Here is a 65,913-nt window from a genome sequence, read left to right on the forward strand (position 1 = left end):
AGTCCCTGCCCCTGTGGAAGACAGCAGCATAGCTGCCATCCTCAAGTCAGACCGCATCTGTGTTTAAATCTCCATTTCTAGCCATGTGAGCGGAGCTGGTTGTCAGCCTCTGCCACTTACGTTCTGAGTCCGTCTCATGCTCAACCCCTCCAGTCGCTCCCATCACACTCAGAATAAGCTCCAAATTCCTCAGGGGACCCCACAAGACCAGCTCCTGCCCTCTTACCCAGCCTACTTCCTATCACCGTCCACCCCTCGTCCTATGGGCCTCCTGGCTGTGCCTGGAGCAAAACAAGATCCCTTCAACCTCTGACCTTTGCCCCTTCTCTTCCTTAGTCACATGACTAACTCATTCCCTCCCCTCAGGTCTCTGTTTCCTCACAGAAGAGGACACCACTGAGTCCAAAACGATGGCCCTGACTCGAGACGATACTTTTATTCAAGGCTGTATCTTTATACTATAGAACATGATACTATGTGTATTTGACCATTTGTCAATGACCTGTCTCCCGTACGAGTACAGATGGGTAGGAAAGTGCCCACTTTGTTCACTGCTACTTTCTCAGCGCCTAGAGCAGTGCCTGGCACATAGTAGGAACTCAATAAATCTTTATGAACATGAATGAATCAATAACCCTCAGTTTCCTCCCCTTTGAAATGATACCCATAGCACACAGTTATAAGGACTAAATGGTGTTATAAATGGAAGACGCTTAGCCTCGTGCCTGGTGCTTAGTTGGCAGGCAAGAACGCTGCTGCTGCTGTTGTTATTGTGCCCACAGTCTCATGGGGGAGGCAGGTATAAAAATAAATTACACAACGTGCTAACAAAACTCTTACTTCTGAGCCCTCTCCTCCACTTTGGAGCAGCAGCCCCTCCATCTGCCCGAAGGTCAAGGCCCAGAGCTCTTGCCCCGGCTGCTGAGGTCACCCTGGGGGTCTGGCCCTGATGGCTGGGAGATCTCTGGGCCCCGCCTGGGCTGGGGGCAGTGGGCAGAGTCCAGACCGGGCCTCAGAAACCCTTGATTTCTCCCCTGGGAGCAGGCCCCACATCAAAGCCAATCTCAGAGGGGCGAGGCCTCGAGATAAATGGAAGATTAAAGAAGGCGAGGTCTCCACAGGCCACAGGGAGAGGCAGCCGGCAGGCGACCACAGCAAGGAGGCCCTGACACAGCCCTGGTGGCAGCCATCTTGGGGGGCAAAGGCAAGAAGGGAGCCCAGGCCTGGGCAAGTAGAGCCGGGGAGGGGTAACTCAGCCCGAGCCTGGCCCCCCACTATTACACTTTGGCCTGTCCCTCCAATGCATGCCTACTTCTTAATCCTTTCCCAGCCAGGCAGCAGCAGCGATATACAGAGGAACCCCTGGGTCTCTCTTCAAGAGAGTTTGTTTGGTCATCGAGTTCAGTCATTGGGGTTTGCTCCCTCCAGCGAGCGAGCCTGTAATGAGGACCTCCTGGCCCTGGTCTTCCTCCCTAGGGAAGGTCTGTAATTAGTGCAGGAGGCGAGGCTGGGGAAGCTCAGACAATGTCATTTGAACCAGGATGAGACAGGGCTCAATTGCTAGTCTGTATTTTTCCCCCCCTGGTGCCATTTCATATACAAAACTCTGGCAAGCTTAACCCTTTCTTGGCTGGCCTCTGATGCTGGGGCTGGCTTACCATCCTTTCCCGTGCTTAATGGGCCATCCTCACCTCCCCGACATACACACCCCAATTCAGGTGAGCCATGGTTTCCAACTTCCCTAACATCCAAGCCACCTGACGATCAATCATCCAACAAGCCTTCACTGAGCGTCACCAGATACTAAGCACCAAGGGGAGGGGACCCAGAGGAAAGTCTCCCATCGTACCATCAAAGAGATTACAATCCTTTGAGCAGTGGAGGCACGGACACCACAAACAGGTGGCAAGAAATGCACGACAGAGACTTCCCTGGTGGTCCAGTGGCTAAGACTCTGCATTCCCAATGCAGGGGGCCTGGGTTCGATCCCTGGTCAGGGAACTAGATCCCACATGCATGCTGCAACTAAGAGCTCGCATGCCACAACTAAAGATCCCACATGCCGCAACTAAGACCCCACGTGCCACAACTAAGACCCAGGGCGTGCAAATAAATAAATACTTTTTAAAAAGAAGAAAAAGTAAAAAGAAATGCATGACAGGGTAGAATCAGGCGGTGAGGATCAGCGCAGGCCAGGGAAGGAGGCCACGTGGAGGCAGAGCAGACAGGATGAGCTCAGGGAAGACTGGTGTGTGGTAAGCACTCCGTAAATATGTACTGAGGGAGCCATCTTCCTGGAGCAGAGCATTTCTGCAATCAGAGTCTGAGGGCTGAACCCACAGGGAGAGGGGAGGCAGGCAGAGCCTCGGCAGCCCCCAGGTGGACACAGGTGACAGGTGTCAGAGTCTATTGGGATAGGCAGAGGCTATTGCTTCTTCCCACAGGCTCCTGAAGCACTCATTCTGAACCTCTGAACTACAGTTCATCTCACACTGGACCACCACCTGTCTGATTACAGATCTGGTACCCCACCAAACTTCCAGCAACCTGAGAACTTTGTCTATTCACCTCTGGTTTCAGGTGCCTAAGCACTGAGCCTGGCACTCAAGAGATACTCAATGAATGCTCCTTGAATCAATGGCTGGGCTTGGATGAGAGGGTGGAGATGTGGGGAAGAATCCACCTCCACAGCCTTTCGCAGAGGGGATGCCAACTGTGGCCCCATGGTTGCTGCAAATCATATCACAATCTCCCTAACATATAAAGAGCTTCTAGAAATCAATAAGACAAGACCAACCACCAATTTTTTAAAAGTCAGAGAATGAAAAGAGTCTACAGAAAAGGAAACATAAATTGTTCGAGGACATCTAAAGAGACTCTCAACCTCACTAATGATAAGAAATGCAAACTGGAAGCCACTCAGAAGTTTGATAATATCCACTGTTTGAGAGACTGTAGAGAAACCAACGGCTTCATATACTGCTGGGGGGGGGCGTAAATCGATATGAAATATTTGACAATATCTGTCAACATTACATATGCACATTCTCTTTGACCCAGCAATCCCACTTCCGAGATTTTATCCTACAGATATACAGTGCCTGAACAAGGCTATCATTATAGCATTATTTGTTACAGTAAAAAATTGGAAACAATCCAAATGTTCATCAGTTGGGGACAGGTAAATAAATTATGGTACAGTCACACAATTGGTAGCTATGCAGCTACTTAAAAAAAAAAAAAAAGAATGAGGAAGTTCTCTATGTACTAATGTGGAAGATTTCCAAAACAGGTAAAATGGGGGGAAAAAGATGTAGAACAGTGTATTTAATATAAATTTATTTATTTATTTTCGGCTGCATTGGGTCTTCGTTGCTGCGCACAGGCTTTCTCTAGTTGTGGTGAGCGGGGCTACTTTTTGTTGTGGTGTGCGGGCTTCTCATTGCGGTGACTTCTCTTGTTGTGGAGCACGGGCTCTAGGCGCGTGGGCTTCAGTAGTTGTGGCTCGCTGGCTCTAGAGCGCAGACTCAGTAGTTGTGGTGCACAGGCTTAGTTGCTCCTCGGCATGTGGGATCTTCCGGGACCAGGGCTCGAACCCATGTCTCCTGCACTGGCAGGTGGATTCTTAACCACTGCACCATCAGGGAAATCCCTAGAACAGTGTATTTAATATGCTCCTTTTTGGTTAAATAAAAAAGAGAGAAAAGATGTATATACATATGAATACGCATACACACACAGACACACATACCCCACTGAAGGATGCCCAAGAAAGTAATAAAATTAATCATATGTTGGTTGAAGGGTGGGAACTTAGTGGTTAGGACATAGGATGTAGGGATGAGAGGATTACTTTTCATTATATTCTTTTTTTTTTTTTGAGTCATGTGATGCATTATCTATTCAGCAAATTTTAAAAGACAAAACAAAAACCAAAAAACCCCTCTCCCTAGGTACTGGGGGTTCCAGGTTTCTTCCCAAGTTGCTGAGTAGACAGGATTTCACTTCAGCTCCATCACTGTCCCTCCCCAGTCCCTGCCAGGTTTTCCTGAGGCCTTGAGTCCCCATAAATGATGACTCTCATCCCAACTCGTATCTTAAGAACACAGACTATGAAGTCAGACCAAGTCACTGTGTGATGTTGGGCAAGTGTCTTCACCTCTCTGAGCCTCAGGAAAACAGGGTAATCATGGTATCTGTCTCCTTGTGGTAAGGCTTAAATGAGAAAATGCAGAGGAAGTGCTTAGATAGATCCTGGGACATGATAAATAGTACTGTATAAATGTACCAGACTCACTGTTCATATTCTTTGTCAATATTTTTATTGGATTGTTGGTCTTTGTCTTATTGATTTATAGGAGCTCTTTATAGATTCAGAAGATTGAGATACGCACTGCAAACTGGCAGAGCATTGAAGGGCAACGGGTCCACAATAAATGGCAGTTTGTGAAAATCATTATTTCTCTGATTATTTCTCCTCCAGGCCATGCAGGCTGTGTCTGAAGGCATCCCACACAGGAGGCCTCAGGGCTTATCTGGAAATGAGTCTTTACTCATTGTCTCTGTGTCACTGTCAGTGTGACTGGTGTCCCCTGGGTTGACCAACATTGTCATTCTCCACTACGGCTTTCAGAATAACAACACCCCTTTCCCCTAGATTAGGCTCATCCTTTGTGCCTTCCCCAGAGGTCCCCAGGTTTGTGGAGCACATGCATGATCCCCTGTAAGGAATGAATTCACTAACGGGTAAGTATAAGGCCTCCCTGGGGAATCCCAAATTCATCATCCAGGGGCTCCCCACGGGAGACAGACTCTAGGTGGGCAGGTCCGAAGGGCTATAGTGAGGGATAGAGGTGAGGAATATGCAGCATTGGAGCTCCTTACCCTGATCCTTGGACCCTTGGTGCTTGCTTGCCATAGAGCTGAGAAAAAATGTGGCTCCCCTGGGCCCAAATCCATTCCTTTCCTCCAGGGAATTGGTCCGCCCTTCAGTTCTGGAGGCTCCAGAAACGTTGCTTGGAGCATCTGGAATATATATTCGCTTTAACCGGTGATTGCCAAGACCAGCTCTGCTGGTTTTCTGTTTGTTCTGCTTAGCTATGGGGCCTGGGACTGGTCCTTGAAGACAGGGGATGCCCAGGACCCCCAGCGCCCCCTCTTTGTGCATGACCTGGGACGGCAATCCCCACCTGGACCTGCTCTTCAAGAAGCGGAGACTGGGGCTTCCCTGGTGGCGCAGTGGTTAAGAATCCGCCTGCCAATGCAGGGAACGCGGGTTCGAGCCCTGGTCCGGGAAGTTCCCACATGCCACGGAGCCACTAAGCCCGTGCACCACAACTACTGAGCCTGCGCTCTACAGCCCGCAAGCCACAACCACTGAGCCCGCGTGCCACATCTATTGAAGCCCACGCGCCTAGAGCCCGTGCTCTGCAACAAGAGACGCCACCACAATGAGAAGCTCCCGCACCGCAACGAAGAGTAGTCCCCCTCACCGCAACTAGAGAAAGCCCGCGTGCATCAACGAAGACCCAATGCAGCCAAAAATAAAAATAAATTAAATAAATAAATTTATTAAAAAAAAGAAGAAACAGAGACTGGATGAGGGCCAGTGAGAGTTAAAAGCTCCTCCCAACTCCCCGAAAGCCTCCTGATTGCTGTACACCTTGTCCACTCCTAGAGTCTGGCACAGTGAAAATATTGTCAAACTGATCCAAGCTCAAATTCCCAGCTCTCTTGCTTAATAGCTGTGTGACCTTGGACAAATAACATAACCTCTCTGAGCCTCACCTTCTTTCTTTTTATGGTTAATTGTTTTTATTTTTTTTAATATTTATTTATTTGGCTGTTCCGGGTCTTAGCTGCGGCATGAGGGATCTAGTTCCCTGACCAAGGATGGAACCTGGGCCCCCTGCATTGGGAGCATGGAGTCTGAGGCACTGGACCACCAGGGAAGTCCCCTCACCTTCTTCATCTATAAAAGTAAAAATATTTTTGTATTTATACCTGTCTCACTTCAGGGTGTATTAAAGTTTCTTGAGAAACCCTACAGACAATGGAATCAAATGGCTGTTAATAGAGGGAAAAGGATATGGAGAAGGGGGATTAAAAAGCTAAGATGAAGCCAGGGATGCAGTTAGTTTGTGAAATGCACCCCCATGAGACCCTGTTGCAAGAGGTGGGCCCCAGCAAACTCATCTCTGAGCTTCCTGACAGCCCAAGTAAAGAAGGAAAGGCAGTGAGCTATAAAATCCAGAGTGTCCATTAGATTGAAAATAGACCCACCTCTGGGAATTCCCTGGCGGTCCAGTGGTTAAGCCTCCATGCTTCCACTGCAGGGGGCACAGGTTCGATCCCTGGTGGGGGAACTAAGATCCTGCATGCTGCCTGGCACAGTCACAAAAAAAAAAAAAAAAAAAAACAGACCCACCTCTCAGAAGCAGCCAGCGTTTCTAGGCCCTGAAGTCAAAGAAAAAGTTCTCACCTGGACCTTCCAAAAAAGGGCAAGTGGGGAGGGGAGAGTGTGTGCAGCAAGGGTGATACTATCTCCTAGGCCTTTCTGTGTTTGAAATAAAATAAAATGCCTGACGGTGACCCTCAGAGTGGCCTGCTATGGTAGGTGCTTCAAATGTGCCCACTTCCTTCCTCCTACTCAGTCCTCCATCTTCTTCCAGGTAAGAGCATCTGTGAGATCTCTCATGCACTCGAGCAGTCAGCTATTTAATCATTCAGCAAGCACTTACTGAACACCTACTGTGTGCCAGGCTCTGGATCAGGCAAACATCCAAATCACCCTAAACCTAGCTAGTATCTTCCCCGCTGTCCCCAGATCCTTAGTCTCAGAAGCCCTCTCCCTCCCCCTGCCACCCACCTTTTTGGGTCTCTGGGCTCTGCCTCCTCCCAAGTGTGCCCGTAAACCCCAGGGAACCCCGCTCCTGTGGCCTCCCCCTCATTCCCCACATAGCTTCAGGCTGCTCCCTCCGACCACCACATTCATGGAGCTCAGCCACGTGCAAAAGCACAATTAATATTCCACTCAGTCTCCCCCAGCCCAGCTGCCTATTGGAAGAAGATGGAAACCAGATTTGCAGCCGCACGCTCTGGCATGGATGTGCACAGGGGGGTGGGCCTGCTCTTCGGTGTGAACCGGCACTCTCTCCTCCAGAGGCTTGTACACGTGCACGGATGGCAGGAGCCCCACACGTAGGTCCACATCTCCAGACACGGGCTCATCCACCCAGCAGCATGTGCGCACACAGTCACACCACCATGGGCGGCACGCTCAGCTCCTGGCCAAATCGATGCCCAGAGAACACATGGGCTCCTCACACACAAGGCCTATATTTGCTTTCTGGGCAGAGGGAGACAGAATCATAGCAGTTCAGAGCTGGTAGGATGGAATTTCAGAGACTATCCCATCCAAAACCCTCCTTTGACTGGGAAGAATCTGAGGCCCTGGCTTAACCTGGATGGCGATCAGTCCCCGCTGAAGTGAACCGTGCCTGGTTGCATTTTAGCAAAGCCTTTGATTTAAACGCCTGATGCTGCCTCTCCGCTTCCTGGTGACGGGGCCGTTCAGCCTCACCAGCCTTGGAGGTTGGGGAAACCGAGGCTACGGGGTAGGGTGGGGGGTACTTGACAGTGCAGTAGAACATAGGCAGAGTCAAGCCTCTGACTTTCCATGCCCCTGCCCTTCCCACAGTTCCAGCTCTGCAGCCCTAAGTGAAGCAGGATTGGCAGGGGAGTGTCCCCGACGACATGAGGGCTCACTGAGGCAAGAGGAAAGACTAGCTTTGTTGACTTTCCTCCCTTGACTTTAGACTCCAAGAGCGAGGGAGATGGAGGGCTATAGTATGCCTGAGTGTATGTCTTCGGGGTTGGAGCCAGCAGCCTGGGTTATAGAGGCGTCCAGAAGCAGAGTTGGTGCAGGTGATTCGAGGTGGAAGAAAGAAGGGTGAGATCAGAGCAGGACTGAGAGCAAAGCAGGAAGCGGGTGGAGCTGTTCCCCAGGCAGCAGGCAGACAGAGGGCCAAGGGGCGGGCCTGCCTCCAGTCCAAAGATGGGACAGTAGAGCAGAAATTCAGGGAAAGAGAAGCTAAAATAATTACCAGGAAAAGGAGCTGGAAGGGAAACAAGTGTTTTCTTAGTCCTTAAGGAACTTCAGTCTTCAGAGAATTTGGAGAGGGAAAAAAATCTATCTTTAAGGCCCTTCTCCAAGGCAGGGTGGCTGGTGACTCACTCGCTGCTGAGGAAGGCCCTGGAAGGCCCTCCCCTCAGCGCCTGCCTCTCCCTAGTGAGCAAACCCAGTTCATCTGGGGTGAGTGGAAAGGGCCCTGGGTGAGGAGCCTGGAGGCCCGGATTTCAGTCCTACCTCTGTCTCATTGAAGCTGGCTGACCTGAGGAAAGCCTCTTATGGCTCGAGGCCTTGGTTTCCTGCAAAATAAAGGAGTGGTAAGTCATATAAACTCTCTGAGGCTCGGTTTTCTCCTCTGCAGACCGGGGGATGATAATAATATCATGTTTCATCGAATCTAAGATGTCATCAATTGTACGATACACCATTTTTTTTGTGCTGTGCGCTAAGAAGGAAAAAACACTGTCCATTCAAGTATAACATACTGCTGATTATAAGACACATTCTGATTTCAGAGGTGTAAATGTGCATCTCAGAATCAGTGAATATGATATTTATCTCACAAGCTTGTTCCAAGCGTTAAACGAGATAATATAAGTCAAGTATTTAGTGCCTGGCACAAAGCAAGTTCTCAATAAATGTCAGGTATTTTTATGGTTCCGGGTGGAGGGGGGAAGGAACCACAGGCCAAGGGGATGGAGAAGAGTGAGAGCTTGGGGTCTGAGGCCCACCCCCACCCTCTTGGCAGGGTGCAACCCCAGGGACTCCACTTCTAGCCCTGCGGGGGGTACAGGGAGAGCAGCCATGAGGCCCATTTTAGGGAGCCACAAGAGAACAAAGGGCCCCCTTCTGTGCCCCGGAAGTCAGCCTAATCTCCAGGATGAATATGTTTTCATTTCTCAGAAGTTCCTGTTACAGTGTGCCAAAGCGTTTTTTCCTTTACAATCCAGGCAAACAAGGCAGGTTTACTTTGGGCGACCTTCTCACCACCACCCAGAGCCTGCCTGCCAAGTGTAAACACCCAGCCTTGCACCCTCCTGGAGGCTCCAGGATGGAAGCCTGGAAAATCGGAGCTCCAGGCCTCCTAAGGAGGCAGGTCCTTCACCCCACCTCCCCCTATTCCCTGCTGGCCCTGGCCTGGTAAGAACACATTTGGAAGGTGCTTGGAGAAGACAGGACCCTAGGGGTCATTAACACCTCTCCCATTTGATAGATGTGAAAACCGAGACCCAGAGAAGGGACTCTCTAAGGGTGTCAAAGTGTGGCAGTCCCCAGCCAAGCCCTCTCCCCTCACACAAACACACACACACACACACACACACACACACACACACGCCATCCCTGCTCGTAGCTCAACCTGTCAGGCGCCTCTCTCTCCACCTGACCTTCAGTGTCTGGGACAGGCAGGAAGTTTACCTCTGTCCCTTCTCTCCTGTGCGTCACTGCATGGGTTGTAGCATCTTTATGCATTATGCTTCACAGCTGGAGCCACTGCAGAGAGCACCAACCAGATTTTCCTGAGTCCACAACCGGAGGGGCTACGGTCTGTGAGCTTTTCTTGACCTGGAGTATTTCAGGGTGTTTGCAGCACCAATCTGGGCCTCCTTCCCCTGCCCCTTCAGATGTAGAGAAGGGGCCTGAGGCATCTGGGCCTCAAGATCAGGACTGGCCTGGAGGAAGTAGACCTTCCCTGTTGGGTCAGAACCCAGACTGCAGACCCGGTGAGCTGTCTACTTTCCTCTGCTGGAAAATCTTTAAGAGATACAGATACCGAAGGGATGACTGCTACAGAAGGCTTCAGGTGGGCCCTCTAATCTGAACAGGCACAATTCTTTTCACTACTTGAATAGAATCAGTGAGACCATAACGAGTGTGTATAGGGCCTTGGGGTTTCACATTTATCCTCTCTCTCCCATGTCACTGCCTGCCCCTCCCAGTCTTTCTCTTGCTTTCTCCTCTACTTGCTGTTCCCTCTATCTGGAATGCTTTTCCCTCCACTTTTGCCCCATAAATGACTCCAGTTCTCAGCTCACACATCACCTCTTTAGAGAGGCCTTCCTTACCTACTCAATCATATCACACTATTTTATTTCCTTCATAGTCCTATCACTATTTGAAATTATCTTCGTAACATTTTTTTTTTTTTTTTGCCCATTCTTTCCTCATTCACTCTAGAACTTAAGTACTTGATCACGACTGTATCCCCAGGGCCTGGTCTAGGGACTGTTCACAGGTGCTCAATAATACTTGTAGAATGTGTGAACAAACCCCCTGCCATCCTTCTCTTTACTGTACATGCCAGGCTCTGCACTGCCCGTTCCTCTTCTCTCCTCTCCCCGTCCCTTCCCCCCAGGATTTCTCTTGGGACCTCCTGCCTCTCAGACTCCACAGGAGGTGCCAGAACCAGAGTGTCTCCCCAGGATTATTTTCAATGGTTTCCTGGGGTGTTCACCTGGGTAAGAATCAGGAAAGAGAGGACACTCTAATCTTATTTATCTAAAACTATATAATCTTCCCCAATCACTTAAGTGGTGATTATGGTGCCTATGTCTCTAATTACAGAGCAGGCTGGGAGGAACACAGGCACAATTTCCAGCCAACCTCAGGCAGAGGGGCACTTTTGTTCCTTCTGGGGACCTGCAGGGATTCCAGCTCGGGAGCCAGGACTCCAGACACCTGCAGTCGCAAGCTCACCCACCATGGACTGACTTGTCTTCCCAGCCAGAGATGGCAACCCCCGACGCCCACAAAGGATCAGCCACATTCTCAGTGTCTGACTGTTCCCCAGTTGGCCAGATGTGACGCACTTGGGGAAAACACCCATGGTCTCAGCACCCTAATTCTACCTGCCACTCTTTAGAGAGTGAACTGATTTCCTTTTGGCCCTGCCTAACTTCTCGGAGTTACATTGCTGGTGAACTGGTCCCCAGAGCATGGGCTGTATTCCCAGCTTCTCAGGAGCAAACTCCCTGGGAGGCCCAGGAGCTAATAGTCATATGACAATGTGGAGGGTCAGAACATCATTCTCCAGAACTATGTCAACTGGATCAGGAGATGGGGGAAAGCCACATTCCTGCCCGCCCGCCCCAGGCAAACAGCTGCTATCTCAGCCTAGCTGTGTGCCCATTCCCCACCTTGGCACTGAGAGAGCAATTTGGGTGACATCCCTGGCTTAACTGCAATGACATCTCTGCTTCTTAAAGGCTTTTGGTTCCTGAGCTAATTAAAAGCTCCACACAGGGAAGACACACTTAATCCTATTAATGACTTCTGGACAGGAACAGTGTGCCCAGCCCTCTGAGGGAGTGACTTTCTGACCACTTCCATTTGTTCAGGTGCCTGGTGATTGTTTATCAACCCTTTCAAGAGATTAAGCTGTACTCTGGAGCAGGCCACTTAGGTAATGGATCCAGGGGGCCTGGGAGTGTCCTGTGACCGTGGAGCATGCAGCCAACCTACATCTTGTCTCACGCAGAGTCCATGACTACTGTTCTCCAACTTCTTGCTCTTCAGAAACACTAGGGGTACTCGATGATTGATGAGAAGAAGGGTCCTTACCTCATCTCTGCTGTCCCCCCCAGCACTTTCACACACAGGAAAGCTGGGTACAGTCCTCACCCTGAGGGATCTGAGAGTCCAGTGGGTTTATAGACACATGAACAAACAATGACAATACTGCATTAGACTCACCACATGGAGGTAAGCACACCATGCCCTGTGAGTGTATAGTGATGGTAACTGCTTCAGCCTGGGGGTCAGGGAAGGCTTCCTGGAAGAGGAGACCTGCAAATCTCCCCATTGAAAGGAGATTTGTTGAGGGGCCCAAGGGATGGAATTCCCTGACTTTGGATTTGGTTCAGGCCCTAGCATAAGCCTGGAAGAATAGAAATAACTCAGCTCCCTCATGAACTTACGGGAGTGTGGTTGGCAAAGCCTTAAGATGCTGAGGTTCAAGGAACACAGTTATTGGCTCTAGGACAATTTTGCTTCAAGCCCCTACCTTTTCAGAGAAAAGAGATTGTCAAGACTAGCTCGCAGCTGTCTCTTTAAAAGAGGAGGGACGATTCCTCAGGCCACTCCTTCTCCTCATTAATATGAAATTATCGTGAATATTGATGTGGAGGAGTGGCGCCTCGGCCAGCTGGGCTAACCAGCCAAGGGGTTCCCGGTTTCACAGAGAGGAAAAGTGACAGAAGCCGTGCAGAGGGAGACGCAGAGAGAGCGGAGCGCCCGGCAGTCACCCAGTCTCGGGGGAGCGCTCAGCTCCCCCGCCCCCGGCTCCCACCCAGTCCGGGGGGCTCCTCAAGCCCTCAGCCCCACTCCCGGGCTCCCCATGGAAGCCAGCTGTGCCCCCGGAGGAGCGGGAGGAGGAGGAGTCGGCTAAATGCCCGCGGTGCGCCCGGGGCCCCTGAGCCCAGCCCGCTCTGCGCCGCTGCCCTAAGGCCTCCGCGCCCCCCGCGCCCCCTACCCGGGGCCGCGCAGCCTCTGCCCGCCCCTCCCCCGGGGCTTTGCCCGGGACCTGCCCCCCGCCCGCTTGCCAGAGCTCGGGCCGGAGCTCTGGGCCGGGCGCGCCGCCGCCCTGGAGTGAGGGAAGCCCAGCCGAAGGGGGTCTCCGGAGCCTGCCGCGATGGACGCCGTCTTGGAGCCCTTCCCGGCCGACAGGCTGTTCCCCGGATCCAGCTTCCTGGACTTGGGGGATCTGAACGAGTCTGATTTCCTCAACAATGCGGTAAGATGAAGGGTCTGTGTTTTCCTTCCACCACTCCTTACTCCTCTTCGCGGTGCACCTGGGGCTCCCTGAAGGACTGGACTACACAGCACTGGGCAGAAGTGGGGGAGGGGCTCGGTGCAGGGTCCCCTTGAGAGACACGTGCTTAGAGCTCTGAGATTTGGTGACTAGATCCCTCGACACCCCTAGACCCCGAACCTGGAGCCTCTGAGCTTGCGCCCGTGCACGGTCCTCCTGGAGGCTCCGTCCATGGATACATTGGCCTCGGCCTTCCAGGGGAAGGGAACGTCGAGGAGTCGGGGCCATCGGATCCTCTGATAACGACCTCAAGAAACACCAATTCTGCCCCCACCCAAGTCTTCTAATCGTCCTCCACCCACCCTGGGGTTTCGGGACCAGACTGGGAGCAAATTGGCGGCGCCCTTTCCTGAGCCCCCTTTAAGACCTCGGTGGCTCTGCGTCTGGTTTCTCCGCTGGGGGGCGCACAGGGGAGTGTTCGAGGGCCAGAGACCAGACGCCCCTTGGGGGCCAGAGCCAGACCCAGGTTTTGAGCCAGACCCGGAAATATAGGGGTGCTGCCGTGGCCTCCCCAGGAAGTCAGGCCAGAGATCCCCCAGGGAGGGACCTGACCCTCAACTGGTCAGGGCAGCACAGGGTGATCGCTCAGAAGGAGGGAGGTCTTTCTCTAGGTCTGTTTCTCGGTCCCTTATGTCTCCCTGACTGTCTCTCTCCCTGTGGCTTCGTGACTGTCTCTGTCTCCGGGCTTGTCCTTCTCTTTCTCTTCCCCTCCCTCCCTAAGGAAACGTGGCTTCTTTCTTCTTCCCTCCCTCCCCCTCTCAGGCTCAGCCCTAAGGCCCTGGGGGGAGGGGGGGATGGGCTCGGTAATGGGAGAAAATCTTTGGGTTCAGAAGGGCCTGCCAGGTTGAAATGTGGGCTGCTTGGGGGATCTGGGGGGATTCCCCCACCCCATGCAGTGACCTGACAGGCTCTCCCTCTCCCCCCCCCACCCCCCGCGCGCACGCGCACACGCACACACACACACACACACAAACACACACACACACACACCCAGTGATCATCTCAAGGGTCTCTATTTGCTGGCCTCTAACTCCTGGGCCTAAGATAAACCTGGCAGACAAGAGCCAAGTGCACTGAGACTTAAAGGATTGGGCATCTTGGACTTCCACCTAAACTGTTCCAGGCTGCTGGTGGGGAACAAGGCCAGGGACAGGAACCTGAGTCAGGGAGGCATGGGGTGAGAGGTCTCCCAGTCCTCCATTAGGCAGTAGAGCCAGGTCACCCTGCTCTCTAGGAAGGCCCCTGGTTCCAGTCAGAGAGAGCACACTCCTGCAGACAAGCCGAGGGGAAGAGGGGAGAGGGCTTGAACCAGTAGTGGGGGGGACCTGGGCTCTAGTCCTCCCTCTGCTTCTGCCTCTGCCTGTGAGCCTGGGCCGTGCAAGCAGCTTTCCTCCCCGGGCCTGTTTCCTTGTCTATAAAATGGGAAGAGGTTGGATCATTCTTTCTAAGGATGGTCTGGCACAGATCCTAGGAATGAAGTAGCAGGGATCTGGGGTTCCATACGCCCCTCCTGGAGTTGGTAACAGATACTGGTCAGAGGGAGGGAGTTTGCTGCAGCGTGTACCTTTATTGGTAGAGCCCCCCTGTGAGGTTCCCTCAGCCTTCAGCAGCTCTGAGTTGGACTTTCTTCTGAATGAACTCGGCCGCCTACAGCCTCTTCCTGCTGCTCCATTCAGCCTTGCATCCCCAGCTGCTCACCTGGGCCTTGGTCCAGCACAGGAAAGGAGGCATGATCATGATCAGACAGTGGTATCCAGTACTGGGCCCGGGGAGGGACAGCCCTGCTGGGAAAGCTCCTTATCTTGGGCCTAAGCAAGGCCAGGTGAGGCAGGGGGAGAGGAAAGAATTTCTAAGAGGAAAGAAAACTCCTGGGCTGGGAATCAGGAAATTTGGTTCTAGCTGTGCTTCTGCCACCAGCCAGCTGGGCAGCTCAAACAAGTGACTTTTATTCCTGTGGGCCTTGGATTCCTCATCTGAAAAATGGAGATATAGAAGCCTCCCCATAGTGTTATTATAGAGATTTAGTGAGAAAATTAATTAAAGATTAATGCAGGACGATGCCTGCCAGGTAAGTTTCCATAGTTAACATGCTCTGGAGACTAGATGGGGTAGTGGTAAGGAATACTCTGGTAGGAGTTGCTTTGTGACCCTGAGCAGGTCACCTTCCTTCTCTGGTGCCTCCGTCGTTTAGATGTCTAAGGTCCCTCCCAGCTGGGACCCCATACCAACCCCATCCCCAGCTCCCTCTTCATTCTGCATGAGGATAGGAAAGTGTTTCCAGGGTTAAAGATGGAAAGAGGTGAAGTCTGTGTGCTTCTCAGTCTGGAAGATGGAGGGTAGGTTATTCACTATCTTTCTTAATAATCCAAATAAAGGCCATAAAGTCACGGTGGAAACCGTGTGTGCTCTGTTACTCTGTACAAAAGGCAAAAATCAAAAAGGATGCTTACCCTGAACACAACTGTGTAAGAAATATGCAATCTCTTGGACAGAGACAGGAGAATGAGTTGCATACTTTGCATAAGCCATGTGTGCTTGGAGGTGGCCAAGGGTGCTGTATTTTTCCTTCTGTGAGGATACCTTCATCCTGTTGCAATCTTGTCTACGTGATTCTCAGAGACATCCCTCGGAAGGAGCTGCCCTTCCTGCCAGGTGAGGGGGCTTCTCCTCCCATCCCCTCCCCACTCTCCCACAGTTCCTGATGTGGCCTCCCTAGAGCCCTCTTCCCTTGGACCCTGTGACCCCTCAGCCCCTGGGCAGGTAAGAGAGAGGGCCTGGTGCTCAGAGAACTGGGATAAAGGACCAGAGGGAGAACAGGTCATGTCTCCAGAGAGAGACACTAGGTCCGTCCTCTGGCTCAGGGGAAAGGATGACTGGTTTCTCTAGAGGGAAATACCTTTGGATCCCAGAGAAGCCCCAGCTGGGAGGGTGTGGGGAGGAGGAGAAGGAGGAAGAGGAGTTCTGTTGTCTCAGAGGGGCACAGCAGGAAGCTGCAAGGATGTTTGCCCAGCACACTCATTCACCTCCCAGCAGCTGGGGAGGCCAGGTGTGGGAATGACCAGGACCAGGGACCAGCCCACGGGAAGCGGGGTGGTGAGGGCTAAACCTGATCACTGCTCCCCAGGCCCCCAGCCTGCCTTCTCCTGAGCTGAGTGGGGAAGCAGAGAACCACTACCATTACTACTTCCACCACCCCAGCCTTTGGGGGATTTAGGGAGATTAGAGAAGTATGTGCATTTGGGTGTTCCTATGTCTGTGTGTGGGCCTTTAACAGCCCTTAAAAGGGGAGGGGTGCGAGCACATGTGCGTGTGTTTCTCTTTAAATTCTCACCAACAGGAAAGAGGACCCAAGGGCCAAGGCACTCTGGTCTCCAAGTAGAATCCACTACAAAAGAACTAATAGAGAAAAACTAATGGAGGAACCCAAATCTCAGGGCTCCCCTTCAGGAAGGGAGATGGCCCCAGACACCTCCTTCTCCTCTAAAACACTAAGTGTGTTTTGGGCAGCTTTTTATTTTGTTTTTGCTCCCCCCACTAGGATGTGAGCTCCTTGAGGGCAGGCGTTTAACTGTCTTGTTCATTGCTGTATCCCCAGTGCCCAGTAGAGTGCTTGGCACAGAGGAGGCTTCAACCAACCATTGCTGAATGAATCCTTTTTCCCTAACCCTCAGGCCAGGCCCCACATTTTTGAAGGAGGAGGAAAAAGGATGCTCTCTACTCCCAGCCATCAGGGTCCTGCAGCCCACACTGTCTCTGAAATTCAGGAAGGTTTCCAATGAGTTATCATTGCCTTGAGTCATCCCTACCCTTGGCACAGACCCCCACAGCCCCTGGTGTAGGACAGTCTACAGCTGACAGATGCACAGCAGATTTGAACTTGTGGCTTAGGCTTCACCCTTGAGCACCTGTTGGCTCTAGGGCTTCCATCTTCCCCAGTTTCCCCTTGTTCAGTTCACTGGGACTCCTGGATCCACACTCACCCAGCTTAAAACTAAGTCTTTGCTAGTGCTGCCACAGGGCCTTTGCACATGCTATTCCTGACATCTAGAATGCTTTCCAGTTCTCTCCATCCCATCTTACTCAGTTCAAAGGAAGCCTCGTTAGAGAAGCCTCCCCAACCACCTCAAGTGGGACCCCTTATTGTTTTGTTTCAGTCCGTTGTTGTTGTAGCTGTTGTTGTTGTTCTGGCCGTGCCGCACAGCATGGGGGATCTCAGTTCCCTGACCAGGGATCAAACCCTATGCCCTCTGCAGTGGAAGCGTGGAGTCTTAACCACTGGACCGCCAGGGAAGTCCCTGTTTCAGTCCTTTGATTTCTTCATAGCTCATATCTCAATTTGCTATTATTTTATCGGCTTATTGTCCACTTCCTCTGTGAGAAAGCAAGTTCCCTAAGAACAGAGACCATGTCAGTTGTGTTCATTGCCAGAGACCTAGCACAGTACCGTGGCACAAAATAGGCGCTTAGCATAGTAAAACTCAACCATAAAACAAGCTGAGTCCAAAATTTTCAATCATATAAAATGTGGAGTTATGTTATTGTAGGATCAATGAAAAGTGGTATTTTTCAGTTGGTCTGTACTATCACAAAAAGCACAAAAGTAAAGATTGTGAAACCTTAGCGCATGCAGCAAACCAAACTGAGGAAGTTCCAAAGGAGCACGAGGCAGTCACTTCTTTACCAGCCCCACAAAGATAAGAGTTTTTCCCACCTTTATTTGAGATGGGTCCCAGGCATAGGACAGAAGCCAAGTTTTGGTCACATTGTAGTGTACTTTGCTCTATTTCAAGGATTTACTGTATTTGTAGAGAAAATGACTTCAGACTCCCTTATAGGCAGTCCCTATAAGGGAAGGGGAGACTGTTTTTAAAAAGACAGGCCTGAGTGTTCAAGAAGTGTACTGATAATTCCAGAAGGGGCCCTGGATTCTCAGGTTCTGGCCCAGCCAGCCCTGAGGGTGATGCGGACTGGATCCCACAAAAATGCTGCCTGTGCCCCCATCTGCTGTGAGGTCCCTCCGGCTTCCCTGGACCAGCCGGGAATTCGCTTGGTTATTTTTCAATACATACATCCGTCCTTTAACAACTGGGAACTAAAGGAGTGCCAGTGCTGGTCACTGTGCAGAATGACCTCCAGCCACTCACAGCCAAATGAGAGAGACAGAGAGGGAAGCAGACAGAGCAGTACTGCGGGGCGCCATGATGGAGCAGGGCATGATGGGAGCCCGAAGAGGAGCCTCCAGCCGGGCTGGAGGTCATGGAAGGTTCTCAGAGGAGGTGACCTCCCCACCCTCCCTCTCCAATATCCCCATCCCTATTGGCAAAGGAGTTATTGGAAGGCATTTCAGCAGGGAGGACTGGGGCCGTGTCCCTTTTACTGAGCCTGTTATATAAGCGTCATTGGCCCCTGTGCAGATGAGAAAACTGACACTTACAGAGGAGGGGACATCTAAATGCTGTTCTCGGGACAGGGTCCCATGGAGTCAAGGAGGAGAAATCACCATCTTCTCTCCCGCTCTTGTTCTGGTTTGGACTTTGCCCTCCAGGGCAGGAACGTTTGGGATCTCAGATATCAGAGGGGCCCCGCCTTCACGCTCACCCACTCCCATCCTTAGGGCACCATGGATGCCTAGAGCTTTAAGGGCAGAGCCAGCACCTGTTGCCTGGCCTGTCAGAGGAGAGACCGCACATCCCATCCCCTGCCCTCTCCTCATCCTCACTCTAGGATGCCACTCCCCGGCCCACCTGGGAACTTGGACCTTTGCTCTCTGCAGTTCCCAGGACTCCCCAGGAGGGTCTGTTTATGTCTGGCCTGGCCACTGTGCCAGGAGAGGGGAGGATGAAGGCCAGCCCCGCTTTGTGTCTTCCCTTCCCCATACAATGTGCCTCCTGCAAGTCCTGGTACCAAGGCCCTCTCAGAGCATCCCTCTGTGGGACCTGGCTTGCTCTTGAACCTCCCTCAAGAAACCAGCTCCAGATGCTGGAGAACAGGCTGTTCTTCTGGAAGTCTCAGCGCTCCAGGGGGCAGGATGGAGGAAGAAGATTTGGGTGGAGTTAAGTCAAGACCATGAGCATTGCTCTGGCTGGGACACGAAGTAACCCGCTTCAGCAGGCAGAGTAAATGGTAGAACTGGGAAGCAGGACTGGGGAGCAGGACTGGGCAGAAGGTAGGCATGAGGAAGTCTGGTTCTGGGGAAGCTGGGAGGGGCAAGATACAGCCCAGGACTCTGACCATTAGAGAAAATAGATCAAGGGTGATTTCCTTGGAACGTCAAAATCCTGATCCTTATGACCTGGACGTACCACATCATGAGCGAGGCCAGCTTGAGAGCTGGAGGAATATTGGGCTTCCCTGCTGCCGAGTTGAAGGTGCCTCTTCTCCCAACTCCCAGGACAGAACCCTCACTGCGGCTTCCTTGGCCCTTGGCTCTTGGCCCAGGAGCCATTTCACCCATCACAGAGAGGCTGACACATCTGGGCTGGGCTGTGTGGTCTGACAGAACAGCTGGACAGCAGCAGCTGTCCCCCTCTTCTCCTTCCAAAAGAATAACAAAAATGAAAGCAGCAGTGGAGTAAGGCAGGCTCTTCAGGCCCTCACGGAGAGCCAGGAGGCAGTTTGAAAGCAGCAATTGAGGGGACTTGCTGGGGAGGCAGACAGGCCCAAGCCTTTTCCCATGTGTTCCCCGCTGCCTAGAATGTTTTCACCTCTCCTCACCTCATCTCCCTAACTCTCTGTGTGACCTTGGGCAAATCACTTCCCCTTTCTGGGCCTTGGTTTCCTCATTGCTGAACTAGACTGAGAGTTCTTTGAGGGCAGGGAGTGTCAGGCAATTGTTTTTATCTATTCACTAGTTATAGCTATAGTGACTGGGTGCTCAGGAAATGTTTATTTATTGAATAGATGGAAGGAAGGAGTGAGAAGCGGTGATGGATGGATGAACGAGTGGGTGGATGGGTAATGGGAGAAAGGACACTTCCACACTTCGTTTTGATGGTACTTTTCTTTTTTTAGGTGGATTTTATTTATTTATCAAGTAGTGAATCTTAACCTAAATCCTACATCTACCTTTCACTCTATCATGATGGCCTTTTCTTTTTTTTTTTTTTTTTTTTACTTTTTACTGGAGTATAGTTGATTTACAATGTTGTGCTAGTTTCAGGTGTACAACAAAGTGAATCAGTCATATATATATATATCTCCATTCTTTTTCAGATTCTTTTCCCATATAGGTTATTACAGAATATTGAGTAGAGTTCCCTGTGCTATACAGTATGTCCTTGTTAGTTATCTGTTTTATATATAGTAGTGTGTATATGTTAATCCCAATCTCCTAATTATGATGGCCTTTTCTATTATGAAATATATCGTGCACATAAGAGAATATGTATAATGCATGTATATGAATTACAAAGTGTAATAAAATGGATACCTGGGTACTCACTACCCAGCTAAAGAAATCGACCCAGCTCTCAATATCCTGGGCTCTCAAAGTTGCATGAGCTTGGGGAAAAGTTGAGCTGTAGACTCTAAATCCATTCCACTCTGGGCAGATTCTGAACAGAAATTCTCCTGAGACCTGGTGTCTATTCCCAGACCCCACCTGACCAGACAGCAAGTCCACAGGTCAGATGGCAGATACCTCGACAAGCGCTGGGGAGTCAAGCCATAGCTGAGGTGGGGTGGGGTGACCATTAGTGGTCGGTTATAGCCCTGCCCAGACCTGGGAGCAAATCCTGGCTCTCACCACTTGTCATCTGTGTGAGCTTGGACAGGTGCCTTAACCTCTCTGAGCTTATTTTCCTCATCCATTAAGTAAGGATGACTGTAGCACACAGGGTTCTTACAAGGACTCAGTTAGATAACTCTTGCAGAGAGCCTAGCACAGTGCATGGCCCACGGCAAGCCCTCTATAAACAGCAGTTGTTGCTGCTGCTGTTTTTATTCTGATTGTTGCTGTCACTGCCCGAAAGGACGGTCCTCAGCATTGGACTGCCCTTGGAGGAATGTCCCATCTTCGTCCCTTTGTTGACCCGTAATCATAGGGATTTTATTTGCCTACCTGTCGGACCTCTCTGGAGCTGAAAGGCTGTTTTCTTTGGGTAAAGGCAAAAGACCCCAGGCCTCTTCTCAGGGCTATCTTTCTGGGCATCAGGAGAGGGATGGCCAGGGATGAGCAAACCTGGGGCCCCAGGTGAGGAGCCAGTGCCTGGAATGGGGGCCCATATTTTGTATCTGGCCCTGTACTAGGTGCTGGGATGGGACAGCAGGAAATTGATCATTATTCCTTCAACATCCAGTGTTGTCATGTGTGCTTAAGAGCACAAGCTCTGCAATCAGAGCTTGGGTTCAAATCCTGGCTCAGCCACTTGCTAACTAAATAAACTGGGTAAGCTACTTAACTTCTCTGTGCCTCAGTTTCCTTAACCATTCAATGGCAGTACTAATAGTACCTACCTGATCTTCTGAAACTTAAATCAGGTACTGCACGGAAGGAACTAGAACAGTGCCTGGCATATAAATATTAGCTATTGTTATTACGTATACTGTATGCCAGTCCCTATGTGAAGCCCTGCAGAGGGTTCGAGGATGAAATCCATCCTATATCCTACCTTCAAGGTGGTTAAAGTTTAGAAGGAGAGATGGGTCCCACTGTGGATAATTAGAGTTCAAGGCATGATATTAACCAGTGGCCTATGAATGCTACAGTGGTATAAGACGGAGAGGACTCTTCCAGCTGGGTGATCAAGGAAGGCTTCCTGGAGGAAGCAGCACTGAGTTGGGCCTTAAAGGATGATAGGAGTTAGAATGAGGAGATAAAAGGCAAAGGCCTTCCAGGCACAGGGAATGGTACAAGCAAAGGCCCTGCAGCCATGGAGCTTACAGCAGGTTTAAGGAACTGGGAGCAGTCATCCAATGAGGCTGGAGGGAAAGGAAAGATGAGGGGTTCCAGCTATAATGGAAAGTTGAGATCAATTTGTGACAAACCTTGAATGCTGTGCTTAGGAGCTGGGAGTTTTTTCAGCAGGCAGAAGGGAGCCAGTGATAGTTCTCAATGATAGTTCTGAGCTGGACAGGGCAGCGGTCCCAACTCCCCTGAACCGTCTCAGTGCTAGGAGGTCTAGAGTCCATTAGGGCATCCCAGCTGTCAGCCTGTCTGGATGATCAGGGCCTCTCCCCCAAGACAGCATTGTGGGCCCCTCTCTGTGCCCGGAGCAGCCCGAGGCAGCAACTGACCCCAGGTCCCTTCTCTCCTCTGATTTCTACCCCCTGCCCTGATGTCACTCTCACACTGGCCAGGAGTACCAGTTCCCTTCTGGCTCTCTCATCCCCAGCACTTGGGGCCAGGCTGGCCTGGGGAGGCCCAAGGCAACTCCACCCTTGCAGAGACACAAGCTCTCCCTCTTTGGGGCTGAGAGCTCCAGTCTGAACCATGGCCTGCCTCCTGGCCCAACCCCAAGACCCTAATGGAGTTCCCTCACCCCCTCAGGACCCTCCACTATCAGGCAAAGCATGTCCCCATTGATCCCAGCGGCCTAGAAGGATCTGAGCCCTCCTTCTGAGCCCAGCCCAGCTTGGCACCTCCTCTCCTTGGCCCTCCCACCCATCAACTGGGACAAGATACCCAAAGCCCCTTTCATCATCCTCCCGGAGAAGAGGCCCAACCCTGCCCTCTACCACCCCAAAGCCTTCACCGCTTTCTCTCCCAGGGCTGCAAATCAGTTCCACATTTGGGATCTGGCAGGCACTATCTGCTCAGAACTTTCCCCTCCCAGTTAGCTCAGGCTTCCATCTCCCCCCCACAACCCGTCATAGTCAGACCAGGGGGTCTGCAGAAGGGGAAGGGCTCTTGCCTCTGGTGACCCCTTCAGAGGTCTGAGAGGGAGCTGGACTGTGGCAAGGAACCAGAGGGACAGCGGAACAAGCCTCTCCCAGGGAGAGATGAAAGAGGAAGGGTAGGGGGTGGGGCAGAGGCAGAGCTTGAGCAAGCATATGAGGGGATGAGGGCTTGGGGGTGGTGAGGGAAGGAGTGAGGTGGTTCCCAGCTCAGCACATTCCTGAGACATCTGGACGTGCTGGAAGGGCCCCAGCTGGCCTGCATGGCTGTGGCTCCAGCTTCTCTGCTCTGTGATGTCAGGACCCAGCATTTCCCACTCCTCTCATAGTCCCACTGGCCTGGGGTCCACCTTGGGGCTGAGGTGGATCCTCAGCCTGGGGTCTCCTCCCTGGACCTCTCACCCCCAGTGAGCAAGAAGCCCCTGGGGCAGTGGAGGAAAAGCCTGAGTCAGAGGAGGGCCCGGACCTGATGCAGGAGGCAGCCATGGAAGACCCAGGGGTTTGCCCATGCGACTGACTCAAGGAGATTCCTCCTTTGGGCTGGTGCCTGCCCCCTCCCTTCTCCTTGGAAGGGAGATGGAGACAGAGGAAAGACTCTGAGAATGGCTGCTTACCTTGAGCTGTGTGATCCTGGGCAAGTCCATTCCTTCCCTTGGCTCTCAGTTTTCCTCTCTGTAATAATAATGATAATAATAATAATAATAATAGCTACATTTGAAAAGAGCCTTCTATGTGTCTTGCATTGTACAAAGCACTTTACAAATGTTGTCTCATTTAACCCTCACAGCAACCTCACAGGTGGCGTAGATATAAGTACTCCTATTTCATAGCTGAGACAGAGGCTCAGAAAGGTTAAGTAACTTGCCCAAGGCTACACAGCAGGCAGCAGAGCCAGGATTAGAACTGGATCTGTCTGCCTCTCTTGCTTATAACCATTGAACTACATTGCTTCTACCAGTAAAAGGGGATGGACCTAATGATGCCAGAATTCCTTTCAGCTCTAAAATTGTAATGATTTCTTTCGGCTATCGTGGGGCTCTTCAAGAAGGGCAGGGGCAGGCATTAGTCACGTACTGGGTGGGGGAAGGAGGGCAGAGTCAGATGGCTTTGAAGCATCAGGTCAAGAATCTTTGGAGGTCCCCTCCTGGGAGCCCCAGAGAAGTCCAAACCCCAGGGGCTAGCGTCACAGCCTGATCCCCAGCCGAGCCCAGGGGTCCCACACCTTCCGTGAAGGAAGGGAGTAAATAAGGAGAGAGAATGCAACTTCTTCCAAAAATAAAACCTGAGGACAACTCAGACAGGCCCGGGACCGCTGAGGAAGCCAGAGGCCGAATGCTGAGTGCACAGAGGAGAGGGAAGAGGCCAAGGGAATTCCAGCCAGAGCCTGGTGGCAGGCTCCAGCCCAAGAGGGCCTTCCAGCTGGCCAGGGGCCGGAAGAGCAGCTCGGCCGGTTGGCCACTGGGCTCCGTTTATACTCTCGGACCTGGCCTAACCCTGGGGACAGTTCCTCTAGAGCTGAGTTGGGGGCTGTGGTCCCCAGGTACCTGTTCTGGCTGGGGCTTAAGAGCAAAATGACCTTGGGAAAGAACAACCCAGAGAATGGGTACAACAGGCCCCACCAGGGAGGAGCTGAGGGAAGGCATCCAGGCGCATGGAAACTGCCTGGAGCAGGAGCAAGCTGGCATCAGAGCGGAATTCAGGGCAGTCACTCCTGGAGGCTCAGCTGTAGAAAAAAAGGCCTCAGTCCATTTGCTCATTGGCACATTCCTTCATTAGCCCACTCATTCAGTCACTCAGTCACTCAGCAAAGAGCTGAGCACCTACCATGTGCTGGGACCAGTGCTAGGCTTTGGAGACAAAGATGAGAATTGGACACAGCGAGACACAGAGGTGACATGGCTGGATCATTTCGGGCTATACTAAGGAAGTTGGAAACTGTCCTGGGGCAGAGGAAGTCATTAGTGGATAGTGAGCAGGGGAGTCACATAGTCATATTTATGTTAGAAAATCCCAAAGTGGAGAATGTTCTGGAGACAGATCAGAGTTCAAGCCGTGGACCTACCTTCATAAATGGGTGGTCACACCACTAGTCAGGAAGCCCTTTGGGAGCAGGAACTAGGCTTTGTTCATCTCTGTATCCACAGGGTTGGGCACACAGTAGGTCCTCAGTAAACACTGAACAAATGCACGAGTGATGAATAAGTGGATGGGACTAGATGCCCTTATTCTCCAGAGGCCCCCAGCGCCAGCCCTGGCACTCAGTCTCCAGTGTCCTGAGCTGTCCCACAGGGATCCTCCGGCTACTGCCTATGGACCAACATCTCCAGCAGCCAGACCCTGGGCTGCTGTGCCCTCAGCGGTGCCAGTCACAGCTAATCCCAGCCCTGGGCGGCGGCACTAACTGCCATCGCTTCCTCCTGCCCAGACAGTACCTGGCACCCACCCCATGGTTGAGCCACAGCACATGGGCCGCCTGGTCAGAAGATGCCAGGGGCTGGCTGGGAACCTGTAGGCCAGCTCTTCACTTTCCTGAGGGACCTGTGGTCCGGCCAGGGAAGGGCGACCACAGTGTCAGGAGGGGGAACTGGAGAGCCAGACTAACAGGGCTGGGGGCTGCAGAGACTGTGGACCCTGCTCTGCGCAGCGGCAGCCTGTGGTTGGCACCAGCCTGCCCTTTCCTTTCCCACTTCTTTTCTCCAGCACACAGGCACAGAAAAGCTCAGTCACCATGGTACTCTTCCTCCAGTCCCAGCCCTCACCGTCCCAGCCCCAGGCAAGCCCGGGACTCCCAATGCTCCCTGGCTGGGGGGTCACATGACTCAGGCACGTGGCTTGGCACAGTCAGCATTCAGTGCTGTGGTGTTGTGAGATGTTGTGTGTGTTTGTGTGAGAGTGTGCATGCCCATGTCTGTGACCGTGACTGTCTGGGGTAACTGCATGTATGTGTGTGTGTGTGCACACATGGGAGTCTGTGTCTGTCTGATCACATCTGAGGAGTGTTTCCTTGTTGGGTCTGTGTCAGTGCCTGCCAGTGTCAGCCTATGTGAGCCCAGAGAGTGTGTATGTACATTAGTATCTGTGCCAGGCTGTATAGGGAACAGTCTGAATGTGTCTAAATGTGGGGATCTTATGTTGTGTGGTGTCAGGGAGATGGTGTTTCCCTGTGTAAGAAAGAACCTCACAGCCCACGTCTGTGTACCATGTGCACACACACACACACACACAGGGAAGCATTTCTGCTTATTTGGACTTGGGCTCTGTGGTGAAGAGTTCGGTAGGGGGAAAATATGAAACCTCAGCAGCCGCCTTCCCCGGGCCTGTGGGGAATGGGGGATGAGAGTGAGGTTGGAGGCTGGAACAATGTGCTTCCCTTCACCCCTGTGCCCTGCCAGGAAGGCTCAGGGAGGGGCTGGCTCCAGGGATGAGGAAAACTGGCTCCATCCCTTCACAGTCCCCAGAGATGCCAGAGCAGAGGAAAAGAGGCCACTTTCTGAGGACTAGTCCACTTCACCCTATGCCTGCCACCCCTGCCTCAGTAGGAACACGGACTATGTTGGGGAATGGATGGGGAAACAGGCCTAGAGAGGAGACACCACTTGCCCCTGCTCAGGTCTCACAGCACAGATGGATCTTGAACTGGGGCCTCCTGAGTCTGAGTCTAGGGCCTTTTTTCCTTCATAGGACAGCCTTCCAGTCTAGCTCTGGGAAGATGCCTGGATCTCCCCCTATCCCCAAATGACTGGATGGTGATGCTTAAGGACGAGGAGGACCACTGGGTACCCAGGGGCCCACCTCCCTTCCCCAAGGCCCTCCCTGCTCTCTTTTGACCCTACCCCTCACCCCTCACCCCTCACCGCCACACACAGGGCACAACAGTGACTCAGACTGGTGGCCCTTCAGCTAGAAATGGGGGCAATTTTCTAGTGACCACGAAGCAAGTAACCGTCCCGGAATGTATGGGTCAGTGGAGGGGGGGTGGCTAACCTGCGGGGGAGGGGAAGGGGAAATGTGAGAGGACTCTCCTCCCATCGCTCCCCAGAGCTCACTCTCTCGGAAGGAATGTCCGGGCTCGGCATTCCCCCCACTCCTTATCCCACAGCTCAGCCTGGACCCACTCCGGCCTCCTCCCTCCTTTCCCCAAACACAGACTGAATCAGCCTGGACTGGGGGAGGGGGAGAAGCCCCGGATGGGGGTGCAGGCACCGAGGGGTAGGGGTCAGAGAGAAGGGGGCGCTCTCAGGCTGCGGCAGGTGGGGGAACCTCTTTCCCACACACACACCTTCAGGTGACAGCCGCGCCCCCAGAGCTTTTCCTTCTCTCTGCATCGACCCCCAGGGAGGAATTAGGGGAGGCGAACTGAGAGGAGCCTCAGACGGCGCTATTACCGCCCAGGAGTGTCCCACCTCCCCCTACCTGGGACAGAGACCCCGTTGCCCCATCAATGCGCCCAAGGTAGGATTATTCGAGGAGGGAAGGAAGGAGCTGAGCTGGAAGAGCCGCGAAGGAACTTAAGAACTGGGGCCTGGCCTCCCCTCTGTCTTCACTTCCTCGGGCTCCCGGTGCGGGGTCGAGGCCACGCAGCTGATAAGGGTCTTAGGGCACCATAGAACTGCCAGGCGCACCTGAAAGCTCAAAGGGGCCATCTCTGCCTCTGCCCCAGGTGCAGAAAGGGACACAAGACAAACACACTCTAACCTTGCACAGCCCGCGCCTTCGGCGGAGGCCGCGAACCCTCCCCCGCGCGAGCCGTGCCCTCCTCCCGCCCCCTCCCCGCGGCTCCAGCGGCGGGCGTCTCGCAGCCTCCTCCCATTGGCCACGACCTCCGCAGATCCGACCAATGAGCATGCTGGGTTCCGGCGCGGGGCGGCCCCCCGCGCGCCGGCTTTTAACCTCTCGTGGGCCACGCGGGGCCGAATGGACACGCTCCTTCTTTAAACTTAAAGGGTCGGCGACTGAGACCCGGCTCCGGGAGGAGATGCTCCGGAGGGGGAGGGGTGCGCGGGGCTGAGAGCCCGAGAGCTCGGGACCTGTCCTCCAAGAGAGGGGAGCCGGCGCCGGCTGCGCGTGGCAGCCGAGAAGGAGCTTATATTGGCAAGACTGTTGGAAAAAGTCTTCAACAAGGAGGGAAACAAATCATAATATTTCCTTCTCTGGCTTCCCACCCCAGTTGCTTGGAAAGGCACCCCCGGTAGAACGCTCACCCCCAGTAGAACCCTATCCCCCTCAGGACGTTGACTCCCTGCCGTCTATAGAATCCTGCCTCCCACCCCCAATCATTTTCCATCAGGTAGTCTGAAACCTGAACTTTATGTGTGTGAACTGGAGAAAGAGCTGGGTGTGGTTTTGGGGGGTGGGAGAAGGGACAAGGGGCCTTGCTGAAGCTGAGGAGGCCTGAGATCTCCAGAGGGGGCTTTCCAGGGTTGGGGGGAGGGTGGGTACAGAGGAAGAAGAGAGGACAGGAAGGAGAAGTTGCTCCACATTCCTGTGCAGCCCCAGAGCTGCGGATAACCCCTCCCTCAGCATCACCAACTCACTGTGTGACCCTGGTAGGTCCCTCTCTGGACCTCAGTTTCCTCATTAGCAAGTGGGGAGAAGGGGCGTGGACCATGGGCTTTCTCAGGTCCCTTCTGCCTCTAAATTGATGGTATAAACCAGCCATAACTGGGCTGCTCTGAGAGGCCAGACACCAGATAGAAATAGGGCTCAAAGCTCTCTAAAGGGAGGCCCTCTGGCACGCTCGCATGAGCAGGAGGTGGACCTGGGGATGATGGGACATCCCACCGTGGCCCCCAGAGGTCCACCCAGCACACAGGGAAGCCCTGAGCAAGGAGTACTGGGTTCTCTGAGTGTCCCCCACCCCCAATCCGCCTGCCCCTTGGCCGCCCTCCCCTTCCACTTGGCTCCCACCCTCTGGAAGCTCTGTCCTGCTGGGCCTCTGCTGCTGTCTCCAGCAGGTGGGGTGGGACTGCTCACAAAGCGGGGACCAACTGATCTCCCTCAGCAGGTGCCTGCGGGCACCCCAAAAGGGGTCTCTGAGAAGGACCTGGCTCATCTGCCTGGAATCCTTTAGGGACCCCGGCCCAGACTGGAGGAAGCTTCTCTCCTCTCCCAGGCCTGGGGAAAGGGCTTGGCAAACCCTTATCGCCCGAGAAGCAGCTGCCGGAGAAATACCTTAGCAGCTGACTCACTAGGCTCTTCACAACCCCCTCCCACTGGGCCTCACACCAGGCCTTTGAGAGACCCTGAGAGAGAGAGAGAGAGAGACAGAGACAGAGGGAGGGAGAGGGCGCCCCCAGCAGACTCTGCTGAGGGTGTAGCTAGCACAGTCTGGACTGTGGCTGGCTAGGTGGCTGGGGGGCATTGCACTCTGTAAATGGCCTTTGGCTGGGATCACAGTCTTGGAGACTTGTTCAGCCTCTGACTTCCTGGTACTGCCTCACCCCAGGCATTGATGGACGAATGACATACTGATGGCGTTGCCCTCTGGGGTACAAGGCCCTGTCCCTCCACCAATAACTGTTGAGTGTCTATCCTGGGCCAGGGGATGGGACCCAGCAGGTGAACAAGTCCAGACCCTACTACCTCAGGGAGTTCACAGTCTGACAGACAGGCAATTCCCTATCAGGGGAATGTCTGCTGCCACCGGGGGAGGACTGGGGTGTGACTGGGGTTGTGGATGCTTCCCTGCTTCCCTTGGCTCCCTGAGCCTCGGTTTCCCTACCTGTCAAATATAGATATGCAACTTCCTTGTCTCCTTGGGTAATTGTGAGGATTAGATAAGACAATGCATATGAAAGCACTTCAGAAAGTTAAAACCACAAGAAAAGTGTAGGATAGGGATGGTAAGTTCTGACGAGCTGGGGAGAGGAGAGAGTACTTAAGACGATGGGTTTCTGAACTCATTTTATCATGGATTCTCTGATCCATGCTTTGTTCGGGGGGAGGACCAAGCCACCTCCCTGCATTGGCTCCAGGCTCCGTTCACCTCGGGCCCAGAGTTAGGCTTTTGATAATAACAATGGCTAACGGTACCTGAGCACTCACTGCATTCTAGGCCCTGTTCTCAGTGTTACATGTGTTTGCTGTATAGATATGTACATATGTCATTTGTATACATGTGTTATATGTATGTCCTCATTTTATCCTCATAATCCTAGGAGGGTAGCATTAAGCACCTAACAAATATTTGATCCTCATTACAACACTGTGAGGTAGGAACTATTATTTCCCCCTTACAGATGAGGAAACTGAGACCCAGAGAAGTGAAGTAAACTTAGCGAGGAGTGAGCTAGGAGTCAAAAGAAAGCTTATCTGCAGAGCTTGGGCTCATCCCCTGCCCCCCACACACAGATGCTCATGTGGCTCTGAATCTTATTCTCAGACAGAGGGCTTTTCTGCTCATCCCTTCCAGACTAGGACAGGCTCCAAGTATTCCAGGCCAGAAAGCCAACAACTCCGGACTCCAGAAGTCAGTCCTTACCCACTCTCCAGGTGGGACCCCAGGGCCAGAAGCAAAGCCCCAACAAATTCATTCAGTCAGTAAAAAATGAATGAACAGGGAGCTCCCCTGGCGGTTCAGCGGTTAAGACTCTGTGCTTCCACTGCAGGGGGCGCAGGTTCAATCCCTGGTCAGGGAACTAAGATCCCACATGCTGTGTGGTGCGGCCAGAAAAAAAAAAGAATGAACAACATTTCCTTACATATTTATAATTCTTTAGAGAGAAAAAACAAGCACCTCCTATGTGCCAGCCACTGGATGCTTTACTAATAAGAGGTTTGTTGAGTAACTACTATGTACCAGGGACTATTCTAAGTGCTTGACATGCATTAACTTGTTTAATCTTCACAATAACCCTAGCAGATAGGAACTATTATCATCCCCACTGTACAAAGGAGGAAATGAAACATAGAGACATTAATCAACTTTCCCAGGATCGTGGAGCCCAATATTTTTCAGACTATTTTGTTTCTGAGAAATATATTTTACATCCTTCCCAAGAACATACACACACACACATACACAAAACTGAGATTTAAAAAATCTACCAAGTATTTAACTTCCCGATGTGCACTCTGATATTTTTCTACTCTATTTTAGTCTGTTTTCTTTTTTCTTAAAATCTGGTCGTGACCTACTAAATTGATTTCACAACCCATTAATGAGTCACCACCCACAGTTTGAACGGCACTGAGTCATAGCTAGGAGCATCAGGGCCAGGATTCAAATCCAAATGATATGGCTCTGGAGCCTAATCTCTTGGTATAAAGAATGGCTGGGAAAAGGGAGACACTGGAGGCATGCGGACAAGTGGGGACTGTACTAATGAGGGGGGCAGAGTCCTCAATAATCTCACCACCTTGCATTCCAGCAAAAGAGAATACAAAAGTCACTGATATTGCCTTTGGAATGCAAACTTGCTGGCATAGATACACTTATTCTTTAGTACTTAGTCCTCCCATGAAGGAAGTAGGGTGGACTGAGAAACAGACTTGGGCAATCTAAGTGATTTGACCAAGGTCACAGAGCCAGCACTAAAACCCTGTGTCCTATCGCCTGGATTCTTTCACACCATCCAGGACTCACCCTTGAGGATACTGACGGAGAGGCTAGAGACAGCGGTGGAGGTGGTGGTGGCAGTAATGTGATGACGGGGTGACAGTAGTGATAGAAATGATAATAGTTGGTATGATGATGTGGGCCGGGGGGGAAGTTGGTGGTGGTGGTGGTGGTATTAATGATGGAGGGAAGAGTAATGGGGAGGTTGCGGGGACAGCGGTGGTGGTGGCAGGGCTGGTGGCACCACCAGAGCAGCATCTGCGCCCCCCTTTCCAGGGTGAGCTGACTCCCTCCTCTCCCCTCCCCCTTTGTTAGCACTTCCCTGAGCACCTGGACCACTTTGGAGAGAACATGGAGGACTTCTCCAACGACCTGTTCAGCAGTTTCTTTGATGACCCCGTGCTGGACGAGAAGAGCCCTCTACTGGACATGGAACTGGACTCCCCCACGCCGGGCATTCAGGCCGAGCACAGCTACTCCCTGAGTGGTGACTCGGCACCTCAGAGCCCCATTGTGCCCATCAAGATGGAGGACACCACCCAAGGTAAGAAGGGGTGGCGGAGCCCAGGGTACCAGGCCCGAGGAGGGACACCAGACCCAGAGGAGGGACACCAGACCCGAGGAGGGACACCAGACCTGAGGGGGCTCCCACAAAAACCTCTCAGGGGAGCCCCCCGCCTTTTTGTTCCTCTGCAAGTCAGACCCAGAAGGGCACTTCTCAAGAGGGTCTTTGGCTGACTTAGGTCAGTGATGTGCAAAGGGTGGGTCCCAGACCAGGGGCAGCACCTGGGAACTTGTTAGAAATGCAGATTCTCAGGTCCCACCCAGACCTGCTGGATCGGAAACCCTGTGGGGAGGATCCAGCCTTCCAGGTGATTCTGATGCATGCTTAGGTCTGGGAACCAGCCTTAGATGGAACAGCTGGGGGCGAGGGGAGGATTAAACAATAAATGTGGACAAGTCACCAAGACTCTAGAACCTTACCACCTCCTCACACTGTGATGTCCTCTGAGATGTTACCTGGGCGAAACACCTGCACCCTATTTTTTTTTTTTTTTTTTTTGCCACATCACACGGATCTCAGGATCTCAGTTCCCTGACCAGGGATCGAACCCGGGCCCCGGCAGTGAAAGCCCGGAATCCTAACCACTAGGCCACCAGGGAACTCCCCTGCACCCTACTTTTATTGCCAAAGGTAGGGTTCTCTAAAGCTCTCCTCTCCCCCACCTCCCTCCCTTTTAAGCAAAGGGCCCTTTGAGTTTTTCCTCTCAGGTGATCAACATTTGAGAACTCCAGACTGTGCCCCACCTAGAAATGGTCTCTTTAGGCATTTCCTCATATGGCTCCATCATATTTGGACACATGTCTTAGCCTTGATAAGCCTCAGTTTCTTCATCTACAAATGGGAATAACAATAAACATTTCTATAGCACTCTCCAGTTTACAAAGTACCTTCGTGTTATTATCTCATTTGTTTCTCACAACTCACAGGTGAGGTCAGGATCACTTTTATCATACTCCCCATTTGTCTGATAAGGAAAATGAGACTTCGGGAAAGCTGAGTTGTTTAGGTTACGCACACAGTCAATGCAGAGCAGGAACTTGGGAGCAAGCAGGCCCCCTGATTCTAAACCTAACACCCATGCCACCACCACATTTGCCAGCCTTAAGGGGCGCTAAAGGGTACTGGCTTTGGTGTGCATCCTGGTGCCTCAACCGGCTGCTGTGTGATCTTTAACAAGTTGCTTAACCTCTCTGGACCTCGGTTTCCTCAATTACAAAATGATGACACTAGGTATCTTGAGAATTCTGGCCAGGATTAAAAATATATATATGAAAAGTACCCAGCTCAGTCAGTGCCCAGCACATTTCATATATATATGTGTGTGTGTGTGTGTGTGTGTGTGTGTGTGTGTGTGTGTGTGTATATATATATATATATATATATATATATATATATATATAAAATTAGTGACTATTTCCTTATGTGTATAAAAGTCCTATTAAAACTATCATGTCTAGAACCATGAACAGGGTTCTTATTCCTCTTTCCCTTTGGAGGACAATGGTCTTGAGTGAGTATTTTAATCTTCTCAACTATTAAATGGGCAGAATAGCGGTGCCCGCCGCCAGGGTTGGTGGGAGGAATACACAAATTCATATGCAGCAAGAGCTTAGAATTAGACTCAGTGCAAGAAGTGTGAGCTGCTTCTGAGGGTCTTTGAGATTCCCCAGGGGCAGAGACGGGACTTTGTACCTGGCCCCCATCCAGCTGCTTGAGGGCAGGGACACCTCCTGGGGCTTTAAGTGGCTCCATGGCTCGTGGCTATGGAGGTCTCAACTTCCCTGTGTGCCCTGGCCTCAGCGCAGCCTCTGGAGGTCACCTCGATGGGGTGTCAGGCCCCAGCCTGGGGAAGGGTAGCATGTGGGGTGGACAGCCTCCCAGCCCGGCAACTCCTCACCACCCCAAGTCTATTTTTAGAGCAGTTTGTCTGTGGGTCCTTTGCAGGGGGCAGCTTCCCGGAGGCCGGCGGGCTGGCCCTGTAATTTGGGAAGATTGTGGGTGTTCTTGGAGCCCAGGGGCAGCCTGCAGCCCAGAACTGAGGCCCTCAGCCTCCCAGCAGGGCAGGGCCTAGCCTCTGAGGTGGGATCAGGCAGCTGCTGACCCCTCTCTCCACCCACAGTGGGTTCCAAAGGCTAGAGTCCCCTCTAGCCCACCCATGCTGGCTCCTCAGACCTCTGCCTCACCAGAGCCAGGTGCTGGGGCCACCAGGGGCAGGGCTGACGCCGAGTGGCACCCATCAGGAAAAGGGGGGTTGCCCAGCAGCCCTGTGACCCAGGTGAGGCCAGGAAGCCCACGAGGTGGACGCTGCCCTGGGAAACCTGAGCATCGCCCCTCACGCCCCACATGCCCCCCCAGGCACCAGGTCCAGGATTCTTCCTTCTAAATTTGTCTCCAGTATGTTCCTTCCTCTCCACCCCCACTGCCACTGCCTTAGCATGTGCCTCACCTTCTCTCGCTGGACAATTTCAACAGCCTCCTGCTGGTCTCCCTGCTTCGCTCTGCCGGGCCAGTCTGCACACACAGGCAGAATGCTCTTTTTCAACATTACAAATCTGACAAAGTCGCAGCTCCAAGGCCATGCCATCCCTGCTGGCCTCTCTGACCCCACCTTCTCCTTCCCTTTGCATTCTAAGTGCACTAAACTGCTCGTGACTCTCACCAGATCCCCAGCACCTAGCACGGTGCTCAGCAGATGTTTACTGAATAACAATAATTGTATTCACAATAGCTGCCATTTATTGAACATTTACTTCTTGTCAGGTACTTTTACAGATGAGGAAGCTAAGGCTCAGAGAGGTTAAGCAACTTACCTAAAGTCACACAGCCAGTCAGGAGGGGTCTGTTGTCCAAGCCCACTCTGTAAACTGCTGAATGAAGAAGATGCCCCCACCTCTTCTGGCCCCAGCCCACTCAGCCCTCCTACCTCACAAGCGCCGCCCCCTGCCCTTTTCCGCCTGCCTCCTGGTATACCCTAGCATCTCTCCACAGTCCTGTCCAGAGCAGCTCCAAGGGGCCAGGAGAGGGGCTGAGCCCTCTGCTCTAGGAGTCCCCTGAGCCTGGGTCCTGCCCCCTTCCCTAGATGTGGAACACGGAGCGTGGGTGCTGGGACACAAACTGTGCTCGGTCATGGTGAAGCAGGAGCAGAGCCCGGAGCTGCCCGTGGACCCTCTGGCTGCCTCCTCAGCCATGGCTGCCGCTGCTGCCATGGCCACCACCCCGCTGCTGGGCCTCAGCCCCCTGACCAGGCTGCCCATCCCCCACCAGGTGAGCCTGGGGACTGTTAGTAGGGGCTGAGGGAGGGAGGAGGGATGATGGGTCTCTGTGGGAAGGGCAATCCAAAGCCCTGTGCACACAGGGGCTCTGTGAACAGGGAGCAATGTGACCCTCAGGACTGAGAGTCGGAACTCCCAGACCAGGCCCCTGCCCATCCCTTGGGCCATCCCTTCACCATCCTAGAACGGGCTCAAACCACAGCACACTCGGAATAAGCTGGGGCCCTCACTGTGTGCAGAAGAAAGATGACAGGGACCTAGGTAGGGCTGGGCATCAGGGGCCCAGTCCAGGGTCTCAGGGAAGGAGACAGTCCAGGCCACTTAATTTTCTCAAAGTGTCTGGATTTTTAAAAAGGAAGAAACACCTAAATGAAAATATAAAAATTATGCCATATTTCAATTGTTTATATTCATGAGGTGAATATTTTTAACCCACACCCTCATGCCAGCCCTCACCCCCGTGAATGTATAGATAAGAGCAGTCAGCTATAAATCCAAAGTTGACATCCCAGACCCCTGGCTCCTGGGAGAGGCCCTGACTGGGTCCCAGCTCTGCTCTCACTTGTGCTCTGGGCATGTTGCCTTCCCTGTTTTTTCCTCAGCTTCCTTCTCTGTAAAATGGGAGCATGAACCACTGCTAAGGGGGTCCTACCCCTGAGTCTACAGCATGAGGGTTACCTTGAAATCCCTAGAGTCAAGGTTTGGCTGGCACTGCCCCCTGCTGGCCACGCAGCTCACCTGACCAAAATGTACGGGACCAAAAGTGAGAAAGGTCAGCCCCTCCTACTCCACCAAGGACCTGAGGATTCAGGGTTGGCTGCAAATGGGGAGGATCTTTTGGGACCACCTCTAGGACTGGCTCTGCGACGACTCAGCCCTCGCCATAGCAGGAAGGGAAGGCATGACGGCAGCGGCAGCCAGGGTCTTGGATGCTGGGCTCATGCCTCAGAGAAGGAAACTGAGGTGGAAGGGGTTAAGCAACTTGCCCCACATTGCACAGTCAGAAGCAATGGAGCTGCATTCCAAACTCAGCCGCCAGACCCCGGAGCCCACACTTTCCACTCTAGTGAGGCCGCGACCCCCTAGTGGAAGGCACAGGAACCAGGAGCTGGTATGACAATGATGAACGTGTGACCCACATGAGAGCTGTCACCCTATTGCGTCGCAGTCCCTTCATCTGTCACTTGAGGCCTGAGCTGGGATGTAGACCAGGGAATCTCCAAGGTCTCTGCCAGCCTTAACCTCCTGGGATTCTTACTCACCTGCCTAAATTCGGAATTCTGGGTGGTCCCACCCACGATATCATGACCTCTCTGCTGGCTGCAGACCTGGAGAGGAGAGATGGCCCTGAAATCGAACACCCAACACAGTGCCTTCTCAAAGAGAACACCCCTTGTATGTGTGTTGGTCCTCGTGTGTAGGAAGCCATGCCTGTTGATGTCCTTTCTGGAACAGCAAGTTGGGATGGCATAAAGAAATAGGAATGCATGTTTATTTAAAGCATTAATCTAATTCTATCAGTCCCTTGCTTAAAAACCCATTAGGGGCTCCTCATTGTTTCAAACTTCTTTGTCTGGATTCTACTCACCCCCTCCGCACGCCCTCCCCCCAGATCTTCTGGTCTTGTTTCTCACCACTCCACCTCTGACACACACCCCTACACTCTGGACACCCTTAATACTTGCAGTTTCCAGATCTAGCTGTGCTCTGTCTGGCCTCTGTGCCTTTGCAGATGCTTTTCCCTCTTCTTGGAATGCCTCTCCCCTCATCTACGTCCTGCCCCATCCTTTATCTGTAATACTCCTATTTATACATCAGGACTCAAACTTCAGCTGCTCAGGGAGCTTTCTCTGGGCCCCCAGCCAGTTAATGCCTCCTTTGTCTGTGCTGTTGTTACCACTCATTGAACAACTACGATCTGCCAGACATTACCTCCAGTCCTCACGGCAACCCACATGGGCTCACAGTCAGTGTAGGGCCAGCCTCCACCAAAAAGATGGCCCTGGCCTCAGAGGCCGCAGGAGGCCCTCCTTCTCTGAGCTTAGAGGCTAAACAATGCTACTTGGCCACCATTCTCTTTTCTTAGGTCTACTTGACTTCTCTAAGCACGAGAACTTGCCTCTGCTCCTCTGGAATGTGCCTGGAACCCTGGGCCCAGATACTTTCTTTCTTTTTTTTTTTTTTAGATGTTATTCCTGCAGTACACCTCCTATTTCTTTTTAAATTTATTTATTTATTTTTGGCTGTGTTGGGTCTTCGTTTCTCTGCGAGGGCTTTCTCTAGTTGCGACGAGCGGGGGCCACTCTTCATCGCGGTGCGCGGGCCTCTCACTGTCGCGGCCTCTCTTGTTGCGGAGCACAGGCTCCAGACGCGCAGGCTCAGTAGTTGTGGCTCACGGGCCTAGTTGCTCCGTGGCATGTGGGATCTTCCCAGACCAGGGCTCGAACCCGTGTCCCCTGCATTGGCAGGCAGACTCTCAACCACTGCGCCACGAGGGAAGCCGCAGATACTTTCTTTTTTTTTTTTTTTTTTTTTTTTTAATTTTATTTATTTATTTATTTATTTGTTTATTTATGGCTGTGTTTGGTCTTCGTTTCTGTGCGAGGGCTTTCTCTAGTTGTGGCAAGCGGGGGCCACTCTTCATCGCGGTGCGCGGGCCTCTCACTATCGCGGCCTCTCTTGCTGCGGGGCACAGGCTCCAGACGCGCAGGCTCAGTAGTTGTGGCTCACGGGCTTAGTCGCTCCGCGGCATGTGGGATCTTCCCAGACCAGGGCTCAAACCCGTGTCCCCTGCATTAGCAGGCAGATTCTCAACCCCTGCGCCACCAGGGAAGCCCCGCAGATACTTTCTTAATGCTGCAGGGCAGACCCCCAGGCCCAGGGAGAGAGGGAGGTTGGGTGGCATGGTGGGGACGGGCTCCCCGGGGCAGCTGACGGAGCTGGACCTGTCTCTTCCTCAGGCCCCGGGAGAGATGACTCAGCTGCCAGTGATCAAAGCAGAGCCTCAGGAGGTAAACCAGTTCCTCAAAGTGACACCAGGTAAGTGTGTCCAGAGAGGGACTCTTCCTCTCCAGTCTTGGGCAGACCGCATTCTCTTTTTTTTTTTTATTTATATTTATTTTTGGCTGCGTTGAGACTTGCTGCACACAGGCTCTCTCTAGTTGCGGCGAGTGGGGGCTACTCTTCGTTGTGGTGCGCGGGCTTCTCATTGCGGTGGCTTCTGTTGTTGCAGAGCATGGGCTCTAGGGTGCACGGGCTTCAGTAGTTGTGGCACTCAGGCTCAGTAGTTGTGGCGCATGGGCCTAGCTGCTCCAGTTGCTCCGCGGCATGTAGGCTCATCCCTGATCAGGGCTCGAACCCGTGTCCCCTGCACTGGCAGGCGGATTCTTTTTTTTTTTTTTTTAGAGATATGCTCCCTGTACATTCACAGTAATTATTTTTGGAATCTAGTCTTTTTGTTTTCAGATTCCTGGGGGATATTTTTCTTTTCTTTTTTCTTTTTTAAATTTTTATTTATTTATTTATTTATGGCTGCATTGGGTCTTCATTTCTGTGCGAGGGCTTTCTCTTGTTGCGGCAAGTGGGGGCCACTCTTCATCGCGGTGCGCGGGCCTCTCACTATCGCAGCCTCTCTTGTTGTGGAGCACAGGCTCCAGACGCGCAGGCTCAGTAGTTGTGGCTCACGGGCCTAGTTGCTCCACGGCATGTGGGAATCTTCCCAGACCAGGGCTCGAACCTGTGTCCCCTGCATTGGCAGGCAGATTCTCAACCACTGCGCCACCAGGGAAGCCCAGACTGCATTCTTTACTCCCTTGGTCCAGCCCACCCATCTCCCTCGACACCTCCATCTCTCCCCAGAATATTCTCTCTTTCCCACCCTGCCCATTCTCCATCCCTCCAGTCCCCTTCTTACACAATCTACAGCTGTCATCACTATTATCAACACCTTCTCACCTCTCCCATCATTCATTAATTGAAGTCCACTCTATAGCCATCAGTCCATCCATCCATCCATCCATCCATCCATCTACTCATTTATCCATCTATCTGTCCATCCATCCATCTATCCATTTATCCATCCATCCAACTAGAGTTCACTGGGCATCTCCTAGTCCCAGGAGCTGGGGAAGCAGAGAGAGAAGACAGTCCCTGTACCCAAGTAGATCACAGAGTGGTGTGAGCCACAGACAAACCACCAATTATACAGCAGTGATATGGATTAAAGATGGCAGATCCCCAGGAAGCCTTGAAAGCACATCCCCAGACCTGACAAGGGAGAAGAGAACAGAGGAAGCTTCTTGGATTGACCAGAAAGAGAAAGGGCTAACTGAATCTTTCCAATCCCACCTCATTAATTCATCAAACATTGATTAAGCATCTACTGTGCTTATTCAGGCCCTGGACTAAGTACCACAAGGTTCAGAAAGATGAATAAGGCCCAAGTTTCACCCTCAAGTTGGTCCCAGCCTCTGAGAGAAGATACAGAATTAACAGGAGGTAGAAAGGGACCAGTGTGAAAACACCTTACATTGTAGAGTGCCCTTCAATTCATAAAGCGTGTTCCCATACATTAGCCCATTGCATCCTCCTGGCTCCATGCAAGGAGTCCTTTCACCCCCATTCATCAGGAAAGTGAGGCTGGGAGAGGTTAAGTAAACATAACTATAGGTCACACAGTTGTGGGGTGCAACAGTCAAGACTTGAACTCAGGTCTCTCTGAGTCCAAGTTCAGTGGTCTTTACAGTCTGGCATCCATCATAGGCAAATGAGAGCCAAAGAAGGGAGAGGGGACTCCTGCAGGAGGCAGTCAGGGGCCGAGCCCGGAAGGATGCAGTGCTTCCTCCTGCCAGCCTCAGCCCGGCTCTGCGGTGCAGTCAGCTCCAGATTCCCGCACCTGGACTTAAATCTGTGCGTGCAGTGCTGGCCTGGGAGCTCTCCCTGCAGCAAGGCTCTTGGTCCTCTTGGCTCTGCCCAGGCCTCTTCCTGACCACCTGCAGAGCGTCAATCTTCCTGATGCTGTGGCCTCAGAGAGGCAGCACAGAAGGCATGCTGGGGAGAGCAGTGCTCCTGGTGGGTCTGCTGAAAGCCCAGTGCCTGCTGTCCTGTTACCCTGAGGTTGAAAATGGACACCCTGGGGTTTTGCAGTGGAAAGAAAGGGACAGAGGCTGCGGCTTGCCCAGCCTGATCCCCATGGGTCTTGCTATGGGCAGACTCCGGTCACCTCCTGGGGTTGCCAAGTTGGAGGCTCAAAGATCCTGAGCCCTGTGAAGTCAGGGGTAGGGGAGGGACCCCAAGAATCCAACCTCTGTGATAGCCCCACCAAGAACCAGGCTTAAAGGAGCCAGGCTTCTGTGGAGTCAGAGATGGGGTGGCACTCAGGAATTGTCTTCTGGGACATCAGCTCGTCTTTCTGACATGGCAGAGGGGCTTCTGATGTTATAGCGGTCAAGGCCCCAGCAGCCAGTCCCACAGTCAGTCCGGGCTGGCTTAGGCCCATGCCATGCTGAACTCTGATTGTGCGACCAGAGCTGGGGCGCCACCCTGCTAACCTGGCTTCTCCTGCTCTCCCCAGAGGACCTGGTGCAGATGCCTCCGACGCCCCCCAGCAGCCATGGCAGCGACAGTGACGGCTCCCAGAGTCCCCGCTCTCTGCCCCCCTCCAGCCCCATCCGGCCCATGGCCCGCTCCTCCACAGCCATCTCCACCTCCCCCCTCCTCACTGCCCCTCACGTAAGCAGCTGGGGGTGGATTGACCCTAGAGTCAAGGAACTGAGTGCCTGGGGAGCCCTAAGCCTGATCCCCACCCCCATCAGAATTCAGAGAGGTGCCTGCCCGGCAGATGGGAGTGACAATCTTTTAATCGTGCCTTGGGGTAAATAGGAAACAGGCAGAGAGTCCAAGAGGCCTGCCGAACGCACACTATTGCAGAGCCAGGACTAGAACTTGACATTCCTCACCTTCAAGGGGACGGCCCAGGCTGCCCCCAAAGAGCACTGTTTGGAGAACAATGTTCAGGAGGCCCGGAATCCACTGGGATGGGTGTGGAACCTCCCAAGTCAAGAGGTGGTGGGTGTCAGAGGTGGGTGCTGTTTAGGGGGCCCTGGACAAGTAAGCTTTGAGGCTGTGGGTTCCAGGATGGGATCTCGGGACCACCCCACCCCCAGCAATATACTGAGGGCCAAACATGCCAGGCTCCCAGCAACGTCCTGAGCACTTGATACATGTTATTGGATTTAATTCAGATCTGCCCCTTTTTCAGATGAGGAGACCGAGGCTCAGTGAGTTGAGTGCCTTGCCCAGGTCATGCGCAGAGTAAATGGCAGAGCTTGAATTTGAATGCAGGGCTGTCTGGTTCCTAACTATCATGTCCCCCTTCCCACAGAAATTACAGGGGACGTCAGGGCCACTGCTCCTGACGGAGGAGGAAAAGCGCACCCTGATTGCTGAGGGCTACCCCATCCCCACAAAACTCCCCCTCACCAAAGCTGAGGAGAAGGCCTTAAAGAGGGTCCGGAGGAAAATCAAGAACAAGGTAAAGCGTGAGCCAGACCCTGCCCCTGCCCTGGGGCTCCCCTGGTGATGCCAGCCCTGAAGTTGGGGAGCCCCAGGAAGTGGATATGCAGTGTGGTAACTACTGTTTGGGGGCTTCCCCCTCTAGATCTCGGCCCAGGAGAGCCGCCGTAAGAAGAAGGAGTACGTGGAGTGTCTAGAAAAGAAGTAAGAGGTCTTGGGCAGGTGGGCGGCTCGGGTGGCCTGGGCCCCACTCCCCAGCCCGGCCTGCTCTCCCCAGCCCTCTCTCACAGGGGCGGGGGACACGGGGACTAGGATGCTGGTGGGCAGGGCTAAGGGGGCAGCAGGGAGTCTGGGGGCTGCCCCTGAGCCTGTGCCTGCTTGGCCACCGCAGGGTGGAGACCTTTACATCCGAGAACAACGAACTGTGGAAGAAGGTGGAGACCCTGGAGAATGCCAACAGGTGGGTGGTGCCACCTGCGTCCCCCCGGCCCCTGCCCTTCTGCAGCCAGTGCCTGGCTATGGCATAGCTCTGGGAGGTAGGAGAGAGGAGAGGTCACTGAGTTCAGGATGATGGGAACCCCAGAAACAGGGACTCTGCAGCCTGGGACCCTCAGTTTCCCATCTAGATACCAGACAGGGCTGGTGAGGTGCTTAAACGTGATGATACAGACCACCACAGCAGCAGCCCCTGGGAACTTGTTAGAAATGCTTATTCTCAGGCCTCATGCCAGGCCTATTGAATCAGGAACTCCAGGGGGAGGGTTCAATGATCTGTGTTTTAATAAGCCCTCCAGGTAATTCTGATGCACCCTAAAGTTAGAACCTACCGGTGTACATGCTTGCCACCCAAAGCGAGTTTCTCAGACCAGCAGCATTAGCATCACGTGGGGGCTTGTTAGAAATGCAGAATTTTAGGGCACTTCCCTGGTGGTCCAGTGGTTAAGATTTCTTCTCCCAATGCAGGGGGCGTGGGTTCAATCCCTGTTCGGGGAGCTAAGATCCCACATGTCTCGCGGCCAAAAAACCAAAACATAAAACAGAAGCAATATTGTAACAAATTCAATAAAGACTTTAAAAATGATCCACATCAAAAAAATCTTAAAAAAAAAAAAAAAAGAAGGAAATGCAGAATCTCGGGACTCTCCCCAGACTTACTGAATCAGAATCTGCATTTCAACAATATCCTTGGGTGATTCACCTGCACAATTAAGCTTGAGAAACATTAGTATGGAACCCGCACAGGATCTGGCATGCAGTAGCCACGTAAAGTCACAACTCTGGGTGCCATTTTTGTGATCCTGGAAAAACTGTTATGTACACTTCTCTGGGCCCCAGTTTCTCTGTCTAAATGGAGATGATAGAAGCAGTATCTCCCAGGATTCATGTGACGATGTGATGAGACCTAGCAAGTAAAGGGCCAGCACTGTCCTTGGCATTTGAGAATGTTCCATTCATGTTAGCTTTTCTTCTTCGTTTTTTCTTGTTATTATTCTGAATTCTTGATAGTGACCAGCCATGAGCCCACAGTAGGTTTGTGGGAGTGATAATTGTTTGCTGGGAGTAATTAAAATAACAGACAACAGCTAGTATGTAGCAGGTGCTCAACAGAAGGCTTTTTCCTTCTTTCCTTCCTTCTCCCCCAGCTTCTCCAGCGGGATCCAGCCACTCCCCTGATTGACCTGGAGAATGCCCCCCTGACTCAGGGATAGGGGGCGGGAGCCCTCACCCCTCACCCCCTTCCTCTGGCCCAGATTCCTCCCTAGTCCCAAATAGGGCGAGGCCCTTAGAGCTGTTTCGCCACCTGCTGTACATTCTGGGAACTGCAACCCCATCGACCGGCTGGGTGGAGGAAAGAGAGAATTAAACATTTGTTCACCAAGGGTGGGCTGGGCACCCTCTGTGGGTACCCAGTGGATTCCTCGCCGGGAGGGACCCAGTCCTTGCCCTCAAGGAGCCCACAGTTAGCGAAGGAGACTGACATAGACATTCATAAATAAACGAAGTGTTACAGGTGCTGTGATAAAAGCAAAAACAGCAACAAAATTAACGAAACTGGTAGCTACCATTTCCTGGACACTTGCTCCTCACCATGTACCAGGCAGCTGCCAGACGTGTCCTTCGTATCAGCTCAAGGTGCCGTGGATACAAAGGAGGGAGGGTCAATTTAGCTGTGGCTGGTGCAGGGTAAGAAAAAGAAAGTGGCCTCAGCTGAGGTGGTCCAGGCTCGCCTCCAGCCGCCCCTTTGGCCAGGAGCGTCACGGGGCACCCCTGAGCCTCCATAGGGTGCCCCAGCCGCACCACAGAGGAGCCACGCGAGAGGTGACCTTTTCTGTCTTGACTGAAACGGGCACCTGGCGTGGAAGCCAAGTCTGGAGGCTGCCCAGCTCCTCCCCGGGAGAGCTCCCTGAGGCAGAGATTCCTGCTGGGTCAGAACCTGCCAGGTGACCGCTGTGCCCTCCTCAGGACCCTGCTCCAGCAGCTGCAGAAACTCCAGACTCTGGTCACCAACAAGATCTCCAGACCTTACAAGATGGCTGCCACCCAGACTGGGACCTGCCTCATGGTAGGTACTGTTCCCTCACCGCAGGGCCACAGGAGGACAGGTCTTCCCCAGGCTGGCTTTCTACGGGGGGCGGTGGGCAGAGCTTCGAGGGCCTGGCCATATTGTGGGCGGTGTCACCAAAGTAAACCATCCTAGTACCTGGTGCACTGGCTGCAGCAGACCCCAGCCTCTTTCCCTAAGTCCATGGAACCTTCCAGAACATGACCTTCCCTGACCAGTTCTAACACGGTGTGGATGTGTAGTGACTCACGTGAACTCAGCTAGAGGATGGCAGGGCAAGTCCCGTGAGGAGGCAGCTTCTGCAGGCCCAGTGGAGTGGAGTGATGGGCCTGGGGGGATGTGGGGAAGTATGGACCTGGTTCTTTCTGGCATGGAGGGTGGGTGCCTAGGCTGTGGCTCAGGCCTCTGCTAGCCCCTCTTCCACATTTCCTGGAGCTGTACAGCCTGTTGCCTCCTGGCTAATCACTCCCCAGGCCCTCCGAGATCCTCAAGCTGTCAGGTGGCAAAGCCCCAGTAGAGGCAGGGGTTAGTTTGGGCTCTGTGACTCTTAACCTCCTCCTGCTGGCCGGCCTTCCTGGGAATTCTGCTGGGAATCTGGTGTGAAGATACGTCCCCCTCCCTTGCCCCAATCTCAGCCTCCTCCCACACCTACCCCTTCCTTCCCTTCCTGATTCCTCCACCCCATAGGTGATAACCACATTGGCCAATTCCCCCTCTTTTCTAGCACTGCCTGGGGTGGCCCCCCTACAGTGGGCTGAGATGTCCCGACAGCCTCTACCTTCTCCTCCACCACGTGCAGGAGGTGGTTGGCTCTGGGAGCAGCTTTCCTGGAAAAATATTGAGCCTTTTGCCCCCATTGGCTCGGGGGCAGGGGGAGGATTGGGGTGGCCAAGGTTGCAGCCCCTCCGCTCTCTCTCCACTACCAGGTGGCAGCCTTGTGCTTCGTCCTGGTGCTGGGCTCCCTCGTGCCCTGCCTCCCTGAGTTCTCCTCCGGCTCCCAGACTGTGAAGGAAGACCCCATGGCCACTGACAGCGTCTACACTGCCAGTCAGAGTGAGTGATCTGAGCCAGGCTGCCTTCCCCCCATGCCAGCCCCAACTTCCGGGCAGAAGCCAGACACAAGAGAGGAGCCAGGTTTGGGGCTGGCGCCGTCTCATTCTACCTCCTCATTTTGCAGATGGGGAAACTGAGTCCCCCAAAGGGTCTATGATGTGTTCAATGTTAGTTATAGAATTAGGACTACAGTGAAGAGCCCCTGATTCCCAGCCCACCCAGGCGTGGCTTGCGGGGGTAGGTTTAGGGAATAACGGGAATGTTTCCACCCTAGCCCCCATGTATTATGGTGCCAGTTGGTAGGGACATCTGCTAAGCACCATCAGTATTTTACAACTGGGATAGCAAATCAGTTTCAGCTCCAGGGACATTTTCCATAAGACGGTGGTGGCTGCCTGAAGCATTGTGTTAAGAAGGACTCTGAGGCACCATTCAGGATCAACAGGAAGGAGTGCCAGGATCCACTGGTAATGTCTGCCATGGGCAGAGGCAGGGTAGTGGTAGTGTGGGCTCAGATAGTTACCATCCCACAGGGGACTGTGAGGATCGTTAAGAGCGTAGAGCTTCAGAGTCAGTCATATCTGCCACTCACTCACTGCGTCACCTCAGGCATGTGTCTTAAGCACACTAAATTTCAATTTCTTTACCTTGAAAATGGGAGTTACAAGTTCCACACTTCCTGAGCACATTTGTTGTGAAGCCTAAATGACATGGTGCACAAAGGCCGTTAGCACAGTGCCTGGTACACAGCAGACACCTACTAAATGAACACAGTCGCTTCCTTTTTGATGAGCTCACAAGAGGAGAGAAAAGATACAACACACAGTAGCAAGGGGAGAACTGGTATAGGGTGCAGCAAAGAATAGTATGGGCTTCCAGAAGCAGAGGATACTTCAGATAGACCTACAGAGGAACTTCCACACAGTCCCTCATCATTTACCAGGAGCGAGTTATCCAGCAGGGCAGGAGGAGGAAGAGGAAACAGATGGGAGGTCAGAGAGAGAGGAGCTGGGGAGGGGTGAGTTTCAAGAAGGAGGGATACTGCAGGGAGGATGAGCTAAGCCTGAAGGGCCTTGAGGGGAGGAAGCGGCGTGGGGAGGGTTAGGGGAAGAGGAAGTAGAGGCGGGGAGTGAAAACCACTCCCTGGACCAGAGCAGCCTGAGAAGGAGAGAACAGGTCAGTTACTAAGGGAGGTGGGTGGCAGGGATGTAAGGTCTTGAGAGCCATGTGTCCATTTTCCCAAGGCCTGAGTGGCCTATGTGTGTTGGGAGGTATAGGGAACCTTGGAGAGGAAGGAATGGAAATGGTCCGGGGGGCGGGGGTGGGCTGGGGTTAGGGGGAGAGAGAGAGAGTGTTGATGGACAAAACCAGAGTCAGAGGAGCCAGAGGAGCGAGGGAATGAATGAGCCCCTTGGAGCGAACGCAGTGGATTTCAGGCCCAGTGTCCGCAGGGCGAAGAGGAAGAGATGACCTCTGGAGCAGGCTGGATTACAGAGCTGGTGCACCGCACAGCTCCAGGGGCTCCGCTCACATAGACTGTGAGACCCGGGCCCTGAGAGTGAGAAGGGAGGTGGTGGGTCCTGGAGTCAGGCACACCTGGGTTTGCAACTCACCTTCAGTGCAGACTAGCCTGGGACAGTGTGCCTGGCAACCTGGAGCCTCAATTACCTGTTCCGTGAAATGGAGCTAAAAATATCTCATTCCAAGAGTTTCTGTCAATGATTTGATATAGGCTAAAAGATGCCTACAATGCCTGGCACGTGATAGATATCCAAAAAATGTGTTTTCTTTTTTTTTTTTTTTCATTTCCCTGGAGGGCAAATTAGGGCCTAGAACGGGAAAAAGATTTATTCAAGGTCTCACAGAAAGTGAGTGGTACAGTAGGATCAGAACCCAGGTCTCAGATGCCCCAGCCCAGTACCCTCTGCTTAGGAAGATCTAACTTTCTCTGAGTGCAGTTTCAATCACTCTATTATCTCATTTAAACCTCACATCAACGGGAGGTTGGCCCTCGTATTCCTATTTTACAGATGAGCAAACTGAGGCTCAGAAAGGTGAAAGCAAAGGCATGACTTACCTGCAGTCACACAGCTCAGAATTGCTAGAGCTGGGATTCAGATCCAGGCCCGTAAGATTCCAGGGCCCAGGTCCTTAAACACCAGGCCCTGAATGTGGCCTGGATGGGGAGGGAGCCTCTTGGCACCGTGGCTCACCCTGAGCTCCTTCTCCAGTGCCCTCCCGAAGCCTCCTGTTCTATGATGAGGGGGCAGGCTCGTGGGAGGATGGCCGCAGCGCCCTGCTGCCCGTGGAGCCCCCGGATGGCTGGGAGATCAAGCCCGGGGGGCCGGCGGAGCAGCGACCCCAGGACCACCTGCAGCATGACCACCTGGACAGCACCCACGAGACCAGCAAGTACCTGAGTGAGGCCTGGCCCAAGGACGTCGGTGGAAACAGCACCAGTCCTGACTTCTCCCACCCTAAGGAGTGGTTCCACGAGAGGTGGGTGGATGACCCCTTCCCTTCCTGCGGTCCCAGGCTCCCCCCGCCCTCTGCCTGCCCCCAGTCCCCATGTCCTCAGCCACACCCTCCCAAGGCCCCGTCCCTCCCGTGTCCAGATCCAGCTTGCAGAGGGGCAAGAGGGCCCTCCCTGGACAGAGTCACCCCTGATTTCTCTTCTCTCTCTAGGGATCTGGGCCCCAACACCACCATCAAACTCTCCTAGGCCGTGCCAAGACGCAGGACACAGGACGTACCCTCTGGCACTCAGAAGAGGGGTTGTCTTGCTCACTAACCCGGATCCGGCTAGTACCCCTGCCCCCTGGGGTCCGTCTTCCCCTCAGCCCACCTTTGCCCCAGATCTTGACTGGGGCCTCTCCTCTCCCCGCACATTTGGACTGTCCCCTTAGGCCAACCGCTCTGTTCTCACCACCACTCCACAGCCATCCGTCCTTCTCAGATAAACCACTCACTGGGTTACCTTTCTCATAACAACCAACAGGACCACTGCCTCCCTGCCCCAGCCCCGCCACACACACACACACACACACACACACACACACACACACACACACACGTCAACAGACCGACACACACACCCCACCCCTCCCCCCACTGTACAGAGACCAAGAACAGAAATTGTTTGTAAATAATGAACCTTATTTTTTATTATTGCCAATCCCTAAGATATTGTATTTTACAAGTCTCCCTCCGACCTTCACCCCTCCCTTGTTTTATATTTTATGAAGTTAGTGCGGGCTTTGCTGCTCCCTGGCCCAGGAAAGAGGGTCCCCCCCACCCCTCACCTGGCCTCCCCCTGCCGCTGCCCAAGCCGCTGGGCCTTTTTAATTGCCAAACTGCTTCACCCATCAGCTCAGCACATGCTTTAAGAAGGCATAAGTAAAAAAAAAAAAGATGCAGCATCAATTCCTGACTTTGTGCCTTTCTTCACGGTTGGGCTGGGGGCAGGGGCGGGGCGTGGGACTGAAGGATGAAGGAGTAAGAAGGGTAAGTTGATTTTATATTCTGACTGGAGGCGATTGGGGGTGAGGGGTTTGAGAAAGCATTTGCGTTGAGTTCCCTCTTCCAGCCAGGTGCAGAGTTCAAACTAGATGGTCAAAGAATTCTGCAGCAATTCCCCCACCCCAAGGCTCCTCCAAGTACCTACTATTGCTGAGTATGGAAGCAGAAAGGCATATAAGCCACCCAGATGGCCTTTAGGGGGTGGTAACTGCGATAACGAGCACCTAGGGTGGCCAGGCGCTGCACCAGGCACTGTACACGCCGTACTCAGGTTGGTCCTCCTAAGACCTGCCAATTTCTTGGTTCTTGTATCCTTTGCTTCAGCTGGATTAAAAGCGCAGGCTTCAGAGTAAGAAGAGCTGTGTTTGGCTACTGGAGCTGCCACTTGCTAGCTATGTGCGGTGGGCAGAATTCCAGTATGACTCCAAGGTTCCTGACCCCTGGCATACACACTCTGTTTCATCCCTTCCCCTAGGGTCTGGAGGGGACCTGCGAATGTGAGGGGATGTCACTCCCATAATTAGGTGACCTTTTATGGAAAAAGTAAAGGGATTTTGCAGGTGTAAGTAAGGTCCCAAATCAGTTGATTCTGAGTTCATTAAAAAGGAGGTTATCCTGGGTGGGCCTGACCTAATCAGGTGAGAGCCATTAAAAGAGGGACTGAGCCCTTCCTGAAGGGATAGTCTCCTGCTGGCCTTGAAGAAGCAAACAGCCATACTGTGGTGAACCACATGGAGAGGTCGGCCTCTAGGCGCTGAAGACCTCATGCTATGGTGGCAAGGCACTGGATTCTGCCAACAACCTGAGCAGCTTGGAAGAGGGCCTCAGCTCCAGATGAGACCCCAGCCCAGCCAACACCTGGACTGCCACCTGGTGAGAGCCTGAGCACAGGACCCAGCTGAGCTGTACCCAGATATGAGCCATGGACACTGAGATCATACATGTGTTGTTTTAAGCCATGTTTGTAGTAATTCATTATGCAGTGTAGGAAACTAAGACACTACGTAACCTGAACTTCTCTGAGCCTCCACTTCTCTGTTTGTAAAAAGAGGCTATAACTAAGATTCAGTACGTGAGGCTGTTGTAGTGATTCAATGAGGTAAATCATATAAGGTGTTTAGAACAGGGCCCAACATACACTGGCTCTGAGAAAGATTAGCTGTGCATTTAGAGGCAGTATCAATACAGTGAGCTAAGGGCCAAGCTAGGGGTGCTATTATAAGCACAGAGGAGGGTGCCTCACCCAGGCAAGCAGTAAGGGCTTCCTGGAAGAGGTGACATGAAGGACTGTTGGAAGTAGGCAGGAGAGAGAAAGGGGCATTCCAGAAAGAAACAGCCTGGGCTAAGGCCTCAAAGGTGGGAGAGAGAGCAGGAAAACTTCAAGAAAACCTCAAATAGTTCAGAACAGCGAGAAGGTGAAGGGCAAGGATGCTGAGAACTGAGGCTGGAGAGTGATCAGGGCCCAGATCCAGAAGGGCCTTGAATGCCTTGCTCTGGCATTTGGACTTTATCATGCAGGCATGATACTTTCATACTCGGAAGAAGGGGCCTGGTGGTGGGGATGGCGCCTGGGCCAGCCGCCCACCAGAGGAAAAGATGGACAAGGCCAGACAGAACTATGGAGCCTCAGAATTGGCCTCCAAGGGACTTCCCTGGTGGTCCAGTGGTTAAGACTTTGCCTTCCAATGCAGGGGGTGCAGGTTCGATCCCTGCTTGGGGAGCTAGGATCCCACATGCCTTGAGGCCAAATAATCAAAACATAAAACAGAAGCAGTATTGTAACAAATTCAATAAAGACTTTAAAAATGGTCCACGTCAAAAAAAAAAAATCTTAAAAAAAAAAAAAAAGAATTGGCCTTCAAGCCCCGTCCTCTATCCTCCTCCTCCCACAGCCTCATCTTGACCACTTGATGGGGACCTCATTGCCTGCTGCTGGACATCAGTTTTAACTGCTAGAATACGCAGGCCTTTGCAGCAAGGCCATTAAAGTCTGGGCTCTGGGCCAACGCTATGATTATTATTAACAATAACTTTTAGGGGCTTCCCTGGTGGCGCAGTGGTTGAGAATCTGCCTGCCAATGCAGGGGACACGGGTTCGAGCCCTGGTCTGGGAAGATCCCACATGCCACGGAGCAACTAGGCCCGTGAGCCACAACTACTGAGCCTGCGCGTCTGGAGCTTGTGCTCCGCAACAAGAGAGGCCGCGATAGTGAGAGGCCCGCGCACCGCGATGAAGAGTGGCCCCCACTTGCCGCAACTAGAGAAAGCCCTCACACAGAAACGAAGACCCAACACAGCCATAAATGAATAAAATAAATAAATAAAAATAGTGTTAAAAAAAATCTGTTCTATTTGCTCTTCCTAAAAAACAAACAAAACCCATCTTTAAAAAAAAAAAAAAACAACAATAACTTTTAGCACACCCCCTTTCCTGATTGATTCATCCATTCTCTCTATTAGTCATTCAACAAACTGCCTTCAAAGGTCCCCCAGGCCTGTGGAGGAGGCTGGGGAGTAAACCAGTCATCACAGCCGGTGTGACGGAGGGGTGTACAGGATGCTGAGGAGATGCAGAAGAATGTCATGTAATTCAGATTCTGTGGGTCAGGGAGGGCAACTTGGACTGAGTCTTAAAGGATGGGTAGGAGTTGGCGAGGTACAGAAGGGGTTAGGGTGTTTGGGGTGGAGAAAACGTCAGGTGAAGACACAGAGCCATGAAAAGCAGGGCCAGGACCGGGGTGAGGCAAGGGGGTGATTAGCGTGCAAAATTTAAGGAGGCACTTGTACAGCCCTGAGAGTGAGTACCTCCTTAAATTTGGCACCCTAGGAGCCCCAACTTGCTTCACCCTCATCCCGGCCCTGATAGAAAGTAGGGCCCTTGCAGGGATCTAAAGAAAGAACATTTTATCCTGAAGGTGATAGAGAGCCGCTGAATATTTTTAAGCCGGAGTGTGAGATAATCACATTTGCCTGTCCTGGGGCTCTGCAGGGGGGTATAGCGAAGATGAGACAGATTCCGGAGATAATTAGAAGGAATTATCAACAGGCTTTGACAGCAGATTGGCTGTGGAGTGCAAGAGGGAGGGTGGAGCCCGGCATGACATTTAGGTGTCTGACTTGGAGGCTACGGTGGTGGTGGATGAGACCTTTCACTGAGACAGGGAATGCAGGAGGAAGAGCAGGTTTGGAGAGAAAAAGAGTTCGTTTTATCGTATCTTGCATTTGAGCTGCCTGTAGAATGTTCACATTAGCATGCAAGCCTAGGGCTTGGCAGAAAGGGATCCCAGGCAGATTAGAAAATTGTCAGCATCCAAGTGGTATGTTAAAGTCTTGGGTCTGCATAAACTGAAGAGAGATTTAAGGAAGGACTCCAGGGAAGATGGACATTAAGAGACAGTGGAGGAAGAGGAGTGAACAAGAAGGCTGAAAAGGAATGGTCGGAGAGGGGAAAAAAACCAGGAGAGGTGAGTGCCCCAGAAACTGATGGAGAGAGCTTCCAGGAACGGTGCTCACAAGTGTCAGATGCTATCTGAGAGGTTGGAAAAGATGAGAAGACTATGTCTATTTGCTTTGATAATGAGGAGGTCACCAGTGACCGTGGCTGGAGCTGTGTAGGGAAGAACTGGGGCAGAAGTGAGACCCAGGTGGAAGTGAGAACAGGTGGGTCGGATGTGAAGACCGGGGTAGACGGGGGATGTAGTGAACACTTGTCACAGAGGGTGGCAACTAGAGGGGGGAGGTAGGTGAGATCAAGAGCAGTTTGGGGCTGCTCTTTTAGATGGGGGAGAGTGGACCATGGTTATTTCTAGAAGACAAAAACCCAATAGAGAGGGAAGATGATGGATGATGGGGGTAGGGAGGGGAGGGGAAAGGATCCAGGGAGCAGGTGGAAGGATCCACTTTTTTTTTTAAAGAAATACTTTATTTTTGTTTTTAAGATTGATTTATTTTTTAATTTTATTTATTTATTTATTTATGGCTGCGTCCAGTCTTAGTTGCGGCATATGGGATCTTCGTTGAGGCATGTGGGATCTTTCGTTGCGGCACGCAGTCTTCTCTCTAGTTGCCGCATGCGGATTTTCTCTTCTCTAGCTGTGGCGTGCGCGGGCTCCAGGGTGTGTGGGCTCTGTAGGTGTGGCACTCAGGCTCCAGAGCGCGTGGGCTCTGTAGTTTGCGGCGCGGGCTCCAGTTGAGGCGCGGGAGCTCAGTAGTTGTGGCGTGTGGGCTTAGTTGTCCCGCGGCATGTGGGATCTTAGTTCCCTGACCAGGGAGCAAACCCACATCCCCTGCATTGCAAGGCAGATTCTTTACCACTGGACCACCAGGGAAGTCCCAAGAGATGCACTTAGGACTGGAGAAGCCTAGACAGAAATGGAGGGCACGCTGTGAGTGCAGAACATGGAGAGACAGGAAACTGAGGGAGCCCCCATATGGCTGTGAAGTTTGGGGATGGGGCAATGGGGAGGGTGGGCATGGGAGTTGCACTGGGGAGAAGGGGGAGAGTTTGAAATAGTCACTCAGAGGAGTGGGAGACAAAGCCTCATCCTTCAACAAATATCTACTGGGACTTCCCTGGTGGTGCAGTGGTTAAGAATCTGCCTGTCAATACAGGGGACACGGGATCAATCCCTGGTCCAGGAAGATCCCGCATGTCGCGGAGCAACTAAGCCCGTGTGCCACAACTACTGAGCCTGTGCTCTAGAGCCTGCGAGCCACAACTACTGAAGCCCAGGTGCCACAAATACTAAGCCCATGTGCCGCACACCTAGAGCTCGTGCAACAAGAAAAGCCACCACAATGGTAAGCCCATGCACCACAACGAAGAGTATTCCCTACTCGCCACAACTAGAGAAAGCCTGCACACAGCAACGAAAATCCAACACAGCCAAAAATTTAAAATAATACAAATTTTAAAAAACCAAATATTTACGGAGTATCCCTTATGTACATGGCACCATGCTGACCTTGGAGCACAAACGAGACCCAGCTCCTGATAGCAAAGGGCTTGAAATTTAGCATCCTCCCATTATTGATTTGTGACCATCCGCCAAGCATTGGACTGAGAACATTACATGTCCCAATTAGGAATCAAAATTATCCTAAAGGGTGAGTATTTTTATAGATGAAGAACGTGGGGTTCAGAGAGGTGAAATGACTTGACCAAGGTCATACATCTACTAAGTGGCATAGTGGGTATTTGAAGACAGGTCTGTTTGGCTTCAGAGCTTATGTTGCCTCTCTGGCTCTCCAGCTCTCATCCCAGCACGCCTTCCTCCCTCCTTCCCCGCAGCCGAGCTTCTTATTCTTGCACAAGATCCAAGCGCAGTGGGGCGTCCTGGAGCCCAGGGTTTGGCAAGTTGGTCAAAGTATGGTCATCTGCAGTCACCACCCTATGCCTGTCCATCCCAGGCAGTCTTCCCCACCTATGTTAGGAGACAGGGTTAATCCCCTCGCACAAGCCACCTGTTGACATCCCACCTCCTCAGCGTTGTGTCACTGCCGCTAAGGGGGCACATCCCCAGTATGGCCCCAGTGATAGAGCTGCAGCCTCCACACTCTATTGTCAGCCCTGGCAGCTGGCCTTGCCGCAAACACATGTGATGGCTTTCACGGGGCCAGTCATCCTGCTCAGATTGCCACAACAAACCCTTTGTTACACCTGGAAACCAAAGCTCTAGCAGCAGGGAGAGCAGCTGTGGGCGATGCCTGGAGCTGGGATGGGCCAGGGCAAGGCTCCAATTCCAGAGGGTGGACCACCCCAGAAGCCATCTGGCCAAATAGGGCACCTATCTGATGTGGGTAACAGGTGCCCCTTGGGGCATTGGGATGGAGGAGACAGGCTGGGAATTCACCTCCAAAGGAGTCCGAGTCTCTCTGTCATCGGAGTGACAGTTAAGAGCATGGGTCTGATGTCCATGCTGCACTTCTGTATGCGACCTTGGCAAATTACCGAACCTCTCGAAGCCTCAGCATCCTCATCTGAAGAATAGTACCCACCCTCCTAAAGTTGCTGTGAGGGGTAAATGAAAGCTTGCACGTGAAGGCCTTAGCACAAGGTCAGTTATGCAGTAAACACTCAAAAGGCATTAGCTATTATTTTCTGAGCACAGAGGCGATGGCTGCAGTCGTTCCATGGAGATAGTTGCAGCTGGGAGAGGCTGCAGAAGGTGGTCAAGCGGGTCGGGGTGGGAGCGAGGGGGGCTTTCATTTTTCCCTTGGATTCTTGGGAAGATGGCAGAGCCACGGCTAAAAAATAATGCAGTCAGCAGCTGGTCCTAAGTGGGGAAGGTGTGAGGACAGAGTGGAGAAGCTTCACTTTAAAAAGGACTGATCCGGTAGAGCTCCGCAGGAAAGAGCTGAACAAAAAACCAACCGGCGACCCAGCAGCTAAGCAGCTGTGAGGGAACGTCAAATCCAGCTAGAACTACCATAATTCTTGGTATAGGAGGCCTGGGTGTTTGGAAAATTAGCAATCCTAAAGGCAATCTCAGGGGCAAAGATGTGGGGAAGGAGGAGCTCCCAAGTGCCCCAGCCCACCCTCTCCAGCAACAGGGCTTCTTTAGAACTTGGCTTTAGGGAGGAAGCTCCCCTGTGGCCAAGCTGTTTAATGCAATTCTGTTTATGCCATTCATCCAAGATGGGATTGCTTGAACAGGAGAGAGGGGGGAGGCAGAGCTGAGGCATCTGCCTTTTGGGAGTTTACAGACAAGGGAAACGGGCAAATGTGAGGCTGTTACTGTGTGGCAGGCAGCACGGGGGAGTGGAAAGGGGCATGAGTTCTGGGGCCAAAAGACCTAGATTTAAATCCTGGCTCACCACTCACTCACCTCACTTGAGCCATCTTGAGCAAATAAATCACTTGAATGACATCTCAGGGTCCTCATCTGTAACATGGAGGAAGTGATAATATCTACCACCCAGGCTTGTGGTAAGAATCAAATGAGATGTTAATTATTGTTAGAGGGTGAAGGGGAATGCCCAGAGAGGGGTCCAGGAAATAGTTATGGGGTTGAAGGAGGGAGACAGCATCTGTAGTGGAGTGCCAGGAGGGGTTCATGGGAGATGTGGCACCTGAGAATGACCTCGATGGATGGACAGGATTTCAGAGAAGGGGACATACTCCAGGCAATGGGAACAACGTGAGCAAAAGCACAGAGCAGGACAGCCACTGTAGGGCTGGTGAGAGTTGGAGGAGCCTTGAGCAGTACAGCTCTCCCCACTCTGTAATCCATTCTCTACCTCTGAGAGTCTGGTCCCTCCCACCTTCCTGGGCTCACAGTCAGTGGAGAAAGATAAGACAGACTAGACTAGACACTGGGTGCAGAGGGCAATGGGGTCTGGGAGGAAGAAGAGTGCCTTTCAGCTGGAGCCATCCAGGGAGACTTCCTGGAAGAGGAGGCATTTTAGTGGATCCTCAGAATTTGAAGTACAGCAACAGAAGGAGATTTCAGATGAACAATGCTGTACAGCCCTGATGCCAATTCCCAGAATAAGGAGCACAGATGAGTGGAAGGAAATGGATGGAATTGGAGGATAGGATGTGGGAAGATCAAGGCAGGCCTCGAATGCCAGGCTGAAGTATAGGCAAGGGGGAACCACTAAATACTACAGAGGGAGAGTAAATGCTGTGGTCAAAGGTTGACTTCAGAAAGATGAGTCTGGGGTAGTAGGTAGGAGGCATTAGACCTGAGAAGCTAACCAGGGTCCCACCATCATCCAGATGTAAGGTTCAGATGAAGAACACCCCAATGACAAGAGGAGATGATGCAAGGAGGAACCATGGGATTTCCAGGGGGAAGAAGATGGACCCCAAGGAGACCTCTAGTCCTTCCTTCCGGAGTTGGGTCCCCCCCCCTCTCCCGACCCAGGAGGCTGATTCAAACTTCTGGGAGACCTTGTCCCAGGAGCCTCAGGGGGGCAGGTCACAAGAGGCAGCTGGGCCTTGAGGAGGCTGCCAGGCTCCAGGGTCGGGAAGCTCTCCATCCCACACCCACCCTGAGCTGGGTCCCTCTCCCGGATGGGTTGAGAAGAGCTCTAGGCCTAGAGGCAGTGTTACCGGCAATCGGGTCCATCCCCACATTCCAGGCGTCCCAGAGTATGTTCCCCTTCCTGTGCCCCTTCCCCAAATCGAATTGGGTCTGTAAAGTCCCGTGGCGCCGACGGGGTTAAAGCCAGCTCGTGTCACCGCCCCCGCCACCCCACCTGCCCGCCGCAGCGGCGAATGCCGAAGCCGGAAAGCGCGGGACAAGGTGGGTATATCACAGCCTCTGAGTGACGGGCGGGGCGGTGATTGGCCGCTGCCGAGCTGCAGGGTACAGGAGAGGGGGCGCAGGGGTGGGCTTTGGCGGGTGCCCAGGGCTGGGTTCGTGCCCGCCGCCAGCTGGGCCGGGCTCGCTCCTCCGGTGCCCGAGCCGGGCTGGCTGGGCGGGGCGGCGCCCTCCCTACCGGACCCGCGGGCTGGCGGGTGTCTCTAAGGTGACACTCCGGTGCGCGGCAGCGGCGGTGGCTGCAGGCGCGCGCTCTCCGCCCGGGCTCGGGCTCCGCTCAAGCTCCGGCTTCAGCCGTCCGGGGGGGCGCCCCAGCGCTCACCACGCAGCACCCCGACACCCACCAAGACCCCCTCCCGAGGGGCCGTGGAAGATCCCCGCCGGCCTTTCCGAGGCGCAGCGCCCAGCAGCTGCCGCTCCCGTCGTCTGAGCCCCGGCGTCGGGAGGGACGTGCGGGACCCGGCGCTTCCCTCCCTCTCCGCCTCGCGTTCCCGGGCCCAGGAGGAAGGGAGACTGAACTTGAGCAGGGAACCCCGAAAGGCCGCAGGAGCCGCGAGAAGAGGGCGGCCGCAGGATGGCCGAGGGGCCGGGCGGCGGAGGGCCCCGCGGGGACGGGGCTGGCGGCGGCTGCCGCGCAGCCGAGGAGGAGGTGGTGCGGCGGCGCTGCCGGCGGGGGGCGGAGGCCGAGGTCTCGCAGCAGCAGTGGCTCGAGGCGCCCCGGGGCATGGCCGCTGGACCCCCGGTGGAGGAGCGGTTCCGCCAGATGCACCTACGAAAGCAGGTGTCTTACAGGTAAGAATGCGGGCAGAGGGGAGCCCAGCGCCGGGGACCACTCCCCTTTTCAGTCAGCAGTCATTGAGCGCCTGCGGCTTGCCTGACACTGCTCTAGGCCCTGGGGATTCAGAAATGACTACCAAGGGGTCTCTGCCTTCTGTGTCCAAGGGGGAGCTTCTGGGACCCTTTCTCTAATGAACAGTGAAAGCCCTATTCATTCAACGTGAAATTACTGATGCCCACTGCGTGCCAGGCATGGTACTGGGCGCTGAGGGGAAAAATAACCAAGACATGATCCTTACGAACCTCTATCTGCTGGGGAGAGCCAGGAGATGCCCCTGGCTCTTCTTCTAGGGGAAAGAGGGACCCCCTACTCATTCACTAGGCCTTACTTGAGCTTTCCTGTCGGCTGACCCTGTGCTAGGCACTGGCCTGTGGAAGTGACCAAAATGATGCTCGCTGCCACCATGGCTGAGACCCTGCTGCCCAGAGAGGGGGAAGGAATCCCCTCCTGGACCCCTCTGCCCAAGCAGACCTTCACCGGCATCCCAGTGGCAGACTGAAACTTGCACTCCCACCCGAATCTTCTTTAACGTCTTCTGCCTGTGAAAGATTCCCAGCCTCCCAGGTCCCACCACCTATGCCCAGAGGAATCAGCTGGAGTGGGCCCCAGAGACCACTTTTATGATTTGGGATGGGGTGGGGGAGGACTGCCCCTCAGTAAGGGTGCATACGTTACACAGAGGAGGGATCTGAGGAGAGGGGTGGGGCCAGGGCAGGGGCAACCCTCGCCATCCTCTTCCTCTCCCAGGCCACAGCCTCAACCAGGACTTGCTGCCCCTCTAAAGCCCCTGGCCCAGAGTGACCTTTGGAGGGTCCAGCAGGGACATCGAGGTGTCTGCAGTCCTTGAAACCATCGGCCCGGTTAGAGAGGACAAATTTTCTGTTTACAACCCCGAGGACTTGGGATGTGTCTGAGGCTGCCCTGCTACGTGGGGCTTCTGGGAGGGTGTTTCCTAAAACTGACCCAGTCCTGGGAGCTTGAAGGACCCCAGTATTCTTAATGGCTATGAGACTGTTGGGCCTCCATCACTTGGGGGGAAGATGAGAGAGAACAGGAGGGGACTTTTCCACCATCATGAAGTGAGACGCTCGGAATAAACGGGCAGGAGGTTACGTTCCCATGGGCCCTACCTTCACTGTCTGGGGCCTATGAGGAACCGGGAGTACACTGGGCTACATTACTGAGTTCTTCTAGAGCACCATGCTGAGAGAAGGGCGTCGTCTGTCCCCTAGCCGCAGAGAGAAGGGCCCGTGAAAGTGCCCGGGGGGAGGAGAGAGTACAAAGAGACTGATGGGTGATGGGGCATAGAATGAAAGAAATATTAGTCTGGGAGTCAGGAGGCCTGGCTTGTATTCTCACTCTGCCAGTGACTTGTGTGTCCTTGAGCTAGACAATCTCTCTTTCTCTCTGGGCCTCATTTCTTCACCTATGACATAAGAGGGTGACCCAAGGTCAGAAACAAAGAGCATCTGGAGCTGAAAAGGAAGCCAGAGTGCCAGAGTGGGGTAGAGGCTTAGAGGGATGGGGGCAGAGAATAATCAAAAGGCTGAGATAGAAGATGCTGTGTGCGCACACTCACACGCACATGCACACTCACACACACGCACACTCAGAGATAGCCACAAGGGCTGGGATTCCCCCAGGGTGGTTCCTGAATGGAGGCCCCTCCACAGCCCAAACTTGAGGCCTCTAGTCACTAAGGATGCAGGGTCACCAAGCTGTGGCTCCTCTCTGGCTGTGAAAAGATCAGGAGACCTCCGGGTCACCTGTGTGAGGGCTGCAGAAGAAGCACCAGGGCGGGTGCCAGCTGTCACCCCTGGACAGATCAAGTGAGGCACCTCCTCATACCTTGCGGTTAGGCCAGAAGCCCCATCTTAGGACCAGAGCAGGACAGAGCATCAGGTCAAGAAGAGCACCCTGGGTAGAGGGGAGAGGAAGCCCTGGGAAAGAGACAGAGCCCTGGGCTGCCCAGGGGACCCCAGTGGAATGACTCAGCCCTCCCCTGTGGCTGCCATCCTAAACAGCCTTGTGACCAATGCTGCTCTTCCTCGTACAGGCCGCTGGGGGCTGGCAAGAGCCAGGCCCACAGTGGCCCTTTCCACATCCTCTGCCTGCCACAGTTCCACGCAGCTCTGGCTTGCAACTAAACCTCCCACCCTGCTGTGAGGAGTTGCTAAGAAAAGCAGTTGAAAGCCATTCACAGAGAGAAAAGGCTTTTAGACAGAAATGTGGGGGCAAAAAAATCTGAGGGCGAGGGGTGGCAGCAGAAGCGGGATTGGGGCCTGGCTGCCTCTGACGTGAGTGAGGATGGGGGTTTTCAGCAGCACAGTAGGAGCTTTTAGGGACGTGGAGGTTTCTGGGAAATAGGTTCCCTTCACCCCACAGCTCTGGTGTGGGCTGGAAGCAGCCCTGGCAGCTGTTTTAGGGGGATGGAGAGTTGGCAGTTCTCTGCCAGTGGAAACTCTCAGGGAGAGGGAAGTGGGAGGACATCTTATGTCTGCATCTGGGCCTGAGGAAAACTCCCAGACACTCAAGGAAGTCCTAAATGCTCAGGGTTGGGCTCAAGAGACCATTGGAGGGTGGCCTCCAGCCTGGGAGAAGCCAGGGGTACAAGGGACACTGGATTTGGTCTAAAAGGAGCAGTCAGAAGATGCAGAACTTGAACTTCTGGAGATAAGCCCAGTGGTTCCCAAACCAGATCAGCTGAGGATCTCTTTTAAATTCATTTCTAAAGCCCTTCCTGGAGATCCTGATCCAGAGAGTCTGGGATTGGGCCTGGGCATGCCAACTTTTAAAAACCTCCCCAGGTAATTTTGATAGTCAAGTAGGTTCAGAAACCACTGACTTCACCTGCGGAGAAGCTGGAGGAGAGAGAGCAAGGGTAAAATGTGAGCTGGATCACTGGGGTGTGGCTGGTAGGGGGCTTCCCTGTCCTGGGTGCTTTTGTGGCCCTAGAAAGACCTTGAAGGAGGACCAGCACCCGTCTGGAGCTCTGACCCTGGGCCAGACACTGTATGAGATGGAAGCATGAGATAACATTCTTCTCTCAACAAAAGTATGATTCGGTCCAGGGCCAGACAGTAAATATTTCCAGCTTTGCAGGTCACACGGTCTCTGTCACTCTGCTCTGCCGTCGTAGTGTGCAAAAGCAGCCACAGACAATATGGAAACCAATAAGCATGACTGGACTCCAGTAAAACTTTATTTATAGACACTGAACTTTAAATTTCATATCATTTCTACTGTCACAAATATTCTTTTGCTTTTTTCCAACCATTTAAAATTGTAAAGACCATTCTTAGCTCACAGCCATACAAAATCAGGCAGCAGGCCAGATGTAGCCCATTGGCCATAGTTTGCCAACCCCTGAACCAGCAGATGGGACGGGACAAACACATGGGAAAGACAGTTGATGGTGGGCATTAGGAATTAACACGGGCATTGGGCAAAGTGGCACATGCGTTGTACTGAAAGAGGCAGTGCAATGCACATGCATGCAGTCTTCAGGGTCAGAGAAACCTGGGTTCGAATTCCAGCTCTGCCCCTTCCTAGCTGGGTAAATCACTTTCACCTCTGACCCCATGTCCTCTATGGAAAATGGGAACAATAATACCTGTACAAGAGGGTGGCTGGCAAGATGAAAGAAGATAAGAGATGTAAAGTTCCTGACTTGTAGCGTGGGTGAGACACAAGTTAGATCTTCTGCCCTCTATAGCTGGACCTCCCTGTGGGTTGGGGCCGGGGAGAGGTTCAGGAAGGCCCCTGAACGAGGTTCGCCCTGAGTGATGGATGGCTGGTGAGATCTGGGAGTGGCAGAGTTTAACAAAGGGTAAGAGCAAGGGCTGAGCCTGTGTGCACGTCCCAGGCTGCAATCCTCCCCCTGCCCCCTCCACCCCCACGGAGGGGCTGGGGGGAAGCGACTGGGGGTGCCAGCTGGCAGGGGAGGGTGCCCTCTGCTGTGGGCATGGGACCGTGGGTACCAAGCTCCTCAAGGGAGGGGCACCTGATCCAACTCTCCCTGCTGCTATTTACCAGAAGCTAAAAATAACCAAAGAGTGACAGGGAGATGGGGCCGATTTGTAATTTAAATAGCAACGGGATAAAGCAAGGAGCTGCAAGAGATCACATTCTGTCCTGAATTTAAAATGCAAAAACCGGGGGCAGAGAGTGGAGCTGGAGCTGGAGGAGGGGGCCCGCTGCCAGAGGAAACCGGAAGCCGGGGGTCTATCGTTCTCCTTCCTTTGGGAAGGGTGCGGGCCCAGGCCCAGCCCGGAACTCCTTCCTCCCCTCAGGGACCCAAGGTTCTTGCTGACTCGTGAGTCAAAGGCCAGGAAGGCTGTGCCTAGAGGTGGGGCCAGGCTTATGTGAAGGGGGCGTTGTAGGGTTGGGAATCCAGAAGGAGGGTCTTATCTGAGCCTATTTTAGCCCAGGGTGCTTGAGACAGGCCCCCTCAGCATCTCATGCCCCCCACCTCCTGCACCAGGGGACATAAGTCCTTTGGGCCTTTTGGAGGGGAGCTGGGAGGACCAGTTCCAGCAGAGGCACTTGAACAGGTTCTTCTCTGCTGTGCTGCTAAAAAGACATCAGGAAGCCTGGGTTGGAGTCTCATTTTTGCTTCAGTTGGTGCCATTTCAGAGCAGGGCATACAGAGAAGCCCCCAAGGATCCAGGTCCCAAGGACAAGGGTTAGCACAGGCTAAGGAAGACTTGTCTTTAAGGATGCACAAAGTGGGTAGGGAAAGCACCGGGAACAGATCTGGTTTCTGCTGGGCCCCAGTGTGCTTAACCAGTGTTCTTGGCCTACACGTGTTTGGGGAAGGAAGACTTATCTGGACTCATAGAGTAGGGGGGGATTTGAGGATCACTGGGCAGCATCTTACAGATGAGAAACTGAGCCTCAGAGAAGTTAAGCAATTTGCTAAGATCCCACGGTCAGTAACTGGTAGAGCCAGGATCCAGACTCAGATCAGCTTCACTCCAAACCCGTTGTCAGGCTTTCAAGGGCCTGGACGTTCATCCTTAAGGCTCTCTTCTTTTGGCTCTGTACTAAGTGCACATATCCCTGGGAGGGGTAATAGCAAAGGAGTGTGAGGGCTGGAAGGTGGTTCTGCAATCAGGGCTTGTGATCCAACAGATGGGGGTGGGAGGCTTGAAGGGCAGGAGACCTGCTGATCTTGCCCTGGGAGCTTGGTGCTGCAGTCCAGGCCGGAAGCAGCAGGAAGCTCCTCAGGGCAGATCTAGCTGACCCCGAGCAAGGGGACAGACACCCAGCTCCTCTCCCCTCCAGCTTGGGGACCTGGAAGGTGCCAAAGGCAGTTTCCAAGAGCGATCATGGTTTGAGGGACCACGCTTGACTGCGGAGCTGCCTGTGCTGTACCCACAGCTCTCTTGCCCCAGTGGGAAAGGGTCCCCAGCCCCTCCTCCAGATTTCCTCCCACACGTGACTTTAATGAGGCTACCCAGAAGGAGCCTAATCAAATTTCCATCTGTCACTAGCCAGCAGCACCTGCAACCCAGCTCAGGTACATCTGTCTCCTCTGTGGGGGTAGAGGCCCAGAACCTGGGCAGGGGCCAAGATCAGCAGGTGCTTTTAGGCTCTAGGTTGCTCCCAAGGGCTCCCAGCAGGTACCTGGATCACAGGCTTAGCTGCTGGGAAGGGACATGGGCTCCAGAAGTCCCTCATGTCTCACCACAGTCACTCATGCAAATGGGAAGCCAGCTTCCCTCCCTCTGCTCCACTTGTTGGACAGCTATATTCAGCTCATTCCGACTTCCATACAAAGTTACTAAGCACATTCTGTGCACCCAGCACAGAGCTAGGAGCTACACTGGGTTCAAGAATCTTGTAAGGAGACAAGACTAATATGCATAAAAGGTCACATAATAGAGGAATATTTGGGGGGAACAAAGGTGAGTGTCAGAGACACATCAGTGGGATGGGAGTGCTGGCTCTGGAGCAGCATTCGACACTTAAGTAGGTATTGATATTTATAAAATATTGGTCATATGAATGAATGAGTGAGTGAAAACCTGGAGATCAGGGAAGGAGATTCAAATGAAACTGTCAGAGCTAGACAAGATCTTAGAAATCATCTGATCCAACCCAGAGATGTTAAGTGATTTGCCCAGCATCACACAGCAAGGGCTGGGGTTTGAACCAACTCTTTCCACCTTCCCACTTTTGCTCTTGGGGCTGGGGTTTTGAAAGATGGAGATTTTGATTGGCCAAGCTTTATGGGCAGACAGGGCAAGGAGAGCAGCATAAGCAGAATGAAATGGCAGGGGTGAGGGCGGCATGTTAAAAGAAGTGTGAAGAAAGAGGGAAGAAATGTTTATTGAGTACTTACTGTGAGGCAGGCACCAGCATGGTGTGAGCTGAGAGAAAATCTCTGCATGGAAAGCTTGGACGAAGAGGCAAAAAAGAAAGGAACCAGAACACAAGGAGTCTTGAAGGTCAGGCCAAGGAGGTTGGCTTGGCTGGTTTTGAGAGCAGTGGCTGTCCAGATGGTGGGTTAAGTGTTCGGTGCCCTGGTACATTTCTTTTCCCCAGCTCCCACTTGCTCATCCAGGCCACAGAAAGTAGAACACATCACCCTCTGGGGCCTCAAAAAAGCCCAGAATAATTTTCTTACCCAGATTCCTCTTCCTGTGTGTATCTGGGTGGATTCTGAGGGGTCCCCAGCTCCCCAGTGCTGGCACACGTTGTCCTAGGAACTGCCGAGGGCATCCTCCCCAGCCCTGTGCACCTGTCCCTTCCAGGCTTGTCCTCCCCACCCCACCTGCAAAGTACTGACAGCTTCAGTGAGTACAAGCCCAAGGGGACCGTGGTCCCACAGCTAGGACTGCTCTGCCTCTCAGAGCCTCCAGCCTGCCCAGCTTCCCCTCCAGGCGTCACATTTCCTGCTCTCTGCTACTCCAGGGCTGCCAGAAGCCTCAGACTGAAAACAAGCCCAGCCCCATTTCCTCTATTTAACTGTTCAAGCTACTTGCAGAATCCCTGGGAGAGGAGGACAGGGCCCTGTAACAGCCTCCTTCTAGAATAGACCTTGGCCTGGCTGGCAGAGTCTCTGCTGGGCCACAGCACACAGGACCTGCCTTGAGGCAGGGTGATAGGCTGGGGGGCAGAGCCACTGGGAAAGAGGGTGCCAAGCTTCAGCGGCATCACCTGGCTATGTCCCCAATCCTAGAGGGGCAATAGGATGTCTTATTTACGGGCACAGACTCTGGGGTGAAATTCTTATTTCTACCACTTACAGGCTGGGTAACCTTGGACAAATGAGCTTAGCTGCTCTGTGCCTCAGTTTCTCCATCTGTAAAAGGAGAAAAATAACAAGATCTATGTCATAGGATTGTCACAAGAATTCAAAGGTTTCTGGCACAGAAATGTCCAAGAAATATTAGCTATTTTTTTATTATTACCAAGTATTAATTAGTCATGACATAGCATGATTTATTAAGCAAATAGTTATTGAGAAATATTATGTTCCAGTCATGAGGGACACAAAGGTGATTACAGCACCAGATGGAGGTTTCTAAGGGCTGGGATGGCATTGTGTACATTCCTGTGTCTGCAGGTTCTGTAGCGTAAACGTTTATTGAACTGAACTGAACTGACACCCTTTCTGTCCTCAAGAAATTTACAATCTTTCTGGGGTAACAAACACATACAGAGCTAAAGAACTAATTGTAGAGCAGCATGATTAAAGAGTGCTTAAGGAAGGTACGATTTCCATCCCAGAGCCAACCCTAATAATAAAGAGCGAGTGTATGCCTTACTATTTATTTACCAAATCCTCACGATGGCCTCAAAGTCCACCCGGTGTGGCCTTTTTGCTATTCTTTAGACACATCAAGTACATTCCTACTCAAAGGGCCTTTGCTCTTACTGTTCCTTCCACCTGGACTGCTGTTCTCCCAGATTGTCACATAATTTGCTCTCTCAATTCATTCGGGGCTGTTCTCACATGTCACCTCAGGAGGACTTCCCCAGTCTCC

The 65,913-nt window shown here is 52.9% G+C and overlaps 1 protein-coding gene and 1 long non-coding RNA gene across 2 annotated transcripts; one reads left to right on the plus strand and one right to left on the minus strand.

The window, feature by feature from the left end:
• Positions 1 to 3,360: 3,360 nt before the first annotated feature.
• LOC132370784 (uncharacterized) lies at positions 3,361 to 24,940 on the minus strand. The gene is made up of 4 exons (XR_009504700.1): positions 24,835 to 24,940; positions 23,387 to 23,444; positions 4,885 to 5,025; positions 3,361 to 3,677 (listed from the first exon to the last, which is right to left on the minus strand). It is a non-coding gene; the product is annotated as an uncharacterized LOC132370784 (long non-coding RNA).
• CREB3L1 (cAMP responsive element binding protein 3 like 1) lies at positions 12,282 to 48,704 on the plus strand. The gene is made up of 12 exons (XM_059931481.1): positions 12,282 to 12,860; positions 31,645 to 31,873; positions 34,974 to 35,158; positions 38,127 to 38,205; positions 40,739 to 40,896; positions 41,549 to 41,698; positions 41,825 to 41,883; positions 42,071 to 42,139; positions 44,143 to 44,242; positions 45,169 to 45,295; positions 47,527 to 47,794; positions 47,981 to 48,704. The coding sequence occupies exons 1-12, from the start codon at positions 12,759 to 12,761 to the stop codon at positions 48,015 to 48,017; spliced, it is 1,563 nt and encodes a 520-aa protein (XP_059787464.1). The 5' UTR covers positions 12,282 to 12,758; the 3' UTR covers positions 48,018 to 48,704.
• Positions 48,705 to 65,913: the final 17,209 nt, after the last annotated feature.

Source organism: Balaenoptera ricei, chromosome 8, assembly GCF_028023285.1.
Source record: "Balaenoptera ricei isolate mBalRic1 chromosome 8, mBalRic1.hap2, whole genome shotgun sequence".
Lineage (NCBI taxonomy): Eukaryota > Metazoa > Chordata > Mammalia > Artiodactyla > Balaenopteridae > Balaenoptera > Balaenoptera ricei.

What these genes read in the sequence shown, in the direction of transcription:
- CREB3L1 (XM_059931481.1), top strand. Translation starts at nt 12,759, where the DNA reads ATGGACGCCGTCTTGGAGCCCTTCCCGGCCGACAGGCTGTTCCCCGGA. An exon ending in GGCTGCCCATCCCCCACCAG is followed by an intron (nt 35,159 to 38,126) that starts GTGAGCCTGGGG and finishes TCTCTTCCTCAG; the next exon opens with GCCCCGGGAGAGATGACTCA. An exon ending in CCCTCCTCACTGCCCCTCAC is followed by an intron (nt 40,897 to 41,548) that starts GTAAGCAGCTGG and finishes CCCTTCCCACAG; the next exon opens with AAATTACAGGGGACGTCAGG.